At 44.4% G+C, this 68040-nt stretch overlaps 1 pseudogene; it reads left to right on the plus strand.

Moving 5' to 3' along the window:
- The first annotated feature begins 32941 nt into the window (after window positions 1-32941).
- Window positions 32942-51658, plus strand: LOC142570623 (uncharacterized; annotated as a pseudogene).
- The last annotated feature ends 16382 nt before the right edge of the window (window positions 51659-68040 follow it).

Here is a 68040-nt window from a genome sequence, read left to right on the forward strand (position 1 = left end):
CATGGAAGTCTTGGTTTTTACCGCAGCCTGAACAAGTCCATTGCTCTTAGAATAGTGAAGGCTAGAGGTGATGTGCTGGAAGGTGTAGTCCTGAGCGAAGCGTGAAAACTCAGTTCAGGAAAACTGCGGGCCGTTGTCGGAAACCACTTCCTCGGAAATCCCGTGGCGTCCAAAAAATGACATGCAGTGGTTGACCACAGCTGCGTACATAAGTTTGCCGAGCCGAGTCAGCTCGGGGTATCTTTAACAATAATCTTCCAATAAGTTGTGCCACTCGTGCGACTCGAAGAAACTTTCCGTCTGGACTATGCAGCTGGCGAGGAGGAGCTGAGAGAAAAAGTGTGTCCTTGAGTGTCTGGAATACTTGCTTCGGGAGGACTGTTTCGTCGGTGCCCGTGCCAATTTTGAAATATACTGGCTGACCTTGAACGAAGACTGGCCTCTCGCGTTACAGCATCCGACGTCTTGATTACTCCGTAGAATCCTGCTTCTGAGTTGATTTGTTGTGTTTCGACACAATTGAGGCACCGCAAAATGTATACGGAGGCGTAATCGCCGTTTTACCGGCAATTCCTGCAGACTTGCGAGCGAGTTGCGCAAAGAGTACGAAGGTGACACTCTTGACCGCACCAACAGCATGGTTTTTGCATGCTGTTTTTAACGGAGGATGAAAATGGCTTGCTTGCACCACGTGAATAACTGCCGCGTTTGTCCTGTTTCGAAGTACCCGAAGTGGATTGGGGAACGGACGCAACTTTGTTCACACATGGCACTTCCTGGCGGAGCTCGCCTCGTTGCTGATGGACGCTCTCAATCTGGCGGATGGAAAGAGCCTTCTGAAGAGTGAGGTTTGCGTCGAGCTATAGCCTGGTGGCTAGCTGCTTATCTTTTATCCGAACTACGAGGCGGTCACGCACGACCTCTTCTCGAAGAGCGCTAAAGTCGCAGTCTTTCGAAAGTGTGTGAAGCGCAGTAACGAAATCACTCTGGTGTTCACTCTGGCTCGTTGAAAGGTTACGTTGCGTCGCAGAATAAAGTATTTGTCGAACTGCTCCACGGCTGCATCGAATTTCTTGAACTTCTCTGCAGAGAGAGCCAAAGTGGCGCAGATTTTCTCGCCTCGCTTGCCCATGATGTAGAGTAGCGCGTCTACTTGGTGCTTCTCGGGCTTTATGCACAACCTTGAAGAGGTTCGGCAACGTTCAAATCCTTGTTTCCACTGCGGCCACTTGTTCAATGACGAAAAGTTGAAGGCATCCGGCGGTTGAATTACGAATGACGCCATGGCCTCGAACGTTAAGGATTCGCGTTGCTTGAGTCCTGAGATGTGCGTATAGGAAGCAGGTCACCGGTGGCGTTTCGTTGCTGGCATCGTTTACATGGAGGAGGAAGAGGAGCCGATGTCCGCTGGTAGAACGTGTTCTTCTGGCACCATGTTGCAGCCAGGAAGGAAGAGCGAAACGGCCAGACGAGGAGTCGCGTACGCACATGTTTAATGGTGTCTCAGATATGTTCTAGTTCAAGAAGAAGAAGAGCACGCCCTGCCAGATCACCGACCGCGCGCAGTCACGGGGAACTATGTCTCCCTGACTTCACTAGATGGTAGCATGTACAACAGAATGAAATTCTGAAGTGGTGCAGGAGATGAAGGTTGAGACGTTCGGCATGTGGGATGGTATCGGTGACGGCACTCGAGAACACATCCCTGGACGTCTCCTTAAGAGCCCAAATCGCAGATGGTTGGCCGGAGTCGACATCGAAAGTGTCTCTGGGGACGTCACCCAAAGACGAAGAGTCGAGGTATTCCTCGAAGCCAAGGCATAGACTAACGAGCAGCATAATACGTGGGCAGAGGAGATTGCAAAAGTATATATTGCTGCCGCTGCCAGTGATCTCTGAATTGCGAAGGGTACTGGTAGAGCTTTATGGCTCATGAACAGGTAGGACGGCGTGAAGAGGACTCTTGCATGAGTGATGACGTCGCAGGATATGGGTACTAGGGCGAAGGAGCCAGGCGGAATATCTATCCTCGCGCATGGCAGGTTTAGAAGGGCAATCACGACCTTCGTTCAATGGTGCGTAACACAGAGGGGAAAACTCAACTTGAGTGCGTGCGCAGTCGATTACGGCTTTATGACGGGATAAGAAGTCCCATCCGAGGCTGACGTCATGCGAGCAGGCAGGAATAAACTCGACCATATAAACAACGCCGTGAACAGCTACTGAGAATGGCGAGGCAGTCGAGGCGGCCCCAAAAGATGCCAGCAACCAACAGCGTGAGCAGAACCAAGCCGTGCGTTGGCGATGTGGCTGTGTAGTGAGTCTTCTTCATAGTTGAGACATACAGCTGTGACAATCGGGGTCCTACAAATGTGCCTGCAGTTTTATGTCTGGTGGGCCTTACGGCTATTCCTAGGTATCGCAACCACTAGCAGCATAGGAGGCGACAGAGCGAGTCGTGGCAAGCATCAAAACATTGCAATATCCTGCCATTGCGTAACCGCTATCTACATCATGATATCACGACACTTATACACCCTGCAAGCTGTAAGGCACCATGCTGGAAGTGTTGTACTGCAATAATTTTTAAATAATGTTCAATATTAGAGGATACGAGAAAAATTGAAATACTGCATTGTCTCACTGCCACGACCTAAGCCAAACTGCCCCCTTAGCTAGCATGTGCAGATGACGATCCTTCCATGCCCTCTCTCCTGCCACAGTCCAAGCAATGTAATCAGTGTTTCAAGCCCTGTGTCCCGTTCTGGCTTTGTATGCTTATGCTTACAGTTGCAGGTTAACCGCGGCAACTGTTGACTGCCAGAGCGGCATTGATGTGGATCTGCGTTCATAAATACAACAAAATTAACTGCCGTGTTCAAAGATTTTCAATGCTTATTTGCTGGAATAGGTCATTCAAGATGTGCACCTCCGTCATCTGGCTTTTCTGCTGTGTTAATTAGTTTAGTTTGTATAGCGCAGTGTTAATAGCAGGTGTTCTGCAGGCTGCAATTGATTGCTTGTATGCTTAAGCCTATAGGTATGCAATCAATGTTGCACTTTCAGCACAACAGCTGTCAGAGTGGTGTTGATTTTGTTATGGTGTACATTCATAAACAGAGTTGAATGAACTACCTTGTTTCAAGACTACCATTGCTTATTTGCTGGAACAGGTCATTCAAGTTGTGCAGCTCCATCATCTGGCTTTTCAGCTGTATTAGTTTAGTTTGTATAGCGTAGCACAGTGCTAAAGGAACCTTGAAACGATTTTCACGATTTTGCACAAACATACTGTGTTGTTTAGTAGGTCATCCTGATCATTAATTGATGCATCTAAGTGCTGCACATAAAGCCTGTACCTTATTATAAAGTGTAAAGAATGTACATCGCTACTGATCGCAGCCCGCCACTTGGCTGAATTTTCAGCCGCCCCTGACCATTTGATGCAAGTTTCCCTAATGACTCTAGTAGGCCGATCTATCCAATTGGCTGTCCAGTGCGCGTCATCGATGATTTTTCCAACTTTATGGTGAACAAATGCTCATTATAGTTGGAATGTTAGTTCATTTGTTTCTATGAAAAGCAAGTAACCGAAAGAGTATGCTCAAGGGCAGTTTCTCACTGCACTTAAAAGCACTTCCTTCAAAAAGCAAGTGTTGTTTGCTTGTGTTACAATATGCTCTGTGTTGACGAGAGCTCCGGCGTCAGAGTTGATCGCGATTTTTATTTTCGCAAGCACCACGGTGCGCCCTTGTTACATTGTCGCCCCCAAACGTAACGACTGGCAATCTGTCAACTGCAAGCATGTACAACAGAATGGCGAACAGACGAGGGCAGGCAGCCGACGAGCGCAGTGACTACAGCGCCATCGGGCTGTCGCTTGAGTTTATCCCTTCACTAGTCCATTGAAATTCCCAGCTCGCCTGTGGCTAGCGGAATACTGGACACACTCGGCGCTTCAACAGAATGCTTGCAATGCACACTAGTTCAATTGCTCTTGCTTGAAGTCGACAGTCATGCGGCTGGCGAGAGGCTTCGCACGCGCGCTGCTAGAAAACATTGCGTCTGTAATGACGCAGAGCCAATGAAGGCGGAGCTTAGCCCCTATCACTTGGTGACTGTGTTTAGGAGAAAATGCATGGCTATGGAAAAGGGTAGCTGGTGATCGTTCGTAGCTCTCCTAACGCGAGACGTTTTACACAAATTGTGGTACGAATAATTAATTTCAGCTGTATACTACGTGTCTACAAAATTGTCCAAACTGCTTCAGGGGCCCTATAATAGTGGGTGTTATGCAGGCGGCAATAGTTACTTGTGAGGCGTCAGCAGTTACGTAATAAATGTCTCACGTTGAGCAGTATGTCGTTGCTATGTTGTGCCTTCAAAACACAGATGAGTGAACTACTTTATTGAAAGACTGCTTGTGTATTTGCTTGAAAAAGTTCAAATGTGCATGCTTTGTCCCTTTTCTTCAAACTATCAGTCAAGTCTATCATGCTCTGCTAATGGACAGCCTCCTGGGTAACTGAGGTAGTATAGAGCAACTGTTGTGGTAAGATTGTCTCTGGTTTGATGTCTGGATCAGAATGAAGTTTGCAAGGAACCAGTGTTGCGTTTCCCTTGTAGCTTCATTATACAGTCGAGTGGATAATTATTTTCATTATTATTTCTTTATTTGACTAAATAAATTATTCAGAATTTCCAACTGAACTCGTTGATGCTGTATATAGGCTTGGCGCTCAGCAGCCATGAGGCACCTCTCTTCTGCGAGGGCCTCTTGCTCAATTTGGCGGCACTTTAATTCTTGGCGCCTTTGTTCTGCTTGTGACTGTCGCTCCATTTGACGCTCTTGCATCTCCAATTCCTTGAGCCGCATCTTGTCGCTGTACTGCTTCATCTGCAGCTCCAGCCTCCTTTCCTCAAGCTGCCCGCGACGCGTGTCAACTTCATACTCCCGCTGCGACCGCGACTCAATATATGCGACCGTCATATGATTGTGTCGTTGCACACCTGCAATGACAAAGAAGATATTATGCCGACTGAGCACCCAAATGATTACAGTTAACCGTAGTGGCGTGCCAGCGCCGACTTCGTGCCACAGACCCAAGGTTAGGTAGGAATATTCCTGCATGTTCAATAGGCCCTACATTGATTTTTAATGTCTGTATCAGTTTCAGCTAAAGGTATGAACTTCTTTAGCACAATTTTGCAAATGTGCCTCTCAGTAAATTTCTACAAGATTTCTAAATGTTGCACGGTGCTGAGGCACTGTATTTTGTTAGCATGCACTTTCTGACTCACTGAGTGATTGAAACGGGTAAAATAAAACCGAGTGAATAGAATGAATAGTAAGGACACCATGCCACTCCCAAAATTAGAGAAAAAATCGAAAACACAACAAAGAATGCACAAATGTACATTTCACACTACAAAACCCGCTAGCTTTCTTTTGAAGCAGCATTAGGGTTCATTTTTGGCTGCAAAGATGCTCCTTCATATGACACTAAAATGCCTTGGCTATGGCGAACATTTCTGGAATTACAAACAGAAGAAAATGTGCAATTTATTGTGGTCCTTAAGGGCAAAGCTGAATATTTCGTAAGATAAATACATTGTTATAGTCCTGAACAACACACCCTTTTGGGCTAGTTTTTAGCCAACAGATGCACCATGAGATGCAGACTATTAATCATATTCAGTTTTTTTTTCTGTCTACAAGATCGCTATCCTTAATAATGATAGCAGTGGCATTTTTTAATGTTGCTAAACAACATATCTGCTCACAGATATATAGGCAATCCCAACGAGAGGTGCCACCTTCAAGGCATTTTTGCCTATATTATGTTTTTGTAAAGTTTCTACAAACGGCGGGCTAAGGGCTGTGCTCCATGCACACATTTATATTTGACTAGCCTCTGAATAGCACCAGAACATATTGCGCAGGAACTTAGCTGTAACCATATGTGACACAGATCTAAGAACCACGCATGAACTTGGATCCTGCTGTCGTGTGTGGAGACCCAGAAACGTATCCTCAGTGGTCCGGGTTCTATGTGAATTCATGCAAGCAGTATTTGCGGAACTCGAATTTTGATAAGGTAAATAATTTTATGCATCTGCTGTTTTAAACCCTGACTTCATGATCATGGTTGATTTATACCTACACTGTTGAAAACTACATTGGTGTACGTGGTAATCAAATTTTGTGGCAGTTCGTCGTGAAATTACCATGTCACAAAAGGTTTACTCAGAACAATGTTCACTCACCTCTGAGTGGTGGCCGTGTGGTCGTGCATTGTCGAGCATTTTCTCTATTGTCTGCCGTGACTGCGCGGTCATATACTATAATATATTACCATAGTTATTGCACAAATGATATCATTTGCATGGTGTACTGTTATATGTTACACTACCATTCTCCCACAAAAATACCCAAGGGAATGCCAAATGTCTTGGAATCTCTTTTTGTAAAGAGGTTGCTGCTGCTCCTTCTTAAGAGGTGTCAGCTTGTATGAATAAAAATGGGAAACAATTTTCTGCTTCTGATCATTACAAGTTGTGTGCCGAATTACGCTGGTAGCTCACTTTTTTTCCAATAGCATGTAAAATGCACTGCTGAGTCACCTTCAGTCCTACACCTATGATACTGTAACTTGCAAAAAAACAAGAACTAAAGCACCTGCAAACCCTTTGTTCTTCTCATAGATTACATAATAGATTACATAACAAAGGCCCATACTTTGGCAGTCTTGGTGCTGTGAGGTAGCATCCAAGGGTTTATTGTCAAGTTGTCTGTTCCTAAGCTGTTTCTTCCAATAAGTACTGCATTCAAAATGTAGCGGTGATACGTTGAATGCAAAGTATAATTTTTTATGACTGAATTTTACTGAAGGGCTTCCCTAAGAATAAAAAAAACCAAAAGTGTTAGGTCATCAGACTAGTTAGCCGAGAGAATTTTGGGTGCATGTAGTAAAATGAGCATTGTATGTCCAATTTGCTTATGAGAGCCAAATCAGTCTTGTCAAATCACGTGATGAGCCCCAGGTGCATGGCTGCCAAGAAAGTGTACTAAAGAGGCGCAAGTGTCATCCTCTTCATCATCAGCGTGGCTACGCCCACTGCATGGCAAAGGCGTCTCCCATACTTCCCTAACTACCCCGGTCATCTGCCAATTGTGGCCATGTTGTCCCTGTAAACTTCTTAATCTCATCCGTCCAACTCACTTTCTGCCGCCCTCTACTACGCTCCCCTTCCCTCGGAATCCAGTACGTAACACTTAATGACCATCGGTTATCTTCCCTCTTCATTACATGTTCTGCCCATGCCCCCCATTTCTTTTTCTTAATTTCAACTAAGATATCATTAACTAACGTTTGTTGCCTCACTGAATCTGCTCTCTTTTTATCCCTTAACGTTACACCTATCAGTCTTTTTTCCATAGCTCGTTGCGTCGTCCTCAATTTAAGTAGAACCCTCTTCTTAATCCTCCAGGTTTCTGGCCCGTACGTGAGTACTGCTAAGACACATCAGTTATACACTTTTCCCTTGAGGGATAATGGCAATTTGCTGTTCGTGATCTGAGAATGCCTGCCAAACGCACCCCAGCCCATTCTTATTCTTCGGATTATTTCAGTCTCATGATCTGGATCCGCGGTCACTACCTCCCCTAAGTAGATGTATTCCCTTACCACTTCCAGTTCCTCGCTACCTATCGTAAACTGCTGTTTTCTTCCGAGACTGTTAATCGTTACTTTAGTTTTCTGCAGAATAATTTTTAGACCCATCCTTCTGCTCTGCCTCTCCAGGAAAGTGAGCACGCATTGCAATTGGTCCCCTGAGTTAAACAGTAAGGCAAAATCATCAGCAAATTCAAGTTACTAAGGTATTCTCCATTAATTCTTATCCCCAATTCTTCGCAATCCAGGTCTCTGAATACCTCCTGTAAACACGCTGTGGGTAGCATTGGAGAGATCGATCTCTATGCCCGACACCTTTCTTTATTGGGATTTTGTTGCTTCCTTTATGGAGGACTACGGTGGCTGTGGAGCCGTTATAGATATCTTTCAGTATTTTTACGTACGGCTCGTCTACACCCTGATTCCGTAATGCCTCCATGACTGCTGAGGTTTGGAATGAATCAAACGCTTGCTCATAATCAATGAAAGCTATATATAAGGTTTGGTTATATTCCACACATTTCTCTATCACCTGATTGATTAATGTGAATATGGTCTATTATTGTGTAGCCTTAACGGAATCCTGCTTGGTCCTTCGGTTGACAAAAGTCTAAAGTGTTCCTGATTCTATTTGCGATTACCTTAGTAAACATTCTGTAGGCTACGGACAGTAAGCTAATCGGTCTATAATTTTTCAAGTCTTTGGTGTCCCCTTTCTTATGGATTAGGATTATGTTAGCGTTCTTTCAAGATTCCGGTACGCTCGAGGTTATGAGCCATTGCGTATACAGGGTGGCCAGTTTTTCTAGAACAATCTACCCACCATCCTTCAACAAATCTGCTGTTACATGATCCTCCCCACCTGCCTTCCCCCTTTGCATAGATGCCAAGGCTTTCTTTACTTCTTCCGACGTTACTTGTAGGATTTCAAATTCTTCTAGACTATTCGCTCTTCCATTATCGTCGTGGGTGCCACTGGTGCTTTACAAATCTCTATAGAACTCCTCAGCCCCTTGAGCTATCTCATCCATATTAGGGAGGATATTGCCGGCTGTCTCTTAACGCATACATCTGATTCTTGCCTATTCCTAGTTTCTTCACTACTTTTAGGCTTCCTCCGTTCCTGAGAGCATGTTCAATTCTATCCATGTTATACTGCCTTATGTCAGCTGTCTTGCGCTTGTTGATTAACTTGAAAGGTTCTGATAGTTCTATTCTAGGGTTAGAGGGCTTTCATACATTGGCATTTCTTTATCAGCTGTTTCGTCTCCTGCGATAGTTTTCTGGTATATTGTCTAGCGAAGTTACCACCGACTTCTATAGCACACTCCATAATGATGCCCATAAGATTGTCGTTCATTGCTTCAACATTAAGGTACTCTTCCTGAGTTAAAGCCGAATATCTGTTCTGTAGCTTGATCCGGAATTCCTCTATTTTCCCTCTTACCGCTAACCCATTGATCGGCTTCTTATGAACCAGTTTCTACCGTTCCGTCCTCAAGTCTAGGCTAATTTGAGTTCTTACCATCATATGGTCATTGCAGCGCACCTTGCCGAGCACATCCACATCTTTTATGAAGCCGGGGTTAGCACAGAATATAAAGTGTATTGAATTTCTAGTCTCGCCGTTCGGGCTCCTCGACGTCCCCTTCGGCTATCCCGCTTGCGGAAGAAGGTATTCATTACCCGCATATTATTCCATTCTTCAAACTCTACTAATAACTCTCCTCTGCTATTCCTAGAACCTATGCCGTATTGCCCCACTGACTTGTCTCCAGCCTGCTTCTCGCCTACCGTGGCATTGAAGTCGCCCATCAATATAGTGTATTTTTTGTTACTATAGCCATTGCCGATTCCGTGTCTTCATAGAAGCTTTCGACTTCCTGGTCATCATGACTGGATGTAAGGGCGTAGACCTGTACGACCTTCAATTCGTACCTATTATTAGGTTTCACTACAAGACCTGCCACTTTCTCGTTAATGCTATAGCATCCCAGTATGTTACCAGCTATATTCTTATTAATCAAAAATCCGACTCCTACTTCTCGTCTCTCCACTAAGCACCGATAGCACAGTACGTGTCCGCTTTTTAGCACTGTATATGCTTCTTTTGTCCTCCTTACTTCACCGAGTCTTATTATATCTCATTTACTGCCCTCTAACCCCTCCAATAGCACTGCTAGGCTCGCCTCACTAGATAAAGTTCTAGCGTTAAACGTTGCCAGGTTCAGATTCCAGTGGCGGCCAAGTGTACACAAATTGTAAAAGCATGCGCGTATCACAGCATACTAATACTACTAATCTGCACAAATATTTCCTCAATAATAGCCCTCTCTCAGTTGTCTCATCGTACAAATACCTTGGAATAAACATCACAAGCAACCTTTTCTGGCACATGCATGTCGACATTATATGTAGCAATGCCGATCGCATGTGGGGCTATTTGCGCCGAAACTTTTAATCTGCACCATCGTCACTGAAACTAACTATTTACAAAACATTAGTTCGCTACAATATAGAATACGCATGCGCCATTTGGGTCACGGCTAACATTACACTCATAAGGAGCATGGAAGCCATTCGAAATCATGAAGCGCGTTTCATCTTATCAAACTACTGCCAATATGCTAGCGTTACCTCAAGGAAAACACTTAACTTGCCAGAACTTTTGTTCCGTCGTAGATGCTTTCGATCTTTCATAAGATCGACCACCACAACCCTTCGTTGAACGAAAAGCTTATCACCCAACCTTCATACATATCATGTCGCCCTGACCACTGCATCAAAGTTGGTGCGCCGTCTTCACGTACTAAACTTTGTAGTAATGCATTCATCCCCAGCGCACGCGAAGATTGGAACCACCTTCCCGCCACCGTTGTAGCCACCCTGCATAGTGACACCTTTAAAACCACCATTCATGAAACGCCATGTTGAATATGTCTTTGTAGCTTGCACAAGTTCTTCTGCTATGTTCAGCTACAGGATTCTGCAAGGCCCTCGGGCCTTGAAAGTATTTTAAATAAATAAAAAAATAACGAAGTGCACTCAAGCTCGTAAGAGAAGCAGAGAAAATGAGATGGTTTGTTTTACAACTTCGAATAATGCAACAGTCGTATGACAACATAGTCTTTGTCTTGGTTAAGAGTACTGCCTAGACATAAGACTATATCTCAAGGCATGCATTCTTACAGAAATCTTTTGCCAGTGCATTGCAATAAATGGCTACAAATGGTTAAACAATACACTTCTGTAAAGCCACGGCTTTACCTCTCTACTTTTACATCGTGTGGCCATCAGTTTGTCTCACCCACTTGGGCACACCACCATGTGGTGATGCAAGTGTAGCCTGCTTCCAGTTTTAATGTTACTGTGGTGAAGACTACCTTCAAATGAAGTTCATTTGCTGTTCTCACGTCCTCTACCGTACGCAGTTGTTGCAGTTTACACCGTGCAGACACCCAGAATGCCATACGATTGTGGTAGAGAGAGAGAGATAGCAAAGAGTGGAAAGGCAATGAGGTCAACCAGACGTCCGGTTTACTGCCCTACACTGGGGGTGAGGGAAAGGGAATTGAAAGAAGAAGAAAGAAGGAAGTGGCGACTGTGTGCATTGAAGCACCATGACAACAAAGTGGAGTTCTATAGCTGGTGAGCTGCATTGATCACATCTGGGACAACTAGAGGCCCAGAGGTCGTGGTGCGAATAGGAGGCTGCGTGTGAGTTATGGGGCTTACTCAAGAGTTGCAAGCACTGTATTAACAGCATCCAGTACTTCCACTGCACTTCTGGGTGACAGAGTATTCAATTTGTTGAAAAGTACATGAAGGGAAGTTATGAGGGACCAAAGCATCACAACCACTTGCCGGTCTTCTTCGGACAATTTATCGGGAGCCGGCGCTGTGGACTCTACCGTAGTGCACTGTGAATTTTTTATGTGATTAAGCCTGTCGCACCGGCATTGGTAACATTCATTTGTTCTGCTGCCAAATACATCTCTGCAACTATTTTCATGTGAGAATCATTCCGCGTCCAACTGGCTGCCATTCTTAGTCACATAAATTCTCACCCTCACCTTTCGTCTAGCATCAAAAAATTTTCCAAAGCACAGCTCTTTGAAAGAAACTCTTTATTTTGCTTCTCTTATACCCATGTCACAAGGGCACCCACAAACTCCTTTAGTATAAGGGAGCACTTGAATTTTTAAGGGAGTTTGACCTCAAGCAAATTGTTGGATGTGTCACTAGGCCAATAACCAGTTTTAAATGTAGCCACCAGAGGCACATTCAGCAGTGTTTGGTTTTTGTACAAGTACAAGAATGTAAGTTCTAATTACGCTTGCAGCTATTATAATTATTGCTCCTTCCATAATATTCTTCAGTATATTTGGTGCAAAAAACATCTGCCTTAGTAAGAATCAAGGCGTGCTTGCTAAACACAGCAGTGCTGACTATGCTTATGTATGTTTTCCTGCTCAACTATTCAGCAGTGCGGTAAAAGTTATGTTAGCTTGTGTTTTCATGTGGCATCCTTGTAGGTCGCACGAAGTAGAAAGTCGACGCCACTATAGCAGACTACAGGAATGTAATTATAAAGTTTACGCCCCCATGACGGATTACAGGAATGTAGTTGATGAGCAAAACGAGAACAAGTTGAAAGCAGGAGCGAACGTTAACATATATTCTTGTACGAAAACATTGGCTCCTGCTTTCACCTTTTCTCGTTTAGCTCATCGCCTTAAATTTCCATCTTGCGCCTTGACTCTTTTTTTCCCAGGAATGTAGTTGGTGTCTTGCCTCGTGATGCTGGGGTGCAGCAGTTACAGCAATGTGTTGAATGTACGCAGTTGCATTCGCAGGGAGCTAAACAGCAGCAAAAGAGAGCACTAAAAGTACGCACCAATTCCCACGCAAGGTTAACTAAAAATTAGAACTTACTCTCGATAACACTCCTCTTCATGCACGTGGAATTCTGCCAGGATGTGGCTAGCATGGCCAGCCACTTATGGAGAATGGAGGCACAAGCGTACGCACTATTGTCGCTTTACAGAGGCTTTCGCAATGATACAGCTCACATCATGGCAGAGCACATCAGCACACTGATGATAACTTCCTCTTTGCTCGAATAAACTCCATAACTGTTCCCAGCACACAAAATCAGCGAAGTTTGCGCGAACTGCGTACATCCCTATAGAGCGTTCGCTGAGGACAATAATCTCCCGGATTACGACTTGGCGATCACGCTAAGCAGGGCTTACCGGTGTGACCATCGGTCGGATTCAGTCACTTTTTTGTCGGCAGTTGTAAATGGTCGCACAACCCCTACAAGTTGCCTGTGTTATTGCGCCTTAAATTGAATTTGCTTCTTTTGTGTGGAAGGACGCTCCCAAATGTGAATGCAAGAAAGATGATAGGTTTCAATGGTTGAAACAAGTGCAAAATATTTTGCTAGACACGTGCATAGTGTTTGACACCTCACAGTTAGTCATTGCACAATTTTTTTGTAGCCTGGTGGCATAGCAAAGTATAGCACGTAAAATGATATCTTAAACCATATCTGCATTAATGAGTTCATTCATACAACTTAGACCCACAGAAGATGCTTGAGGGCTGTTGCTGCCACAGGTACCATACCCACAAATTGGGCTATGACTTCTTCCATTAATTTGTGGGCCAGCTGTGTCAGCAACAGCACTCAAACAGCTGTCTGGTCTAGATGGTATGAGATTCTCCAGGTGTGCATGCATGCCTGGGTCGTCATTTACATCGGCATGCATCCCATACAGCATTGATGCTGCAGGCGACACAACATGTGTGTCACCATCTGCATTCATTGCTGTTCAAAATTATGTGGCTTTACAAGACTTCTGAAACGTGAAACAGTCGCACATTCTCACAATAGTATGAACGTTCAAACATAGCCAAATGCAGAAGCTCATTCATAAACTGCTGCTAAGCTTCGACTTAGGCTGGCACAGGCAGATTGCATGCTTTCCAGGGGATTTGTTGATACAACCGCTGAAATACCGGTATTAAAGGCAGGTGAAATAAAAGTTCTATGTGTTTCTTCTGTCTATGTTGTCCACCTCACGCTATACGTTCAGTCCTATTCTGCTGACAACAAGTATCTAGGCTTGTGATGAGCCTCTGTATTTGCACTCATTACGACTACAGTTCCGCTCAAGTGACAGCATGACTGTAGTCACATTGTTCATTGCTCTACTGCGAGCTGTTCTTAGCCCTGTAATGTGCAAACAAATTATCACAATAAATAAACATGTAGCAACTTGTAGAACTTTATTTATGGCCATAGCGAGTACATTTATACTAAAACAGGGCGATTTTATTTCAGTTAAAAGGTCACTACTTTGGTTGAACTATATATACCTGACATTTTCCTTCTCCCTATCAATACCGGAACTATGGACTTCACGTTTATGATTCCAGCTCTTACATTAGCGTTTCGAGGCTTAAAGTTTAGCATAGCATATTTGACAGCTCGGGCAAATCGGAAAAACACAACACCAAATTTGTACTTAGATTCTTGCCGAAGCAAGTCTGGCCGCCGTCAGCGGATTCCGAAGCAGCAGGGTAGGCTCACATAGCCTTGGCTTTTCGTTCTGCTGCAGCTGAAGTACGCACCGACTGGGCTGCAGCAGGCTGGGTGTGTGCTGCACTCGGTGCGTCGCTTTCTGCGGCGCCTTGAGAGGTTTTTTGCTGCCTGTTCTGGCGGTCTACTGCGTGTGGATTGTAGCCCCACTCACTGGCCAAGTCTCAGATGTACTGTAGTAGCTGATCAAGTTCGCCAACTACTTCTTCCACAACCAACCTGCACCGAAGCACACACTATCAGGATCGAAGGTCCGGGGAAAGCAATGGATTTGAACTAACGTACATACAATATACTCACTTGCCACGGTTCTTGTTGTCCTTCCTGCGAAACTCGATGAGGAAGAGGTCGATCCTCTCTCTAACGCGGCGAGCTATACAAATTTGACCGTTTTTTCCTGAACGTTTTTTCCGACTTCTTGCCACCTCACAGGGTCGCACACAGGCTGAACCTCGTTGACGAGTTGAAGTAAGATCAAGTCGTGGGTCCGGGTACGCGACGCGAGAAACGGGCACGCGAGAAACGGGCAAACACGGCGCGCCTTTCGTCGTGGACGCCATTTCGCAGTGTGGGCTGTGTCTTTGCTTGAACTGTCTTCGTTCGCGAAACTCGGTGCGCACGTGACCCACGCGCCACTATACCGCACGGAAAAAGTTTACGCATGGTAAAGTGCGCCCATGCGCAGCCTTCGGCCAGTACGGTGTTTCCGCGCTTTCCGTACGGTGACTTGGCCCTGCTAAAGGTCTCTAATATTTTGAATTTCACATTTTGGCAATAAACTCGTGTAACTAAATTCTGACAACCACCGCTCAGTAAGCATCAGCATAGGTTTCACTTTTATCATGAGAGTTCTCTTTCCCACATTCGCAAGACGCCCTATGCCCACACGAGAAGCGAACACAACATGTGTGTAGTTAGCAAGCGCGGTTATATACTCACCATTTGAATGGTACGACGCGGTCGAAAAGCGCCCTCCAAGTTGCCGGTGCTCCGATGTTATTCCCAGCATACATGCCGGTGCATAGTGGACGAGCAGTGGCACGCCAACAATATGCATTATTTCTTTGCGGCGTCCGCCCAACTTTCCCCAACAACCAGAGTGAAACGGAACGCACTCAACGGTATGAACACGTTGGTCCACATTTGGCTAGCGTTCCACGCATACAGCGAGTTCGCAGCGAGACATAAGCTGTCATCTGGCATATATACGAGCGCGAACTAAGTCACATTTCATTACACCAAACAAAAAAACACACGATCAAACAAGCACATCCTTGCAGCTCGCACACCTGACCGACTCGTTGTAAACAGAACAGCCGGAATGGATGGATGCTGTAAGCGTCCAGTTTGAAACGGGCGGTGGGTGTCGCCACAAAGAGGCCGCAAGGCGGTAGTGTCATCTGTGGACTTGTACGAGTTAACCAGTACACTCATGTTTAGTGCCGCATTGCGTCTACTACATAGAGATATTGCGACACAAAAGAGCCACCGATAAGTCTGTATTGTAAGCTACAGATTGGCATAGAAAGGAATTCTATGACGAATTTTCAATTTTTAATCACTTCTACTGCCTGCAACCAGCAAAACTATGGCCTTGGACGATTTGCACTTCGGTCACATATCTTAAAACCCGTGACTTCTGTCTTCCGATCCTCCCCGCGTCAGCTGTGCCATCACTTCATTTTAAATAACTTCCTGCTGTCTTTAACATCAACTGTATGGCCTCATATATTGTTGACCCCATCTCCGAGGTACACATGTGCAGTGTGCGATGTTTCAGTGCTCGTTGCAAGTGCCAGTTGGAAAGCATCAAATCTGCTCGTGTGGCGCAGATTACATACGTGCCGTCCATGTCTTGATTTCGTGTTAGTGTGTTTAATGTGCGTGGGCTGCACCCTGTCTGCGTGCCAAGTATGCGCGCCGGTGTACGATGTGCTTGCCACCAAGTAATATAGTGCCTTCCAGCAAATAAGTGCTGCCACTAACGCGCAGTGTTCTTTGTCATCATCATGACAATTTGCACCATTGTCATTTGCCACTTAAAGAAAAGTAACACAGCCAAGATACCAGCCTACGCAGAACCAGGCTCATGCTATGGAACTGCACTGTTTACCAAAAGTGATAACGGGGCAGCATCAACTCACAGTGCTCTTAAAAAATCTTCGGTGTATTATGCCTAGCCCGGATAAATCGGAATCGTTTCCAGAGCGTACACCACCTCCTTTATTTATTGAAACAATAGATTCATGGTAACGCAGCACTCGGCACTCCCGTCATGGTATATTGTTTTTCTTCATTTTTGCCTCTTATACTGCCCTCAACCATGAATCTAAACCACTGGCACCAAAGGCCGAGGGTTCCATACCCACCCAAGGTCATGCGTCCGACTGCCCTAATTAACTATGTATTATTAAACTGTACAATAATTACCATTGCCTTCATTAACATCAAAGGTCGCGGCTCGACTTGCACCTAAGTTCGTTGGTTCGAGTGCGTTAATTTACCCCATCTTAATTGATTGAGCCTAATTTATATCAATTTCATTAACAACAATGTCCGTGGGTTCTACTCCCACCCAACGGTGTGGGTTCGAGTGCCCTAACTAGGCATATCTTAACTAACTGCACCTTAATTAACATCGCCTCCATTAAACCCATGGCCATGGATTCGATTGCCGCCAAACGTGACGGGTCCGAGTGCCTTAATTTGTTGTACCTTAACTAATATCGCCTTCAATAACAACAATAGTCGTGGTTTTGACTATCACCCAAGGTCACGGATTCGAATGCCTTAATTAAATATATAATTATACGTGTCTTAGTTAGCATCGTCTTCATTAATACCAATTGTCTAGGGTTCGACTTCCAGCAAAGGTTGAGTGTTCCGGGGCCACTACTAACTCTATCTTAATTATCTGCGTCTCAATAATAGGAAATGTCGTAATTCGTAGCATTAATTAACACCATAGGTAGTGGGTTCAACTCCCATGAACGGCCGAGGGTTTGTAACGCTTTTGTACTTCGTGTGCGCACGCCGACGATGCCAGATTGACCGCCTCATTCACCACTCCACGCTTTCGCAATAAAAAGAATTTTTCACGACATGGCGTCGTGAAGTGGTTTGACATGAGCAATAACACAAAGAAGCTGTCTACTCCTCTCACTTTGGGTATGTTTACGACTTTTCTCTGCGAACTCTTCTTTGCTGAGGATCTGTTTTAGCGGCATCCTTAACCAGCCATTCCAAGCTAAGAAAGGCCACCCTCTTCATCCAGTTATTACCTTTCAGTGCAATGGCTAGGCGACATGGAATCCCTCTCCACTTGAGCAGGCTCCTCGCTTCTTCTCAAGTAGCTCATTGTAGGCAATATTATATGTTTTTAAAGCAAACAAAAGTGACCTCCTATAAACGAGGAGAGGGTTTGATTGGTCTGGTCAGGCAACCCTGCGGGTCAACGCGTGATACTTCTGTCGCCGCTTACGCAAATTAGACGAATAAAAATGGATGAACGTTGTAGCGCGATTATGCACTGCTTCAAGATCATTGATGAGGTTAACATGATGCGTGTTCAATATGGCAGATGCATATTCTAGTTTAGGTCGAACGAGTCATTTGTAAACAAGCAACTTCACGTCATGTGGGGTGAGGCCAAGGTGACGTTTAAGAAATCGCAGTGTTTTGTTCGCTGGGGATACCACGCTAGTAATATGTCCATACCATGCTACGTCATTAGATAATGTGATGCCCAAGTATATGAAAGGCGATGCGGATTTTACGTACTTGTTATCTATTGTGTATTGAAAGGCATGAATCTTGTGTCGACGGATGATGGAAAGGAGCTTGGATTTGCTAGGGACAAGGATCATGAGCCCATCTTCACACCATTGTTGGATGTGGTTAAGATCCTGTTTGGAGGGCTTCTTGATGCATAGTGTTAATTACTCAGCGGCATATAACGCAGTGGTCAGCAAACATTCCAATTTTGCGAGATATACGGAGCGGGTGGTCGTTGATATATACAAGAAACAATAGAGGGGCGAGAACGGAGCCTTATGGGATACCTGATGTTACAGGAAGAGGACTCGAGGACTGGTTATTTGTGATGACAGTTTGAGAGCGATTAGTTAAGAAGGTTTTGATCAATTTAGTGCTTTAGAATGTAGGTTTAACCGAGAGATTTGTATGAACCGTTGATGTGGAAGTGTGTCAAATGCTTTAGCACAATCCAGAAAACGGCGTCACTCTGAAGGTTAGTGTCTAAGTCAGCATGTAAATAATTGAGAAACATGGCTAGTTGTGTTTCGCCTGAATACCCCATGCGAAACCAGCGCTGGGATGAATGGAAGAAATTGTTAGTGTCTAAAAAGTTCCGACAGCATCTGTCCAAGCAGGACGTATTCCTGCTCCTCAAAGAAGACTTGGTTGACCACCTCGATCGCAGACGGAAATCATCAATCCTGGCAATCGACGTAAAGGGCGCATTCGACAACGTGAGTCACGAAGCCATTCTCCGCAACCTGGAAGATACAGGCTGCGGAGCCCGGATGTATAACTACGTCACCACCCACCCGTGTGTTCGCAAAGCTGCTTGATGGTCAGGTACAAATGTGTTCTGATATTAGGTTACTCCGACAGTCTGCTGATCCATGTTTCGAGGCGCTGAAATTTCTTGTGAATGCTCTTGAATCTGCAGTCAGTAGAAGAAAGAAATGAAATGTGTTCTTTGGCTGAGAAAGTTAGCACCAGCGTGTCAAGCATAAATGTCAAAGGTAAGCAGTTTCATAATAACATTTATAAGCTTCTTTTAAGCGTTAATGATATGGAAAATCGGTCGCGTAGAAATAACGCCATCCTGCATGGATTACCTGAATTACGAGGTGAAAGCAACGACGCCCTGCTTTCAAGGTATCTTTGTTTTTCACGAATTTGCTTCACATGCAGTTCCCACGCCTCGAAAGGATATATGCTGTGAGAGGATCCAACAACACGTCAGACGCTGCCGCACATAATTCCCCTCATAACACTAGCTTAAATTATCTTACTTCACATAGCAACCTAGAAGTTGTTAATGTCAACGCCACAAGCTTGCTTAAGAAACTTACTGACTTTTACGCGCTCGTTACTTGTCACTCTCCTCATATTATAGGCGTCACAGAGAAGCGGCTACACGATGACATAAACGATGAATAGCACCGCCTGGTTTTGACGTTGTTAGTGTTGACGGGAAACACAGCCGAGGAGGTGTTGCCCTTTTCCTGAAATCTTACCTACAATATTGTGTAATCCAAGCTCTAACAGAACTAGAATCAACTTTATAAAGTACGAGTTAAAATACACTCATTTATTTACAGGTATCCATCTTGATCACTTCCTTCTTTTTCTCCTCCCCTCCTGTTCTTGTCTCTTCTGTCTTCTTCTTCTTCACCGGAACATCACATCCTCCCGGACTTCGGTTTTCATCCCTCCTGGGATGATAGGGTATGACATTTCCCACTGTTGCTATTTCAGTTTTTCCTTGCGGTCCCAAATAGTGTAGCGATTTCAAAATTCCTTGTTGCTGGATGGTCTTTATCACTGTGTAGGGCCCAGAAAATCTGGACTTCGGTCCATCTAAACTCCTCCGGACTAAAACTGTATCTCCAGGCTCTAACTCAGGCATCTTCGAGCTATGTCGCAGATCGAAGTGTCTCTTCATGGTTGATCTGTAGCGTGCAAGCGCCTCTTCTGTCTTGCGCCTTTCCTGCAGATTTAGTTTCCCAACGATTCCAAGGTCGTAGTCTGCCGGTAGCCAAGTTGCTTCGCCTGATGCAGCAAAGTTAGGCGTGCATCCTAATCCCAAGCTATGAGAATGATTGTGTTGCCTGACTGCTGCTTCCAAGGCACACTTCCATCCTCCACGGAAATCATGGTAAATTGCGATGGATGTTTTCAAATCCCGAATGAGCCTCTCAGCTAGGCCGTTTCCTTCTGGATGGTAGGGGGTGGCAAATCTCAGGGCAATTCCTCTATCACGGGCCCATTCTTGAAGCTTCTTACTGCGGAAAGCTGGCCCGTTGTCGGAGATCTCTACCTTGGTGTTCTTGAACATATTCCTCTCCAGTAACGTCAAAACAGAATTGGCGTCTTCCTTTCCTGGCTTTGCAGCTGCCATGCGTGTGCATTCATCTGTTGTGACAAGGAATGCTTGGGCCTTACTGACTCCTTCTCCTCGCTTTTTATTTCGGCGAAATCAAGATGAATTACTTCAAATGGTACTTGGGAATGATTACCGATGACCATTTGGTTCCCTCGTGGACAATACTTGGCCTTGCTAATTTGGCACTGGTGACAGGTTTGCACGTAGTTATTTATATCTTCCTTCATATTTTTACAGATGAATCGACTTTTTATCTTCCAATAAGTTTTCCAGAATCCATGATGCCCTCCTGACTCTGGGCTGTCATGGGACAGCTTCAAAACCTTTTTCACCGAAGTTCAAGGCATGCAAAATTTGCCATTATTGCAAGTCAGGTCTTCGGTGCCTTCCCACAAGCTGTAAATGTGTTCCTGACCAGATGTTCTCACTTGTGTGATGTGAAGCCTGGAAAGAGCATCTGCGTCAGGAAGCTCATCACCAGGTCGATGGCTTACATCGAAAGTGAACTGTTGTATTTCACTGATGCAACGCGAAACCCTGCCCTTAGGCTGGGTCAATTCCAAGAGGTAGGTTAACGTTCGGTTGTCAAAGAAAAGCCGGAAATGACGACTTTCTATGTAGCTTCTGAAATACCGGAGTGCCAGCTCAACAGCCAGAGCCTCTTTTTCTGTGGTCGTATAATGTTCTTGAGCTTTTGAGAACGTAGAAGAATAATAGCCAATCACCTTGAGTTGGCGTCCTTGCTGTTCCTTTGAGTCTCGTTGATATAGAACGGCCCCTGTACCATATTGTGAAGCGTCCATGCACAGCTCGAAAGGCTTGTTGAAGTCAGGTAGCACAAGCACAGGATCCGACGATATATTTTCAACAAGGTACTCGTACACTTTCTCGCACTCTTCACTCCAGATAAATGGCACATCGTTTTGCGTCGGCTTGGTGAGGCATCGTGTCTTTGCAGGGTAATCCTTAATGAACGCACGAAAATGACCTGCGAGTCCGAGGAAAACACTGAGTGAGTGTAGGTCATATGGCTTGACGACCTTCTTCATCCTTTGTATAGATTCCTCTTTTGTTGTTTTATTTTTGCCGTCAAAAACTCTTCCTGAAAAGACAACATTCGTCTGAAAAAATTCACTCTTTTTCTTGTTAATCTTTAACTTTGACTTGCTGAGGGCTTCTAACCCACACGAAAGGTGTTTTTCATTTTCTTCTCTTGTACGTGAGTATATGATGATGTCGTCAATGTATACGTTACAAAACTTTCCCAGAAACTCATCAAGAATGTCATTCATCGTTTTCGGAAACCAAGCTCCAGAATTCTTCCAACCGAATGGTCAGTGGTTGTACTCGTACACATCGAAAGGTGTTACAAAAGCAGTGTACTGCTTGTAATCTTCTTGTAGTGGCACGTGCCAGTATCCTTTACAGAGGTTGATCCGAGAGATAAAATTTGATCCACCAGTTTCATTGATGATCTCGTCTATTCGGGGCATGGGAAAAGGAAATAAATCAGTCCGGTCGTTTATCTGCCGGTAATCTGTGCAAATGCGAAATGAGCCATCGTCGTTCGGTACTATGGTGATTGGTGACGGGAAAGTGGATGTTGATGGCTTTATAATACCGGCATTTAGCATTTGCTGCAGTTCGGCCTTTAGCCAGGTCTTTTTCTCGTGGGAGCGACTGTACGGCTTTTTGCGCACTACTGTGACGTCACGAAGCTTAAACGGTACCTCGAAGACATCTGCTGCTGGCGGGTACGTCTCAACACAAATAGGTTCGGGAAATTTGTCATTATCTCATCAGCATTTCTAACTCTCCGATGTAAATTTTCAATTCCACACAAATAAGGGTTAACTGATCCATCAATAGTCACTTCGTCTCTCCACTAAATATTCATCTTCAATCGCTTCATATCAGGTCTAGATAAAATAAACAGAAAGTCAACACCCTGCATGACAAGGGCATCTACTTTCACGTGATGTCCACCAAATTCAACTTCTGCTTCTGCCCAGTGGTGCAACACTCTAGTTTTTCCATCATAGCTTTGAACACTAACTATTCTTCCTTCATACACTTTGCTCGGTTGAACAATTTCCTGATTTACCAGGCTTACGGATGCTCCAGTATCAACCAGGGAGTCCCGACTTTTTTCATTTACCATCATTTTAACAAATAAGAGATTTGACTTCAGAAGGTATACATTTTCCATCGTTTCACATTGGTCGGACTCGGTATTAAAATATTCTACTGTTTCGCCATGTGCGTCAATGCTCAGTAGTAGAGTACTATGCCTTTTGATGGGACCGTCAATAACAAAATCACTGGACACATACTTAAGACAAGCAAGTAAGTGACCCGTGGAGGTTGGACGGTGTAAACAAACCTCTCTTTGCGATTCGTTAGTCATGCCTTGAATTATCAGGGGAAGGATTGCAGAGTCCGGTAGATTAGGGTCGGCAGTGTAGAGTAAACGCCTCTTCTAGAAAAAATAATCCATGGCTGTCCCTTCTCTGTGTCTGAAAGCTTTTGCGTCGTCGCATCTGTCAGAAAGAAAACTATCAAAAGCAGAAAAAAGCAGAAAGAAAAGCACTCTTTCCACTTTTGCCATGAATCACGGCATTGACTTGCGATTCGCATGTCCCACCATTTTCTGGCATTGCCAGATAAAAAAACGGCGCATGTTACACACCTTCTCGTCCAATGACATCCAGTGGTTTTGCGCACATGCCTATTCATAATATCTGAGCCACAAGTTGGCGGCATTGGACACCCCATCGAAACTATCGGGCTTGAACTCTTCTTGATGTGGTTTCTGTGCTCTTAGTGAGTCGCTATCTGCTTCGAAAATCAGTCGCTGTTGCTCAAACTGCGTGGTCTGCTTCTGAAACAGCGCTTGCAATAAGGCGTTATTCGTGTGCTCAGTCTTGTTTTTGGAATCTATCCTTGAATGTCCCACAAACATAACCTCAAATTCAGACACAGAAACATCGATTCTTACCACACCTTTCTCAACGAGGGCCGCTATGTTCAGTTGACTCTTCTCATTGATGATGCGAAGCAGTTCCGATGAAGTCGCTGATTCCTGAAGAAGCACTGGATCTTCGCCATCAAGCTGGTAGGTCTTCACGGTCGTCTGCCCATCTGTTCCTGCCAACGTCACCTCAAGCCACATGGTGGGCTGCGCCAAATATAATGTACGAGATAAAATACACTCATTTATTTACAGATACCCATCTTGATCACTTCCTTCTCTTCCTCCTCCCCTCCTGTTCTTGTCTCTTCTGTCTTCTTCTTGTTCGCCGGAACATCACAAACTTGGTGCGATGTATACCTTGAGGAGAGATCAGTAATAGTTGGCGTGCTAAATCGGTCTCCCTGTTCTTCTCCTGACCTATTATGTTATCTGCGTACATTTTTACACGAGTACATCATCCTCTCTTCAGACTTGCTGCTTATGGGTGATTTTAATGCTCGAGATATACTATTGCCGTCATTAGCCCGGCCTGGTCATGAGGCTCGCTCATCGAGAGAGCTTCTCGGCCTGAGCGCAGTCGACTGGTCTTCAACTGATAATAGAGCAGCCTACCAGAGATGCAGCCCTGCTAGACCTAGTCTTTCTCAGCCAACGCCTCGTGGGTGGCGGTATCGAATGAGAAGTCGCTGAAGCTATTTCATATCATCGAGCAGCTTTAATTTGTTTTTGTCTTTTGGTGAAAAAGCTACAGGTTTCATACACTTCAGTTCCAAATTTCGATCCTGCAGACGATGCTTCTATTATTGATACCCAGAGTGAAAATTTCGACAACGTTGTGCAAATGAGCGCTGGTAACGATGTTAATGATTTAGTTTCCTTTTTCGAAGACCTCAGTCTCACGTGCATTCAGCGTTCTGTCCCTCTTAAAACCAAGAAAAGATACATAACTAAACCCTGGATGACGAGAGACACATTACTGTTGTCACGACGTGTCACTAGACTCATGCACTCAAAACTGAGTGGTGAATGAACTTAAATCGAGGAAACACTTCTATTATACAGCAACAATACCTCATCTTCTTAAAAGCAATCCAAAAAATTTCGGCTATCCACCTTACCTTGTGGGACTTATAACACCACTTTTATAGTTAATGAGCAGCCTACTAGTAAATCTGATAAAATCACACCTGCATTTACCTGATATTTTCAATCCGTTTTTACTTAATATAGCCTCGAGGTTCCTCCCTTTCAATATGACATAGCTTCAACAATTACTGACCTCTCTGTGTTACTTGACGTCGTTTTTATTTTGTCCTTATTTTTAATACTTGCGCACTTCTGCTCACGCTGTAACATCTGGCAGATAAGTATTAACTTCACAAAAACCATTTCAATGACAGTCACTAGGCGTTTATCTCCTTGCATTTTCTCTTACGCTTTCAATAACTAATTTCTACTTAATGCACCCCAATATAAGTACCTCGGCCTCTCATTGTCTCACAACTTATCTCGGAGAGATCATATTAAAGTAATATGTACTAAATCACTTTTTCACATTTCTTGAGGAGTCACCCTAACGTGTGAGTCCTCAGGAAACTAAACAGTTAACATACAGAACACTAATCCGCCCAATCCTTGAATATGCGTCTATAGTTTGGAACCGTTTTCATAAAAACAATATTAGCTAGATTGAGTCTTTTCAAAAGAAAGCTGTTCGTTTTATCTACCGTCGCTACGACAGGGATTTTTCACCTTGTGCTAACCACTTTATTCTCAACTTAACGACTCTGGCAACACATCGCCACAACGAATGCGTAGAGTTCCTGGACACCTTAATTAATCCTACACGTTGAGCCCGCTAAGATAAATGCCTTAGGTTTGCTGAACATTCTTGCACCGGTAACTCTCGGAACCTAGATTTCCGTCACTAAAATCTTCAAGTGGCATTTATAAACAAAGATTTTCCCCTCAATAACTGAAAGCTGGAATGCATTGCCGGGAAATATTGGTTCTTGCCCATGACCAGCTCTCTGTCTGCAATTTACATCTGATGTTATCGCCGCTCCTGCGATAGCCCAAGATAGGCTGCAGTATGTAAAAATAAATAAATTTGTCGTGTGGCAGCTCTCTTCCGTATCGTACGAAAAAAAAAACATTAGTCAACTTCACTTTGGATATTCCCAAGTAGGTCACCAAGAGAATTTCAAACTGCAAGAAATGCAGAGGGAATGGCAGGTTGGTGACGTATGCAAAGGAATAGCATCGGTGGTACAGTGGTAATTCACATTTCTATTAGCCTGTGCGATTGGCAACTTCGTTGACTACTACAGACACCTGCATTAACGAATTCGCAGTTACATTTTTAAGGCGATTGTGACAGCACTCAATGGACATTGTCAACTTATTAATTGGCAGTGTGCCGAAGGCACTGGGCAGTGGACTTAGTGCTGCTTGAAAGAGAAGATGAGAATTGCTTGCTTCTCCGTTTTGCCATAGTACTGATCAGTTTAAGCCTACCGCTGCAACCGAGAACTTGTGCTGCAAACACCCCCGTTGTATTTGGTGGAGGTGCTGGGTTTTTCTTCGACATCCTAGAACTCCGCATTCGGACGCTACCACCAGCTATTTCTGTGGATGAACCGGGACCGTCCCAGGCTGCTGCCGTGCCCCCGGCCATCGTATGCACTGGCGTCATGCGGCAGCGCGATCCGGCTATATTTAGCGGCAGACACGACCACGACATGGAAGGCTGGCTCGTCGAATATGACCGTGTAAGCCCCTGTAATGAGTGGGACGACCGCGCCAAGCTCACAAATGTAATCTTTTACTTGACTGACATGGCAAACCTATGGTTCGCCACGTCAACTAAACTGGGCAGTGGTCATAGTGCTGGTGAAAGAGAAGACGACGAGAATTGCTTGCTTCCCCGTTTCGCCATAGTACCGATCTGTTTAAGCCTACCGCTACAACCTAGAACTAGTACTACTAGGCAAGCACCCTCGTTGTAGCAGCATTACTAAAATGTGTGCGGGCATCGCGTCGTGCGGAGGGGTCTGATATATAAGTCTACTCTAAACGTGTGCCTATTATTGAGGTACAAGCACAGTATTGCGGCAAGGGTAGAAGTAAAACAAGACCGACCGAGACATCGCTTAATTCAACTAAACCGAGCGGTTACTTAACATGAGCTCCACTTCGTATAACGGGCCTGCATTACGCTGGTCTGCGGGACGTGCTCTGCACGTATGTCGACTGGGTTGCCGCAAACTCCGGTAACATCGTGTAATGTCCGCTGTCATCATAGAGGCCCGCGCGTTTCCTGCAGCTGTCACTGCAGAAGAAGGAATCTGACAGGTGAACAAGGGCGATATCGCAGCTGGGAACTTCAGCCATCTTTGCTGCAAAGAGGGGTCGTCTGCTACTGCTCCCGAGCGTACTCTCGAAAGCACCTGCTAGAAGGTCATTCGCGGTTCCTTTATAGCCTGCGCCCTACGTGTTGAGACATAATGTAGTGCAGCATAACACAGCACAGTATACTATCTTTCATCACATAGCACATGTGTCTGTGCATCGCACGTCCATGGTATTTCTGCGGGCACGTGTGTGCGAATCTGCATGCGAACAAGTGCCTTCTAAAAGCTAGAGGATGCCAGTTCTTTTTCAAGTATTCACTGCTGGAAGCAAGGGTTTCGTAACACAGCACTAGCTTTCGCATCAGCTCGCATTCTGCAAATATTTCCTCGTAGCAGTACCCATAGTGTCAGCTCTTGCTTTCCTAGTGTCTGCTCTATTCGCGCCACAATGCCATTACCAAAATCACTCAACTAGCCCAAAAAACGAGTTGTATTGAGTGATTGTCCTCGAAGCCGCTAGGTACAAATATAGACGCTGTGCGACATAACCTGCCTTCGGTATAGGGCCAGGTTATAACAGAAACGGTTGTAACCTTTCTTTGCTGGAACACACAAAAAAATGTGACGCCTTCACATTCACATTATCGTCGTCGCGGCCGTCATCTTGTTGCACCTGTCGCATACACGCTCGCGTCGCAAAAACAAATGATCGACTTCCAAAAACGCCTTTCTTTATTTAACTGCGTTTTATAAAACCCTAAGGAATGCTGGACACAAACACACTTGCTGAGGACCTAGTAGGACTACATATGACGTAGGAAGTAAACATATGTAAACCGGAGAAGAAAATAAGTGGTCCGTGAAGTGATTGCTCAGTGGTCTTCTATTTTATTGATTTCACCTTGTGTTCGCGTTTGCAGTGTAAAGGACACTGCAAGGACACCCTCCTGATAACCTGTACAATGATTGGCATAAAATCTATTTTGAGAAGGCATAAAATATGCACTGTTTTTATTTATCATTTGAGAACGCTGGCGCCCTATAACGTAAAACTATACCAATATGTTTTTACTCCGATCACCTGACATAAAATTTGCGTAGAAGCTGACGCAAGCATCGGGCGGTCGCCCGCAGTGTTGTCTGAAAAGACCAATCAAACGCTCTCCTCGTTCATTGGAGGCAACTTTCGTTCGGCGAGGAGCACGCTCAAGTGCAGAGGGTTTCGATGGGGCCGAGCCACTGCACTGAATATCGATAAGCGGATGAAGAGGATGGTGCCGGCGTCTCCGATTGGCCGCTTTTCCTTACTTAGCTTCAGGTGGCTAGACGGAAATCGCGGCGGCATGCAAGGGAAGCTACAGAACGACGTTGAAACGAATCCTCAGCACAGAATAGTTCGCAGAACGAGGTCGTAAATGCGCCGAAAGTGCTCGAAAACGGTGCACCGTCAAGCAAAAAGATTTATTATACGCAAATAAACCCATGCTCTACGGCAGATGCGAGTGCCAGTGCCTGAGCCAGTGCCTGCGGCTATTCAGAAGGAAATCCAGTTTTACTCGGCATATTAATGCATCTGTAACGCGTACACGTCACGTTGCGTGGAGAGTTTTTACGGTTTTGGTACGTCGAGTGACAAACAGATGCAGTGGGTGCAGCCCGAAATCTTTTGACCAATCGCCGTAAGTTTTGACCAGCGTAATTTTTCCCTAGACTGATGTTAGTCTGGTTTTAGAATAAGCATCTCCAGTCAATCATAAGAGGCTGATGGCTATCACCTGCTGTCGCTTAACTTTGTCGTCTGCTCTTCCCATGGTCTGTGTGTGTGTGTGTGTGTGTGTGTGTGTGTTCTGGCAATCATGCCAGAATAAATTGTTCGGTTCCTGAAGTGTATTTTACTTCACGGCATCACTCTTCTTCGAACAGTCCACACGATTTGCATAATAATGGTCGCACGTGATTTTTTTCGCTGTTTTTTCGTTTATATATCATTGAATTTAACGTCCGGCTTCATGCCATACACAGGATTTGCTTCCGTCGTACGCATACGTTCGCTCACAATGTAGGCCAATGGATCAGCAAAACTATGAGTACAGAAACAATTTTGCTTCGAATAAGTACTGAATTGAAACTCTGAACTGTGTAATAGAAAGCTGACGCTAACAGCACGGAAGACGACAGAGAATTTACAACAGCAACAAGTTTTGACTATTAGAAACGTTTAGGCGTTTGTTTCGTTGTTTCATCTTGCATGGAGAAATATAGCGTCAGAAGTGCCAGGAAAAATAATGAACGGCAGCCCTATGAGTGAGAGAAAGCTGACACTATTACAAAAGTACTCAATACTTATCAATGCCAAATTTTATGGTAGTCTAGGACGGACGCTACTCTTCTATTTTCTACTACCTAATATAGTGTCACGAGGAGTATGAAAAATCCCGCGATTGTGCGCATAAAGAAAACTGCGCATCAGACATTCAGCAGAAGTTCGCAGCACAGGAATAACGTTACTGCCATCCACGGCAGCGCACGCTCAATAAATTTCTGCACTAAAACTTTTCAGTCCACTTTGATATGAGAAATCAGAGCATGCCACAAAATTATAAGCGCGAGCCATCCTCCGCTTTCACTAGTGGCCTCTGGCTAATCGGCTGCTACAGCGCGGTCCATCGCTTACCCTGTCAGCTGGAGCGCCGCAGATCGACATAATTATGTTTGAAAAACCGCTACGCCGCTATTGTAAAAATATCTTCTTATTCAAGAAGCTGCAATGGCTGCTTAAGATACATGAATCGACTAACGCTTACTATTGGTGAAAGTAATGAAGCTTGCACCTGCGCCACTATTATATACGTGCCTTTATTCGACTACAGTACTCGTGTTTTCAACGGCGGGCAAGGCAAGCATGCGGATCTTACGAACAGATGTAGTTTTGTGAATTGGTTTTTTCCTGAGATTTTTCTAGCGCCAAAATTATCATAAGTTATCATAGTCAATTTCGCACTTGATGCCTTAATATCCTTCTGCATATTTTCTATTGAGTCTTGTTCGCTCGTCAAATTACTAGAATACGTTTATTTAAGGTGATCCCATAATAACGGATTTATGGAGTCGTCAAGTGGAACACTGGCTAATGCTTGGTTGTTTATTTGGTTGTTTATTTTTTTAAGTTCTTGGTTTCTCGCTGCGCGTGGGAATTATTGCGTATTTCTTTTCAGCTTCGCGTGAAAACGAAGCTAGATGTAACGCAGTGGCGAAAGCCGCTGCGGCCGTGAAGTCAGCAGCAACAACAACAGGAAACGTGAGGTTCTAGAGTCAAGGAGGCCTCACGCAAGCGCTCGCCATCTTGCGGCAGAAAAATTTCAGTATAAAACGCTCGACCGTGCCACAGCGCCTCAGTCACAACTCTCAGTATTTCCACGCTGCCGTGCACGCTTTGAGCAGGAAAAAGCTCCAGTAGCACGTCTTGGAAGCAAGAATCAGCTGATCGCTGCGCCCACCTTTCAGTGTCCGATAGGTTCCCTCACACTGCCAGTCATCATGCATTCTACTACAGCTCTCCTCGCACAGGTAAGTGCATTATGCCCCAATTTACTTGCTGCGCCGATGGTTAAGGCAAGTGCGCAAGCGTATACATTTTTTTTACTTGCGCATTGAGAGAGCAACCCGATTGTGTGGAGCCGTACACCTACCGACTCAGGTGTATATGTTCACAATTCCACCTTGGAGGTCGTAGCGTCAAAGTGGAACAATATTTGACCTAGGTTGCTTGACGGTTGCTCTGATAGCGTGCAAGATGCGAATTTTCGCTGATTAGAGTGTATTAACTACTTTCAGAGAGCGTGAAATTGGTGGGTAGCAGCGCGCGCTTTCGTCGTCTGGTCTAGATCGCGGAACTTAGACAACATACTTAACCGCAATCCGGCACTAATGGCAGGTCACCACTTCTCGCACTTCCTTTTCTGAGCGAATATATTTGCTACGGTAAGCCAGAAGAGCCAGAAGGAATGCCACCATGTAAAGCAAGGGCATTTTACCAATTACCATTGTTCTCCAAGCGGGCAGTGCTAGTATTCATAAAGTGTACATTAAAAGCCAATCGCGTAGGCGGAAGTACGAGTACAAGTGACGACCTCTTTTTACTAAACATGGTAAAGAGGATGAGATCTAGAAGCACTGGCCCATCCTATACGTGGCAAGCAAACTTATGCATAGCGCATCTCTAATCTTCTATAAACATTGGGAAGGGCGAAGCTGTACACTAAACATGGAAAATAGTTTCCTTTGCTCTACAAGGACACATGCCAACAAAATATTAGGCAAGAAGTGTGTGCATAAGCCCCGTGGTAGATAGCAAATCATCTTCTGCAGATACGGCGGTGCCGGTTATCCACCACCATAAATGAAACCATGCCACATACAACGCCTTTTGAAGCACACGGAGGGTAGTTTTGCTACGCGTATAGCAAAGTAGCAGCATCTTCTACCACAAAACCCATATGCAATAAAAGCAATTCTGCTGTGATACCAAATTAATGGACACTCAAGGTGGATAAACGCCATCGTAGTGGACGTCGCAGTGAATGTTCGTAGAAGTCCAAGTGCGGTAACATCGCGGCCATGCCTGGTGAGGCGAGAAGGAAGGTTGCTTGCTGGGGCAGCGTCTTCTCGCGCCCGCACGGGAGGAAGGCGGGGAGTGTGCGTGACGACTTGTCTCGCCCGCAAGGTGGGAGCAGGGAGACGTGTACGCGTTAGGAGTGGAAGCGGTAAGGGCGACAGAGTAGCGCGCGTCTTCGCTTCTACTGTGGCGGCCGCTGCGCACAGCCCCACCGGCCGCGTCGCATCTTGCAGGTAGTCTGTGGTTGGTTTGAAGGCTAGCGGACAGCTTCGCATACGCCGTGTTCTTGCCAGCCTGATTCGCTTTGAAGCGAAAGGCATCCATGAAGTGGAATTTGCTGCTGCTGCTGCTGCTGCTGCTGCCGCCGCTCTTGAGGATGCCAGGATTCAGAAAGCGAGTGTCCGCGATCATCGGCTCGTGTTTGCTTGTACGCGCGTGACACTGTGCACATTAATTTAGTTCAAAAGCTAATCTTTATCGCTGTTTATAGAGCTAATAACACTACTAACGTTACTGCAGATAGCTGTCTCATAATTTTATATCGCAAGAAATGCTTCGCCTTTAGGGCTAAATTGAGGTGATTGTTTTCTATCTCTCGCGTGAAAGTTGCGTGATCCAAACTAGGAATTTTTGATAGAAAATCGACATAAGGCTGTCACGCGTGTACGCTGCTCTTGGCATTCTACCCTGTCGCACGCAAGATAAACCTTGACAAACTGTTGAGAAGATGGCAGCGCCCGCCAATGTGAGTGTCATCAGCTTAGGATCAATTTTTTCGCTGTATTTTTCTGCTCGGGTCATTCATTTCCAAATGAGTTTTGCACTTCCTTTAGATTTGTGAGCTTAACAGCATGGTGTAAGTGACCCTAGGTGTTCTTTTCACGATGTCTTCGTTATTAGCCCGCTGCACGCTTCACAAAAAGGGCAGCAGTTGACCTTCGAGATGGGGTGAGGAACTACGTTAAGCTTCGCAAACACCGCTATTTCCGAGGCATACTGCCCCATATTCTTGCTTGCTCTTTTTCTTTTATATAGATGGCGCCAACACCTACACCTGCTTAGTATGCCTGTATAGCAGGTGGGACTATCGATGCACCCTTCAGTTGCTGAAACACAAGAAGACATGTAAAGCGTAGAGAAAAATCAGAATGCCCGCGGCTAGGCGAAGTGTCGTGTTCGCATCGCGTGCCATTTGATAAACAAGCGATACGTGGTTGTTTTACATCACTATATGCTAAGTCAGGACAGTTGGAGAGAGACCACAAAAGGAGTAAACTGCAAGTGCAAGATAACGAAGCCCCTGTGGCCACGGATAGGCTTGACACAGTGATGCAATCGTTCCACCAATATCGAACGGCGGTGGAATTATCCTCATATTTATGCCCATTTACTTGTCTATCACTTTCTACTAATTTACATTCCTATGACTTATACCGCTTTCGCTAGCGTTAACAATCCGCTTGGCTAAACTAATTAAAAGGGATGGTTAACGCCACGTTGTGCAGCATACCTAATGGTAACATTATAGGAACTGATCTGCGATTTTTCAGCTACTCGTGGTTTCCATGGTTTCCGTGACTATGGGCGGCGGTCAGTTTGGATTTGGCAGCGGATTTGGCGGTGGACTTGGTGGCGCCTATAGCACTTCCTATGGCGCCACATTCGCACAGCAAGCACAGTATTACGTGAGTACCTCCATACGCATATAAAATACAATAGCGTCGTTTCTTCGTCGCTGTGAGGCCACACGCACTAGAAAAGAGTTGGTGTATAGCTGTAGCTTCTACCAAAAGGTGACATACAACGCTTTGGGTAAATGAGGCAGGTGGCTTGTGTGGTGCCTCTTTCCTATGCTGAATTATACCGCGATATTTAGTCGCCCTTTCTGCAGGAAACCATGTGCCTTTGCGGCGACGGAATACTAGTCTTCGCGCAAGAAGTTGCAATTACCTTTCTTGAATCAGCAGTTATGTATAATTTTTTTTGAGGACGTGAAACTGTTCCCTGAACCTTCCGCTTAACATTGTGTGCCTGGTTTTTCATTAGAACGTTACACTAATTCTTCAAGCAGTGCTGATTAAAATTAAAAAAAAATATTCCAAGGGTAAACAGCAGCGCGAGTAACGAAACAGCACATAAGCTGATGTTGCACAGCTAATATCGTGACGAGAATAACCCTCTGCACGCACCCGTTGCATAAAGAGAAGAAAATTCTCATGAGGCATTGCTGAGTTAAGTCCAGTAAAATGACAAACGTTGTCACTTCCAAAAAAGAAACGCAAAATAATCTCCATGTTGACTTCCCTAAAAGGTGGCATAAATGTCATTAATGATCTCCCGATCTCTGCAGCCTGCGATTAGTCGTACAGTTGACATGTGAACACTCTGCCTTGTGTAAGGAATTAATGAAACCACAATGCGGTTTCACGGTCTGCCAAAGAGTTGCCGCTGCAGCAGTTGCAAGGTGTCAGACGGGAAAGACTTATGTATGTCCCATTTTTCTAAGCAGGGCGTTGATAACGGTCTAATTTGCTAATAAAAATCAGCTACTGTTTTGCGAAATAATGGTTAGTTGCATTTCCACCAGACATGCTTCGTGCCGGCCCTCATAGGACCACCGGTGCTAATAATTTTCAATGTGCAAAGACAATAACAAGCATCATATCTTTTGTGGGAAACACAGGTAATCAAGAAAAAAAAGCAGGCAGGGAGGTCGCGAACATCATTCGACATCAGGAACTGACGTTGAATTTCCTGTGAATACTGTGAATACCTGTGAATTTCTTTGGAAATTCCTAATCAACGTGCAAGCTTAAGATGTGTGTATATTTTCTACTTGTAATACTTAGCAATTGTTTTAATATGCATCGAGAAATAATAAATCATGCTGCGTTAAAATTAAGTTCACTGAGCCGCGATAGAAAGTTTCTTTCAGAAAGATGCCTAGCAGCAAGCAACGCCTTCAAGCTTGAAACCGCATTTTTGAAGAAGCTTGGTGCACAAATGAAACATTAGATACAAATGACATTGATCATCACATTATCTTTGTCCTAAGCTATAGGCATGTCGCACTCATCTCAAATCTCCCAACGCAGCCAGCGCAACCGTACAGCTTCGGCTACAACAACGTCGACCAGTACGGCACCAGGTCCTACCGCAAAGAACAGGGTGACGCCTCTAACACCAAGACGGGCATGTACGGCTACTCGGATGCCAACGGCGTCTTCCGCCAGGTGAAGTACATCGCTGATGCTGGCGGATTCCGCGCAAAGATTGACACCAACGAGCCCGGAACCGCCCCTGGAGCCAGTGCCGACGCGGTCTACAATGCGAACCCTCTCCCCGCTGGCCCGCAGTACCGAATCATTGGTGGATCCTCCCCCTTCTCCTCTCCGTACACGAGCGCCTCCAGTTCTGGCTTCGGTTACGGCCGTCCTTGGTCAGGATAGTCAAGTGCGTGACATAGGGAAGTGTTTGTTGAATATTTGACCCTGCTTCTGACGATGTTCCCTTGTCGAAGGAACAGGCTAGTCTGCCGTTGTCAGAAGCCGTGGCGTTTCTTATGAACTCTACAGTTACGACTGTATACATGCAGGTTAACGAATCTTAACTGCGAATAAAAGTTTGCTTCAGCGATATTCAAGTGCTCCTGCTCGTTTTCTTTTTGGGACAATTAAGGTATCTGTACGGACTCTGGGAAGCTCGCGGAAGCTCGCGGAAGCTCGCAGTGCGTTGCGACTTGCGATAACCCAAAACGGCGTAAGACATTCGCAGTCTCTCGGGAATGTGTCTCTAATTTCGCCATTTCAATAGGCCTTGTGCATGCCTAGCTCATAGCTGTACGCCACTGGTTGACAAGGACACGGAATTCGCGTGAAGTACTTGTGTTACTTCGCATTCCGCCAAATAAACTTTCTGCTCACATCCAATTCACTTTTTTGCAACTTTGATCATAAGGGTACAACTGAGCATACCACACTGATGTTGGTGGTGCAGATGACGACACTACACTCGTGAAGCTGCATGGCGAATTACAGAAAAGCATCGCCTACAGAATCTCTGCCTTTGCTAAGGCTGAGTGCAACCTTAGGATCACCGAGTTGGAATGCCTAGAGCTGCCACCGACAAGTTCGGAAAACGTTGGTACGGCAAGAAATTCAGGATAATCATTGCCGACCACTGTCTGGCTTGGTTTTAGTAGACCACTCTACTAGTCAGTTACCTCACCGGTCGTTATGACTTGAAGAACAGGACTTCTTACAAACAAGTGTAGTCTCACGTACAAGAAACAGTTGTTTATATTTCCTGTGTATTCGCTACCTGGAATGCAAAGCGTTTAGTCAACCTGTCGATAAAACGCACGTCCGATGCTATCGTCACTGGCTATGACTACTCCATCGCCTTCAATGGATTCTATGCGGTTTCAGCAGGCGTGCGTTCTTTGAAGTAGCAGTACCCTTCTTGGTAGGCATCGGTTCCATACCAGTCCCCTCTCACGTGCTCAAGTGCACCTCGATAAGGCTCTTCAGCTAATATCTCGTTTCTTTTTACGGTGCGCAGATATGTTTTAACAAAGTCTGGGCTCCCTGCTTCAGGATTGATGCGAACGCTTTCAGCAACATTCAACATAACGCTTTTTATCGAACGTTAGCAAACAAATGTTTGACAGCTTTCATTAGAATACTCTCTCTCACTAATTCCTATTCGTCCCGTAAGTCGAAGGTGACCTCAAGGGCCTGAGCATGGTACTCGGCCGTCTCCTCGAGGTGACGCCGTTTCCGCCGAAAGACGTGGTCCTGCGCGACTTGCGCGGGGCACTATGCTGCATCCCGGCGAAGTGCTGCGGCACCTCTTTAGTGCGGGAGATGTGCAGCGAATTTGCCACACTCGCGCGGAAACGTGTCAGGGTCCGATTGCATTGTTTGCTTCAGTGCATCCCGTCGTGCTCGGCAGCGTCATTGGGGATATATATATATATATATATATATATCAAGCGATGGTGCAGCACTTTTTACAACGTCTACGCGGGCCCGTACACAGGCTGCATGTTAGACAGTACTCAACATATCAAGCACCCGAGATTGTCAGACACAGGTAACACCTTGAAATACGGTATTACTGCCATCGGGGCATATCAGCAAATGTTAACACACGTGCTGGCTAATTTTGTTATAGGAATGCTATGAATGCTAGCAATCCAATGCATAAGCTCCTTAGGAAGACATTGCATTCCCGCAAGAAAAACACTCACATATATATATATATATATATATATATATATATATATATATATATATGTATATATATATGTTATATGTTTGCATATTTGACGTTCCTTAACACAAGAAACGTAAGAAAAAAATTATTGGGCATATTAATGCTACTTTGAACGCACAAGGAGGTTAAATAAAAGGACAACATCGCATCCGTCTGGCTACTGATTTGATATTTTCCTTTCATTTAATTTCGCTCTTTATCGTTTGAGGAGAGGCTGTTCTTGAGGTGGAGGGTCGTCGTTTTATAGTGAGTGCATGTGTACCCTGCATGGTAAAAAGGACATAGAAAGAACAAAACGTCGCAATCAACCACAGAAAGACATATTGTATCACTTGCTGCAGAGTGATTTGGAGATGTTACAGCTAGTTCGGCAGAAAATTAATGTTCACACAATGTTGTTGAGAAACCACTGTGAGGTTTTTGAGCGCAGCAGTAACTAAAGTACGAAGAAATTGCTCTTGGCTGTGCCAACATGCAGCGTGCATCAGCTTGGGTGTGTTTACAGGTCGTGAAGTACTTCGGCTGTATCGATTTCCACTCGGAAAATGACAGCAGTGTCTCATTACTTAGCGTGGAAATGAGCATAGCAGTACTCGTGTACCGGCAACCCAATGCATGGCCGAGACATCCAAGTGTCAAGCACTATAGAAAATTTGCATCAGTTACCGGCGTAGTTCTCGTTTATTTCTAGCCTACTATGTCATGCCTGCGCTGGCGTCTGGTATGGTGGCACAAATCCCAATGAAGAAATACACCACACCATGTCTGATGTATTTTTATCGTTTACACTAGAGAGCTTCTTTCAGAGGGAGGGGCCAAGTTGATAAACAAATGTATAATAGCTTGATGAACAATACTTGCATAAAAAATTTATTAAATAAGCATGGCGACTGCTATTCCGTGTCATCAGAGAGCGTTCTTTGTCGTGCAAGCATATTGTGCGCTGGTTGACGCACGTCCCATTTTCCGATGTGGTATTCCTCACTAATTTTGTTGTAGGAGTCGGTCTCCACAGGTGAACAGAATAGATAAACGATCTAAATATGACGCACAGTTTGACAAGTGGGACGAGCACACTGACCCTTGAGTGAATTATGGTGCTCTCCTAGACGCATGCTGAGGCACCGGCTAGTTTGCATGCGTAACGTACATTTGACCAAATATACATGTGATCAAGAGAATAGACTACACTACCTCTTGAGGACACAAGTTCAGTTTTGGGTATCTTTAGCTAAGCCAGCCTCCACTGCCTGGATGTCCTTACCAAATAACATGTGGAGTGCTAGGCACATATATTTCTAGCAATGATAAAGCACGCAGTGCATGCACAACGATTCATAACTGCACTGAGAAAGGCAAGAAGGCAAGTCAGGCTTCCTTCGTTAAAGGTACCGCTAAATTTGTCCAGTGTGTGTCAGAGGCCTTGTACTAAATTCCTTTCATATGTGGTCAAATGTACATAGGGCAGACTGGCCAGTGCCTAAATATGTAGCTATGAGATCACGATATTTCACTCAAAAGACCAGTATGCTCGGCAGACTTCACCGTGCATTGCTGCAGTGGGGCTTCAGGCCTGATTGACATCGTCTGTCTATTTTCACCCACGGATGAAAATTGCCAGCAGAAATCAGCCACGCATACCACATATATAACAAGATGTGTGAGCCGGTCCCCATTATCATTAGCGTCCTTTCTAGATGACAAGGGATAGAAATAAGCCTGCGCCTGTTTACTTACTTTTTCAATTCATATACCGTTTATCGTGATTCCATACCTTTGTATTACAACTTCCACCTTCTTTCTCAAATAGTGCACAATACAAGTACACATCCAGGGATGTTTTTAAAATTCTTCCATCAACTTAAACAGTCAGTTGTTAGCCGATGTCATGCTGTATGGTCTTCCTTCCTTCCCTGTGTAAATTTTTTCCGGAAAAGTTACATGAACTGACCGACAAACTCAAACCAACAATACAAGTTTCACCTAGTGGACACGGCTGGTTCCCAGAAATACACAAAAACAGTGATGAGTGTCTGATGGCATCCTGTAGTTTGTGCAAACACACTTCGACATTCCTGCAGTAGACATAGGCACACAACTGCTACAATGCCTCCATAAACATATCCACGAAGGAAAGCGATATCCGACTTTTTGGATCACGTACGTTTAATGAATACATGAAATGTCCATTCAGATTACACGCCGTGCTGTTGCAGCTATGGCAACGGTTTATTATGTGGACATTATAATTAAAAAAATTAAATTATGGGGTTTTACGTGCCAAAACCACTTTCTGATTATGAGGCACGCCGTAGTGGAGGACTCCGCAAATTTCGACCACCTGGGGTTCTTTAACGTGCACCTAATTCTAAGTACACGGGTGTTTTCGCATTTCGCCGCCATCAAAATGCGGCCGCCGTAGCCGGGACTCGATCCCGCGGCCTCGTGCTCAGCAGCCTAACACCATAGCCGACACTATTATGGGTCACGGCTTCATCCCTACACAAATAATAATGTGTTCACATAGCTGCGGCACAATAAGGCTGTCATATTGTGAACACACGAAAACAATGCGTGCACTAGTGCAAGGTGGCAACAGAGCACAAAGTCGAAGTCAATGATGAATGGCATGACAATAGGAACGCCATTGCTTCAACACAGCAAAACCTTTAACACGCACGCAGGAACAGCAGCGCGTTACAAGAAACTTTTGTTTACATAACTATTCTAGAGTTTCTTTCATGACTTAGTTTAAGTAACTTTCCCCTGTCATGTTTAGTTACGTCAAAGTTGTGGCAACGACCCTTGTCTTGATAAGAAGCCTGTACCAGGAGCAAGTTGTGATTGCTTACATTTTTTCCCTAATACTGCTCGTAAACCGAAAACCTTGTAAGCAGAAATTATTTACAACGTCGAATCATTTATACGCGAGGAAACGTCGTTCCAGTTAGAATCGGCCCAGAGGCAGATGAGTCATTGTCATGCAATTTCAGCAGAAAAGCGTGAGATCGCGCACAGGCCAGCATAATGAACACGATTATTTCCGCACGTAATCTTTCCCGTAAGAAAACGCTTACAAATAGGGTTTTTTAGCAGTGCTACGGAAAGTACGGCATGCGGTACGATATTACCGTTGCGTCTTACCAGTACCGCGTCGACCGAAAACGTTTTAGGTGTGCAGGTTGCTCGACACGGAACGGTAATATGACCATGATGATCGTGTCTATTGCAAATTAAAGGTGCTGCGTGCCGAGACCAAGATAGTTACTTTATATATATGTATTTATACATATACATATATGCAGTGCAGAATTGAACATGCTCTCAGGAGCGGGGGAAGCCTAAAAACAGTGAAGAAGAAACTAGGAATTGGCAAGAATCAGATGTATGCGTTAAGAGACAAAGCCGGCAATATCATTACTAATATGGAGGAGATAGTTCAAGTGGCTGAGGAGTTCTATAGAGATTTATACAGTACCAGTGGCACCCACGACGATAATGGAAGAGAAAATAGTCTAGAAGAATTCGAAATCCCGAAGGTAACGCCGGAAGAAGTAAAGAAAGCCTTAGGAGATATGCAAAGGGGGAAGGCAGCTGGGGAGGACCAGGTAACAGCAGATTTGTTGAAGGATGGTGGACAGATTGTTCTAGAGAAACTGGCCACCCTGTATGTATGCCTCATGACCTCGAGCGTACCGGAATCTTGGAAGAACGCTAACATAATCATAATCCATAAGAAAGGGGACGCCAAAGATTTGAAAAATTATAGACCGATCAGCTTACTGTCCGTTGCCTACAAAGTATTTACTAAGGTAATTGCAAATAGAATCAGGAACACCTTAGACTTCTGTCAACCAAAGGAACAGGCAGGATTCCGTAAACGCTACTCAACAATAGACCATATTCACACTATCAATCAAGTGATAGAGAAATGTGCAGAATATAACCAACCCTTATATATAGCTTTCCTTGATTACGAGAAAGCGTTTGATTCAGTCGAAACCTCAGCAGTCATGGAGGCATTACGGAATGAGGGTGTAGATGAGCCATATGTAAAAATACTGGAAGATATCTATAGCGGCTCCACAGCCACCGTAGTCCTCCATAAAGCAAGCAACAAAATCTGAATAAAGAAAGGCGTCAGGCAGGGAGATACGATATCTCCAATGCTATTCACAGCGTGTTTACAGGAGGTATTCAGAGACCTGGATTGGGAAGAATTGGGGATAAAAGTTAATGGAGAATACCTTAGTAACTTGCGATTCGCTGATGATATTGCCTTGCTTAGTAACTCAGGGGACCAATTGCAATGCATGCTGACGGGCCTGGAAAGAGAAAGCAGAAGAGTGGGTCTAAAAATTAATATGCAGAAAACTAAAGTAATGCTTAACAGTCTCGGGAGAGAACAGCAACTTACAATAGGCAGCGAGGCACTGGAAGTCGTAAGGGAATACATCTACTTAGGGCAGGTAGTGACGGCGGATCTGGATCATGAGACGGAAATAATCAGAAGAAGAAGAATGGGCTGGAGTGCGTTTGGCAGACATTCCCAAATCATGAACAGCAGGTTGCCGTTATCCCTCAAGAGAAAAGTATATAATAGCTGTGTCTTACCAGTACTCACCTACGGGGCAGAAACCTGGAGGCTTACGAAAAGGGTTCTACTCAAATTGAGGACGACACAACGAGCTATGGAAAGAAGAATGATAGGTGTAACATTAAGGGATAAGAAAAGAGCAGATTGGGTGAGGGAACAAACGCGAGTTAATGACATCTTAGATGAAATCAAGAAAAAGAAATGGGCATGGGCAGGACATGTAATGAGGAGGGAAGATAGCCGATGGTCATTAAGGGTTACGGACTGGATCACAAGGGAAGGGAAGCGTAGCAGGGGGTGGCAGAAAGTTAGGTGGGCGGATGAGATTAAGAAGTTTGCAGGGACGGCATGGCCACAATTAGTACATGACTGGGGTTGTTGGAGAAGTATGGGAGAGGCCTTTGCCCTGCAGTGGGCGTAACCAGGCTGATGATGATGATGATATATGCAAAACGTCTATAAGCCTTTGACTAGCAGTATTTAATTTTGCTGCCAAGCCCAAATCTTGTTTTATGGTTACGGGCATGCACACGTGGTTAGCCGGTTGGCTGTTGGGTCACTGCGACGGCTCACTGTACGTGGTTAGCCTTCTGCAGGACAGCGTTGCAAGTCTGCGTTGTTTTGGACGTTTTCTCTTTGGGCACCGCATAGGTGAAGTTGACTAAGTGCATATGTCACATCGCGGCCTGTTCAGCGACGATCTCATACTGCGCTCTCTGTCACGCAGACAAATAGGCGACATTCACCTCCTACAACCGGAGTCAGAGCCTCGCCGTAATTTACACGACCGCGGTTTTCTGGATGTGGAGACGATAGACAGCGATGAGTTTTACCACCTGTTTCGCTTTCGAAAGGTGGGCTTGGGAGACCTTGCATCGGCTCTGCTGATTTTCGAAGAGGTTGTCACTGCCCAGCTCGTCCGGGTTCCAGGTAACGAGGCGCTCTGTATGACACTTCGACGCCTGGCCTACCCCAACCGTTTGTGCGAGCTGGAGCTCTTGCCTAACAGGCACAGCTCTGTGCTGTTAAGCGTCGTGCCTTCAGTGGTAGCTCATATGGAGCACTACTTCGACCACCTGCTGGCTGAAAGGACTATGCACAAGTGGCTAAACTTGCCCGCCGTCGAGAAATTCTCCGAGGTGAGTCGGCCTAGTAAAACTCCTTCAAGCACGAATCACGATGGCTTGTCGATACATGAGTCACATTTACGCAACTTTATTCGAAGGCGTCGGCCACTCCATAAACAGAAGTGCATTATGATGTTTATTTATTTCAGATACTGTCAATCCCAGCGGGATATTTACAGGTTGGGCATATATTATACACTCACAAATAGCGATAAAAACAGGTTTACATGATTTCAACAATATTTGCAATTGACACAAAGCAGATTTACACATATGGTAGGAAATAAAACAAGGGTACATTTCATTTGGCAAAAGGGGGTGAAATTACGTAGGCAAATACAATGCTCATACAGATTTCATTTTACACAATGACTTGAGTGGTGTTATTTCCGGCTAACGTAATCTAATTATTACACAACAGCTCTTCTACAAGGGTTATAAATTTCGGCAACGATGTGTTAGTCGTTATGAAGGGGCCCAGGCTATTCCATTCTCTTATTGCAAGAGGAAAGAACGAATATCTAAAACAGTCAGTGCGAAATGCATATTCTTTGAGTGTTAATGAATGCTTATGGCGGGAAGGTCTGGTGTCAGCTAGGGATATATACAACGAAGTATTTATTCGTAATGCATTGTGTATCAATTGGAACAATAATTTTAGTCTTGCTAGCTTGGCGCGGTTTCGCAGAGTAGGAATACCGGCTTGTTTTAGCAGTTGGGTAGGTGAATCGCTATTCTTGTATTTGTTAAAGATGAATCTAATTGCCTTTCGCTGCACTCCTTCTAGTTTGTTAATAAGCTGTTGTGTATAAGGAAACCAAATTGTGTTACCATATTCGAGAACTGGGCGAATAAATGCGTTGTATGATAGCAGTTTAATTTCCGGTGGCGCAGCTCGAAGTCTTCTTCTGAGGAAGAACAGCCGTTTTAAAGCAGATGGTATGATACTGTTAATATGAGATTCCCATCTTAGGTCATGTGAAATGATCAAGCCAAGATATTTAAGCTCATGAACTCGGGTGAGCGGTATATTATTGATTGTGTATTCGAAGTCTGACCTATGTTTTTTGCGGGTTATAGATAAAAAGGCAGTTTTTTTTAATGTTCAGCTCCATCTGCCACTTTTTACACCACTTCACTACCTCGTGAAGGGCGCTGTTTAAATCAACGTGGTCATTCATAGAGTTAATTTCATTATAAAGAATGCAGTCGTCGGCAAAAAGCTTCATTTTAACGCGGATGTTAGAGGGTAAATCATTAATAAATATAAGGAATAAAGTGGGAGCAAGGACACACTCTTGAGGCACCCCCGATGTAACTGGTACAATGGAAGAAATTTCATTGTTAACAACAACATACTGAAACCGGTTGGTTAGGTAATCTTCAATCCAATTGACAATAGAACCATCGCCTAAAGTTGTTTTCAGTTTGCTGATTAGTTTTCGATGGTTTACTCCATCAAACGCCTTTGAAAAATCTAATGCTATTAAGTCAACTTGTTTTTGATTATCAATGCTTTGGGATAAGTCATGCGTTACTTCAAGTAATTGGGTTATTGTTGAAAGTCCCCGCCGGAAGCCATGCTGGATAGGCGATAATATTTCTTCTTGCTCTAGATAGTTCGTGATATGCTTTAATATGATATGCTCTAATAATTTCCCTACAGTGGACGTTAGCGATATTGGTCTGTAATTACCAACATCACTTTGGTTCCTGCTTTATGAACGGGGATTACTTTCGCTATTTTCCATTCCTTTGCAAGGCTACATGTTGATAAGGATTTGTTAAATATTAGATGTAGATATTTCGCGTTGACTTCGGCATATCTTTGAAGAAAAGTGTTGGGAATATTGTCCGGGCCGTTTCCTTTTTTTGTGTCTATTGATAGTAATAAGTTCAGGACTCCTGACTCAGTTATCGTTGGCATGCCTAGTGGTCTCTGGTTGTAGTGATTCACCTCCGGAATGCGACCATCGTCAGCAGTGAACACAGACTGGAAGTATGTATTTAATGAATTTGCAAAACTTAAATTTTGTTCCTGAGAATTGAGAGTGTTGCTTTGTTTTGGGGGGCTAAGATACTTCCAAAACTTTCCAGGGGAATGCTTTAAAAAGTTAGGAAGCGTAACTGAAAAGAAATGTGCTTTCGCTGTACTAATCTTTGCTTTCATTTCATTGATAGCACACGTGAGTTTACGTTTATGTTGAGGGCCTTTTTTGTTTTGAGCAATTGTCTTAGTCGCTTCACTTCGCTTTGCATGAATGCCATCACGTGTTATCCATGGGTTATTTTTATTAGTTTGTTTGGTTCTTATTGGAATATAGTTATTGATGCAGTGGGATACAATGGCTTTAAATCGTCCCCATATTGCGTCTATATCAGTGTCTGAAGAATTAGCGAGTTCTTCAAATGACTGATACTCCAAAACTAAGTAATTAACTATGCTTGAGTCGTCAGCTTTTATAAAGTCTGGATAACTAGTTTGGGAAATAGACAGATTTGTTGCGGCCTGAATGGGAGTAGTGCATAATGTTAATTTGTGATCTGATATTCCATCTAGCACTGCTAAGTTAGTTTTATTGATCGAAAAGTGGTTGCTCAGAAAGATGAGGTCAAGAATGTTGGATGCATTGCCTTGAACACGTGTGGGCTCGTTGACAACTTGTGACAAGTCAAAACTAAGCATAATATCAAAAACAATTTCTGAACAAGGAGAGCGATAACTCATGGTTGGCCAGTCGATATCAGGAAGGTTGAAATCCCCGAGAAGGATCAGCCGGGATTTTGGTACATGAAGTTCCATATACTGATATAATGATGTCACTTCGCGTTCATCAGTCGAAGGGCTACGGTATATACAACCGACACTGATAGACGTTGCACCAAAACTAAGTTTGCAAAAAAGTGCTTCAGCATTTTCGACTTCTGGTAAGATAGTGAAAGGAATCTTTTTATTTATTAGTAAAGCAACTCCTCCTCCTCGCGTTAATCTGTCTTTGCGCACAATCACATAGTCGGGTGGGGCTATTTCTTTGTCCTGTATGTCATCTGTAAGCCACGTTTCTGTAACCGCCATAAAGTCGGGCTCTAGGCTGATAAGAAGAGACTCTAGTGCATTAAGCTTATTCAAGATACTACGCGCATTTACGTTTGCAAAGGTTATTTGTTTCGTTTTTGGGGCGGTCGGGGGCGTAGGTGTGGTCTAATTCCTTCCTGGTTTTTTTGGCCTTTACTGGCATTTGTCTGTGCCTTTACAGGTACCCGGCAGTTCTTTTCTTCATCCCACTGGAACAATTCTCCGTTGATTCGGACTTTATCGTAAAGGAGCGCCACCTTTGCACCGGAATCTTTCATTGATTTTACACTAACCCACAGTTTTTTTCCTTATGTCGCGTACTCGGACAGAGAAATCTTCACTGATCGCGTATTCAGTATTTTTAAGTTTGCGACAGTTTTTTAGCACGAGAGTCTTTTCACGGAAGTCAAGAAGTTTAAGTACTACAGGCATGGTTTTCTCGCGTGAAGGTTTTCCTATCCTATGAATGCGTTCAATGGCGACAGGTTGAATTTGAAGAATGTTCTTGGCAATGCTTTCATTAAAAGTTTGTTCAAGGCATTCGTTGTCTTCTTCTTCAACTTCTGGAATTCCATAAACTAAAAGATTACACCGTCTCGAGCGATTTTCCAAATCATCCAGTTTTAGTTCAAGCGAGGAAACAACCTTCTGCAGGTTGGTGACCTGGTTTATGCAGTCCAACATTTTTTGGTCAAGGGCAGCCATGTTTTCCAGTTTCGTTTCAATTGATGTTAGTCGATCCTCTTTAATGCTTTTTATGTCTCCGGCAATCGCCTGGAGCTGTCTGGAGATCTGTTCAAGGTCTGGGCCGGGGTTTGTTTCGACGTCTCCAGCCAGTAGCAGTAATTCCGCCGCGTGCATTGCCAAATCACACAGTATAGGACACAGCAGCCTTGGGCACGGCAGCATAACAAGGAACGGATCATTTGAGCGAATACATTTGCCGTAACGCCTTACCTGCACAAGATAGACGAAAGGATTAAGAATCCGCATCGTGCTGTTGCTGCCGTGCCCAGTGAAGTGCGTGCCGGTCCAGTCCCGCTTTAAGTAGCACCGAAGCGCCACCTGGTCCAAGCTGGGAGTCCCGTCAATGTGTGGCGTCCCTGTCGACTTCCGGTGGAAGACGAAGGTTTCGATGACCGCTGTCGTCGCAGGGCGGAAGGAGCCGGAGTGGTTGCCCAGCCGCACTATCATGCCCTGCGTCATGGGGCCAGAGCCGTCCCGTGTCGTCGGTATCACCAGGGAAGTAGAAATCAGCTGCACAAGATAGACGAAAGGATTAAGAATCCGCATCGTGCTGTTGCTGCCGTGCCCAGATGTTGGGTTGTGCATTGCCTAATTATTCATCATAATCACAGTATATTCCTTTATCACAATTGTATACACTGTATATCATAATTACAGTGTATTACTTTACTTGAATATGCCTCAGTCATCTGGAGCCCTCATCAGAAAGAAATGACTACAAAGTTAGAAAAAGTTCAACGTCGTGCCGCGCGCTTCATATGCTCAAAGTACCGCCGTTTAGATTCCGTTACACTGATGTTGCAGTCTTGAGAACTGGAAACACTAGAAGTACGAAGGCAAAAAATCGTCTGAAAGTGTTTTTTAGATTACTACATGGACAGTTAAAAATCAACAAAGATGAGTATGTGCAGCTTCCAGGAAAACGAAGCAGTCGTGTTAATCATCAATATGTTTTATGCCCATACTTTGCTCACAGTGATGTGTTCCGATTTTCTTTTTTCCCTGCCGTGATTGAACTCTGGAACGCGATACCAAGCTTTGCGGCAGATGTCAGTGATGTTTGTGAATTTGAAAAATTCTTAAACATGTATTTTTACGATTCCGCTGCCGCTTGATGCACCTGTATATATGGTCTGCCTGTATTTAAACCCTCCCTGTAAGAACACTCAGCAGAGGGTTGACCAGTATGAAAAAATAAAAAAATAAATAATATCTTTTGTGCAGTCAGTAAAGTTGCTTTTCTGCATAACATTCAACAGCTCGAAGTACATGCAGATGTTAAGCATTACGAGAAATGAAAAGTTCCCTCGAGCGCGGCACGTTGGACGCGCCATCCGATACCTCGGCCTCACGGCCACTCGATCGAAGTCAAGCCCAGTCTGCATCGAAATTCTTGAGTGAGATTCGCTTTTTTGCGTTACTCGCTGCATGGAGCCAGTCACGATCGAGAAACTTGTAGTTCCTTAGGCAGAATGGTTGCCTGTAACAATATGCAGCACATGGAAGTAAAAGGATGCCGGGGGCTCATTACACCCAAAGTTCGATGCACGTTGCTTTTTATTTGCTACCACTGGACATGTTGGGCAAAACAAATGGCGACACCAGTGTGCACAATATGCGCGAAGGAAAAAAAATTAAGCTTAATTTTCTTGAGGACCTCGCTCAAATAAGTCAGTTAAGCTGTTTCACTTTGTCTGCTTCCATTTTTAACACATCAGAGAAGATGTACGTCAAAATGTGCTGGTTGCACATTAGAAAAATTGGGGAGGGAGGGAAGGTGGGTATGTTAGTATTGCAAGTGAGGAACTCACTTTGACAAGGTGTGCTCACTTTACCACCCTTAATTTCTATGCAACAACACATCTTTTCAACCTTCCTCCTGTGCTCAATTTTCTGCTGTTATTCTTTTTCTCAGACTGTCAATGCAAAGGGTGCCCCACTTGATAATTGCTAGGCCTTCATCGATGGGACGGCACGTCACATTTGTCACGCAACGGTGGACCAGCAAGAGCACTATTCAGGGCACAAGAGGCACCACGTGCAAAAATATCAAGCTGTGATGTGCCCAAATGGCATAGTTTGCCAACTGGATGGGCCTTTCAAAGGGCGACGTCATGACGCGGGTAAGTGCATGCGATCCAAGAGCTCAAGAAACTGCGTGCATGTAGTTGCAGAGGTAATTGAACCTCCGTGTTAATTTATTTCCAGTGTGCTTTCAGACATTGGTTACCAAATTTTCCAATCTTTTTATTTATTTTATGGCAAAGTAGCTGCTTTCATTTATGATTACTGAAAGCTCTGAACTAAGTTTGTTGGCGTTTGAAGAGCTCATTGGTTTTATTTTATGCTTGTACACATCAGGCTTGCTGTACAACGCCACAAGAAGTGCATATCTTCATGGTTTGAAACTTGACCCTTAGGTTGTTGGCCTTACAGTCCAAATGCATGGAATGATCATAAAACAGAGCCACTTTTCAGCACATGAGTCAAGAATAGTGCATTACTGTTGCATGAGAATTAGTGTGGCAACCACAGTCTTGAGACAACCTAAAATGTCAAGTGAAAATAGAAACAGGGAAACGGGCATCGAGTTGTGGCAAATTTAATGCAGGAAAACTTCATGTCTGCACGTCTGTCGTGCTTTGGCTGTAGCAATAAAGCTATCGCACAGCGTGGAGAAGGAATGGGGCGCTTTATTTCGGCAGGAATAAAGCAGTTGTTGCAGTAACTGTGTACTGGCAGACCTGCAGATTGATCATTCAAATATACATTCGTCTTCTGCGAATTGACATCTTGACAAGCACAACAGCTTGTTTCTAAACAACAGACCGGACAAAATGCCACATGCGAAATGCAGTGTGTCTTCCAAACAAATCAAAGACTGTTTATTATTTGCAAAGGTAGTACATACTGGGTGAAATATACGGAAGGAGGTCCCATAGCTCATAGCTGCAAGGCGACCTGTTTTGAGGTGCATTAAGTGAGTGAACAATAGTGAATACACATTAGCAATGACTAGTAAGCACAGCTATAAAACATAATTCATATACAACAAAATAGTAGCAGTAAACATGAGGACCATCAACTCAACCTTCTATTAGAAACAGGATTAGTTTTTTCTTAAATGTAACGTAGCATCTGCATAGCTTTAAATCATTAGGCAGGTGATCTCAAATTATTTCAGCTGCCAATTGGGCTATGATTTTCCTAGTTGCTGCATACTTCTGGTAGCAAAGTTCTTATTTAAAGCATGCTATTTGAATCGTAAAGGCATACATTTCATATACATTAATTGCAATGAAGTTGTTTATATTCTTAAATGGCATCATAATTAGGTATAGTGAACCATAAGTCATAGCCATAAGATTTAACCATAAGCATTCACACAAGGATTTAATGTTCCCGAAGCAGTGCAAGGGCGTTGGCTTATAAAGAACCCAAGGTGATTAAGTGGCTTTACCAGATGGACACGTATTACACCAGGATGATACATAGTAAGTAATATGACTGTGAATGAATGTGTAGTACATTGATAGTAACGTAGGGCGGCTGTAGTATTGGCGCGTTTATTAGGATTATTAGCCCATAGGCCATTTTTTGGTACGCGCTAAATCAGTATAGAATATTTTACGTTGGAGTTTAAAATAACACATAGGAAGGAACGTTGCTTAAGAGCACATAATGTAAGTTTTCAGAATGTCATTGCTAGAGAGTAGGCTGAAGTTTAAAAGGTAGAGTTAAAGATCGTAAATGTAGTTTTAGATTTAATAATCTGGATAGTTGAGATTCCACGATTCTGTCAAATTGTTGAGCTCTATAAGGTATGTAGTTTAGGAAAAAATTGATGACTCTATTCCTACTACTGTCCTGTCATCTGCATAGAGAATAGGTGTGGAGTTAAAGACAGTTGGCGATATCGCTAATATAGATGAGAAAAATTTCATGCAGAACTTCCTCAGGTAGCTCTCTAAGTATGCGTAAGCATTGTGCCACTTGCTTATCTCCACGCAGCCTGGTGTCATTATCAGCATTATGGAAGTTCAACTGACCAGTCTAAACTCTTATCAACTTTCATTGATTGTTCGCTGCACGTCTGATAGCGAACATGATAAGACAGGTTTAATTAAGATAGAGTTCATTACAGCACATAAACACGCGATCATGGGTGTTAATTACGCCACTAGAATCCTCAAACATTTCTGGGAGTCAAACTGACGGCATTTGGTGTTACTTAACTGATGGGTAATTGAGAAAAGGTGTTGCAAAACCATTACTACATTTGCTGAGGAGGATAAGCAGTGTTTTATTGATGGCTTTGATGCTCGTGTGGAGCTTGTTCTTTATTAAAACATATGATGTTCTGTGCTGTATTGGTGATTTGAATGAATGCACGCACTATTCGCCACACTTAGCTGAGTGCTTGCAGCCTCTGCCTCACATAGGTATGAGCCGTTGCATTTCTTTTGTGCTTAAAGGCTATGAACCTTAGCTTAAGGGGGTTTGAGCCATTCACTGCCTTATGTGACATATTTCTCATTGGGTCAGCATAGAAACGCGTTTGCACCTAATAGAAGCGGTCCACTTGTAAAGCCTCTAAGTAAGCTTTTTGTCGTAACTTTGCAGTTAGATATTACTCCAGGAATACAAACAGTTATACCCCTTTTAAGCGGGGAAGGTAAAGGCACTTATGGGGACAGGACTTTGAGTGACACTTTAGGCGACGTGGTGCTAAACGCAAAAAGAGAGCGCGCTCACTGTAAAAAAAAGGCGACAGACTAAGAGCGTGTTTTTTGAAAGTGTAGATTAAAAAAAAATCTTCTAAAAAGTTACTGTTTTACGTTGTGTTATAGATACCACCCAAATTTTATTATTTTGTTTGCAATATTGAATGACCCAGTTAGCTTTATAATTGGTCAAGATGGCTTTGTCTGCGCTCAATATTTGCTGACCAGACGTGTTTCTCTTGATCCCTGGAATCAACATAGTTCTACTTAATAATGTAATAGTTGTTTTAGTATGTGAATGTAAAGTGCATCACCACTGTTTCTGCACGATCTTAAAAAAACATTCTTGCATTTCAGGCATTCTTAAGGAAACCAAGCTCTACGAGAACTTTGAGAAAATCACAATAGGCAGGAAGTTTGTCATTTATGGCGACCCAGCCTATCCTTTGCTCCCAATCCTATGCAAGCCATTTGGATGCACTACCCTGCAGCCTTATGAAGCATCCTTTAACAAGGTTATGAGCAGGGTGCGACAAGCTGTGCAGTAGGGCTTTGCAAAGGTTGCCACAGAGAATGCTTTTGTGGACTTCCTCAAAAACCAAAAACTGTCACATCAGCGAGTGGGACGCATTTACCGTGCGGCAACCCTTCTTGCCAACTGCCATACGTGTCGGTATGGCAGTCAAGTGGTTGACATTTTTGGTTGCCCCCCGTCACTTGATGAGTATCTGGTACCACATTCCATATGAGATTTCAGCGCTATAATCCCTTTAGAATACTTGAGCAAATGCCCTTAGCATTAACTTCTGCAACAGAGCATCAATGAGAAGTCAGTGTGGTCTATTCAAATACCATTTCAGAAACCTTGCAACGCTTGTTTTGAGCCAAGACTTAGTTTACGAGAAGATTGCATCTGAAGGGCCCGAATACCTTTTTGAATATTAAGATCTCCCAACACCCAAATTGTGGAGTGGTGACGTTACATACACCATCACCGCCCTTTGCTACCGTCGGTGAGTAAGACGGCACCCGGCAGACGGCGGTACTGAGGCAAGGCAGAGCAGTGGATTTGCCACTGCAGCTGCTTTTTGGTAAAGTGGCGTAGACCATTCGGGAATCCCGCAAAATCACGTGGAAGGTGAATTCTCTGCTACTTGTATTTTGTGCGACTTTCGCAAGCCAGCAAAACTAGCACAGCACTATGCGATAACGAAACTACTGAAACGAGAGAGCGTGGGCGGGGCAGAGTCGAGCGAAAACCTTTCGACCGCCCCTGTCATTGTCAAGGGCAATCTGAATTATTTCTTTTTTTTTTTCTAAAAATGAAATGGAACTGTACAAGTAGCACTAATCTATTACTTTATCTTGACTCAATAGTTGCCTTTAGTGTTCATTTAAGTGCACGTAGACAGCGGATGTTTAGCTATGTTGCATCATATAACCTTCGAAGACCAGTTATGTTGTTGGCTGGTTTACGTTTGAAAGGGGTTGCAGTGCCGTCTAATGGTGCTGAATAATATTGTTCGATCGCTGAACCTTTCCTTCAACAGCACACTGGCATCTGCGTAGCATGATTCGAATGTGGGCAAACACGAGATCGCTGCTGCTGCATCAAATCGTTGAGGCAGATGGTGTGTTCACGTTTTTCCCAGAAGCCTGTCCACCTATTGAGGTCCCCCTTGAACGTTGTGAGAAGAGGTTTATTAGCGGCCTATTATGTACAGGGCACAGCGACCTGCATTGGCGAGGCAGCCCGAAGCACCATCCAAAAAGGCGCCGCAACCAGCAATGCGAGCATAGCCGAGCTGTGCGTTTTAGCAGGGGAATAGCGAACCAGCTGGGTCCTGTTCCTGCGTGCAGCACCAGTGTCGGTGTTAACCCAGTAGGACCGATGCTCATCAAGTGGGGCTTGTACTGTCGCTTTGCACTTGAAGTCTGTCAACCAGACATCTCAGTAGAACAGCTCCGGCAGATAACAGACTCCGTGACGTCTCTCGAAGTCTTTTCTTTGACGTTTCCGGTACTGTTCCTCGAACTTCCAAAGGCTCTCTCGATCCGGCAGTTGGGGTGTCAGCTTGTTGGAACTAAGAGGAAGCTTGGTCAGAACTGAAATAGTCAGAAGAATAAGAATGTGATGGGGTGCGGTTGACAGGCATTCTCAGATCATGAACAGCAGGTTGCCATTATCCCTCAAGAGAAAAGTGTATAACAGCTGTGTCTTACCAGTCCTCATGTACGGGGCAGAAACCTGGAGGCTTACGAAAAGGGTTCTACTTAAATTGAGGACGAAGCAACGTGCTATGGAAAGAAGAATGATAGGTGTAACGCTAAGGGATAAGAAAAGAGCTGATTGGGTGAGGGATCAAACGCGAGATAATGATATCTTAGTTGGAATCGAGAAAAAGAAATGGGCATGGGCAGGACACGTAATGAGGAGGGAAGATAGCCGATGGTCATTAATAGTTACGGAATGCATTCCAAGGGAAGGGAAGCGTAGCAGAGGGCGGCAGAAAGTTAGGTGAGCGGATGAGATTAAGAAGTTTGTAGGGACAACACGGACACAATTAGTACATAACCGGGGTAGTTGAAGAAATATGGGAGAGGCCTTTGCCCTGCAGTGGGCGTAACCGGGCTCATGATGATGATACCCATTCTTCAAAAGAGTCGACCTGTAAGCTAGAAGGGGCAAGTAAGGGTCTCTCGGCTTTGTCATGGAAGTCTTGGTTTTTACCGCAGCCTGAACAAGTCCATTGCTCTTAGAATAGTGAAGGCTAGAGGTGATGTGCTGGAAGGTGTAGTCCTGAGCGAAGCGTGAAAACTCAGTTCAGGAAAACTGCGGGCCGTTGTCGGAAACCACTTCCTCGGAAATCCCGTGGCGTCCAAAAAATGACATGCAGTGGTTGACCACAGCTGCGTACATAAGTTTACCGAGCCGAATCAGCTCGGGGTATCTTTAACAATAATCTTCCAATAAGTTGTGCCACTCGTGCGACTCGCAGAAACTTTCCGTCTGGACTATGCAGCTGGCGAGGAGGAGCTGAGAGAAAAAGTGTGTCCTTGAGTGTCTGGAATACTTGCTTCGGGAGCACTGTTTCGTCGGTGCCCGTGCCAATTTTGAAATATACTGGCTGACCTTGAACGAAGACTGGCCTCTCGCGTTACAGCATACGACGTCTTGATTACTCCGTAGAATCCTGCTTCTGAGTTGATTTGTTGTGTTTCGACACAATTGAGGCACCGCAAAATGTATACGGAGGCGTAATCGCCCTTTTACCGGCATTTCCTGCAGACTTGCGAGCGAGTTGCGCAAAGAGTACGAAGGTGACACCCTTGACCGCACCAACGGCACGGTTTTTGCATGCTGTTTTTACCGGAGGATGAAAATGGCTTGCTTGCACCACGTAAATAACTGCCGCGTTTGTCCTGTTTCGAACTACCCGAAGTGGATTGGGGAACGGATGCAACTTTGTTCACACATGGCACTTCCTGGCGGAGCTCGCCTCGTTGCTGATGGACGCTCTCAATCTCGCGGATGGAAAGAGCCTTCTGAAGAGTGAGGTTTGCGTCGAGCTATAGCCTGGTGGCTAGCTGCTTATCTTTTATCCGAACTACGAGGCGGTCACGCACGAACTCTTCTCGAAGAGCGCTAAACTCGCAGTCTTTCGAAAGTGTGTGAAGCGCAGTAACGAAATCACTCTGGTGTTCAATCTGGCTCGTTGAAAGGTTACGTTGCGTCGCAGAATAAAGTATTTGTCGAACTGCTCCACGACTGCATCGAATTTCTTGAACTTCTCTGCAGAGAGAGCCAAAGTGGCGCAGATTTTCTCGCCTCGCTTGCCCATGATGTAGAGTAGCGCGTCTACTTGGTGCTTCTCGGGCTTTATGCACAACCTTGAAGAGGTTCGGCAACGTTCAAATCCTTGTTTCCACTGCGGCCACTTGTTCAATGACGAAAAGTTGAAGGCATCCGGCGGTTGAATTACGAATGACGCCATGGCCTCGAACGTTAAGGATTCGCGTTGCTTGAGTCCTGAGATGTGCGTATAGGAAGCAGGTCACCGGTGGCGTTTCGTTGCTGGCATCGTTTACATGGAGGAGGAAGAGGAGCCGATGTCCGCTGGTAGAACGTGTTCTTCTGGCACCATGTTGCAGCCAGGAAGGAAGAGCGAAACGGCCAGACGAGGAGTCGCGTACGCACATGTTTAATGGTGTCTCAGATATGTTCTAGTTCAAGAAGAAGAAGAGCACGCCCTGCCAGATCACCGACCGCGCGCCGTCACGGGGAACTATGTCTCCCTGACTTCAATAGATGGCAGCATGTACAACAGAATAAAATTCTGCAGTGGTGCAGGAGGTGAAGGTTGAGACGTTCGGCATGTGGGATGGTATCGGTGACGGCACTCGAGAACACATCCCTGGACGTCTCCTTAAGAGCCCAAATCGCAGATGGTTGGCCGGAGTCGACATCGAAAGTGTCTCTGGGGACGTCACCCAAAGACGAAGAGTCGAGGTATTCCTCGAAGCCAAGGCATAGACTAACGAGCAGCATAATACGTGGGCAGAGGAGATTGCAAAAGTATATATTGCTGCCGCTGCCAGTGATCTCTGAATTGCGAAGGGTACTGGTAGAGCTTTATGGCTCATGAACAGGTAGGACGGCGTGAAGAGGACTCTTGCATGAGTGATGACGTCGCAGGATATGGGTACTAGGGCGAAGGAGCCAGGCGGAATATCTATCCTCGCGCATGGCAGGTTTAGAAGGGCAATCACGACCTTCGTTCAATGGTGCGTAACAAAGAGGGGAAAACTCAACTTGAGTGCGTGCGCAGTCGATTACGGCTTCATGACGGGACAAGAAGTCCCATCCGAGGCTGACGTCATGCGAGCAGGCAGGAATAAACTCGACCATATAAACAACGCCGTGAACAGCTACTGAGAATGGCGAGGCAGTCGAGGCGGCCCCAAAAGATGCCAGCAACCAACAGCGTGAGCAGAACCAAGCCGTGCGTTGGCGATGTGGCTGTGTAGTGAGTCTTCTTCATAGTTGAGACATACAGCTGTGACAATCGGGGTCCTACAAATGTGCCTGCAGTTTTATGTCTGGTGGGCCTTACGGCTATTCCTAGGTATCGCAACCACTAGCAGCATAGGAGGCGACAGAGCGAGTCGTGGCTAGCATCTCAACATTGCAATATCCTGCCATTGCGTAACCGCTATCTACATCATGATATCACGACACTTATACACCCTGCAAGCTGTAAGGCACCATGCTGGAAGTGTTGTACTGCAATAATTTTTAAATAATGTTCATTATTAGAGGATACGAGAAAAATTGAAATACTGCATTGTCTCACTGCCACGACCTAAGCCAAACTGCCCCCTTAGCTAGCATGTGCAGATGACGATCCTTCCATGCCCTCTCTCCTGCCACAGTCCAAGCAATGTAATCAGTGTTTCAAGCTCTGTGTCCCGTTCTGGCTTTGTATGCTTATGCTTACAGTTGCAGGTTAACCGCGGCAACTGTTGACTGCAAGAGCGGCATTGATGTGGATCTGCGTTCATAAATACAACAAAATTAACTGCCGTGTTCAAAGATTTTCAATGCTTATTGGCTGGAATAGGTCATTCAAGATGTGCACCTCCGTCATCTGGCTTTTCTGCTGTGTTAATTAGTTTAGTTTGTATAGCGCAGTGTTAATAGTAGGTGTTCTGCAGGCTGCAATTGATTGCTTGTATGCTTAAGCCTATAGGTATGCAATCAAAGTTGCACTTTCAGCACAACAGCTGTCAGAGTGGTGTTGATGTTGATATAGTGTACATTCATAAACAGAGTTGAATGAACTACCTTGTTTCAAGACTACCATTGCTTATTTGCTGGAACAGGTCATTCAAGTTGTGCAGCTCCATCATCTGGCTTTTCAGCTGTATTAGTTTAGTTTGTATAGCGTAGCACAGTGCTAAAGGAGCCTTGAAACGATTTTCACGATTTTGCACAAACATACTGTGTTGTTTAGTAGGTCATCCTGATCATTAATTGATGCATCTAAGTTCTGCACATAAAGCCTGTACCTTATTATAAAGTGTAAAGAATGTACATCGCTACTGATCGCAGCCCGCCACTTGGCTGAATTTTCAGCCGCCCCTGACCATTTGATGCAAGTTTCCCTAATGACTCTAGTAGGCCGATCTATCCAATTGGCTGTCCAGTGCGCGTCATCGATGATTTTTCCAACTTTATGGTGAACAAATGCTCATTATAGTTGGAATGTTAGTTCATTTGTTTCTATGAAAAGCAAGTAACCGAAAGAGTATGCTCAAGGGCAGTTTCTCACTGCACTTAAAAGCACTTCCTTCAAAAAGCAAGTGTTGTTTGCTTGTGTTACAATATGCTCTGTGTTGACGAGAGCTCCGGCGTCAGAGTTGATCGCGATTTTTATTTTCGCAAGCACCACGGTGCGCCCTTGTTACATTGTCGCCCCCAAACGTAACGACTGGCAATCTGTCAACTGCAAGCATGTACAACAGAATGGCGAACAGACGAGCGCAGGCAGCCGACGAGCGCAGTGACTACAGCGCCATCGGGCTGTCGCTTGAGTTTATCCCTTCACTAGTCCATTGAAATTCCCAGCTCGCCTGTGGCTAGCGGAATACTGGACACACTCGGCGCTTCAACAGAATGCTTGCAATGCACACTAGTTCAATTGCTCTTGCTTGAAGTCGACAGTCATGCGGCTGGCGAGAGGCTTCGCACGCGCGCTGCTAGAAAAGATTGCGTCTGTAATGACGCAGAGCCAATGAAGGCGGAGCTTAGCCCCTATCACTTGGTGACTGTGTTTAGGAGAAAATGCATGGCTATGGAAAAGGGTAGCTGGTGATCGTTCGTAGCTCTCCTAACGCGAGACGTTTTACACAAATTGTGGTACGAATAATTAATTTCAGCTGTATACTACGTGTCTACAAAATTGTCCAAACTGCTTCAGGGGCCCTATAATAGTGGGTGTTATGCAGGCGGCAATAGTTACTCGTGAGGCGTCAGCAGTTACGTAATAAATGTCTCACGTTGAGCAGTATGTCGTTGCTATGTTGTGCCTTGAAAACACAGATGAGTGGACTACTTTATTGAAAGACTGCTTGTGTTTTGCTTGAAAAAGTTCAAATGTGCATGCTTTGTCCCTTTTCTTCAAACTATCAGTTAAGTCTATCATGCTCTGCTAATGCACAGCCTCCTGGGTAACTGAGGTAGAATAGAGCAACTGTTTTGGTAAGATTGTCCCTGGTTTGATGTCTGGATCAGAATGAAGTTTGCAAGAAACCAGTGTTGCGTTTCCCTTGTAGCTTCATTATACAGTCGAGTGGATAATTATTTTCATTATTATTTCTTTATTAGATTAAAATATTCAGCTTTTCCAACTGAACTCGCTGATGCTGTATATAGGCTTGGCGCTCAGCAGCCATGAGGCACCTCTCTTCTGCGAGGGCCTCTTGCTCAATTTGGCGGCACTTTAATTCTTGGCGCCGCTGTTCTGCTTGTGACTGTCGCTCCATTTGACGCTCTTGCATCTCCAACTCCTTGAGCCGCATCTTGTCGCTGTACTGCTTCATCTGCAGCTCCAGCCTCCTTTCCTCAAGCTGCCCGCGACGCGTGTCAACTTCATACTCCCGCTGCGACCGCGACTCAATATATGCGACCGTCATATGATTGTGTCGTTGCACACCTGCAATGACAAAGAAGATATTATGCCGACTGAGCACCCAAATGATTACAGTTAACCGTAGTGGCGTGCCAGCGCCGACTTCGTGCCACAGACCCAAGGTTAGGTAGGAATATTCCTGCATGTTCAATAGGCCCTACATTGATTTTTAATGTCTGTATCAGTTTCAGCTAAAGGTATGAACTTCTTTAGCACAATTTTGCAAATGTGCCTTTTAGTAAATTTCTACAAGATTTCTAAATGTTGCACGGTGCTGAGGCACTGTATTTTGTGAGCATGCACTTTCTGACTCACTGAATGATTGAAACAGGTAAAATAAAACCGAGTGAATACAATGAATAGTAAGGACACCATGCCACTCCCAAAATTAGAGAAAAAATCGAAAACACAACAAAGAATGCACAAATGTACATTTCACACTACAAAACCCGCTAGCTTTCTTTTGAAGCAGCATTAGGGTTCATTTTTGGCTGCAAAGATGCTCCTTCATATGACACTAAAATGCCTTGGCTATGGCGAACATTTCTGGAATTACAAACAGAAGAAAATGTGCAATTTATTGTGGTCCTTAAAGGCAAAGCTGAATATTTCGTAAGATAAATACATTGTTATAGTCCTGAACAACACACCCTTTTGGGCTAGTTTTTAGCCAACAGATGCACCATGAGATGCAGACTATTAATCATATTCAGTTTTTTTTTCTGTCTACAAGATCGCTATCCTTAAAGATGATAGCAGTGGCATTTTTTAATGTTGCTAAACAACATATCTGCTCACAGATATATAGGCAATCCCAACGAGAGGTGCCAACTTCAAGGCATTTTTGCCTATATTATGTTCTTGTAAAGTTTCTACAAAACGGCGGGCTAAGGGCTGTGCTCCATGCACACATTTATATTTGACTAGCCTCTGAATAGCACCAGAACATATTGCGCAGGAACTTAGCTGTAACCATATGTGACACAGATCTAAGAACCACGCATGAACTTGGATCCTGCTGTCGTGTGTGGAGACCCAGAAACGTATCCTCAGTGGTCCGGGTTCTATGTGAATTCATGCAAGCAGTATTTGCGGAACTCGAATTTTGATAAGGTAAATAATTTTATGCATCTGCTGTTTTAAACCCTGACTTCATGATCATGGTTGATTTATACCTACACTGTTGAAAACTACATTGGTGTACGTGGTAATCAAATTTTGTGGCAGTTCGTCGTGAAATTACCATGTCACAAAAGGTTTACTCAGAACAATGTTCACTCACCTCTGAGTGGTGGCCGTGTGGTCGTGCATTGTCGAGCATTTTCTCTATTGTCTGCCGTGACTGCGCGGTCATATACTATAATATATTACCATAGTTATTGCACAAATGATATCATTTGCATGGTGTACTGTTATATGTTACACTACCATTCTCCCACAAAAATACCCAAGGGAATGCCAAATGTCTTGGAATCTCTCTTTGTAAAGAGGTTGCTGCTGCTCCTTCTTAAGAGGTGTCAGCTTGTATGAATAAAAATGGGAAACAATTTTCTGCTTCTGATCATTACAAGTTGTGTGCCGAATTACGCTGGTAGCTCACTTTTTTTCCAATAGCATGTAAAATGCACTGCTGAGTCACCTTCAGTCCTACACCTATGATACTGTAACTTGCAAAAAAACAAGAACTAAAGCACCTGCAAACCCTTCGTTCTTCTCATAGATTACATAATAGATTACATAACAAAGGCCTATACTTTGGCAGTCTTGGTGCTGTGAGGTAGCATCCAAGGGTTTATTGTCAAGTTGTCTGTTCCTAAGCTGTTTCTTCCAATAAGTACTGCATTCAAAATGTAGCGGTGATACGTTGAATGCAAAGTATAATTTTTTATGACTGAATTTTACTGAAGGGCTTCCCTAAGAATAAAAAAAACAAAAGTGTTAGGTCATCAGACTAGTTAGCCGAGAGAATTTTGGGTGCATGTAGTAAAATGAGCATTGTATGTCCAATTTGCTTATGAGAGCCAAATCAGTCTTGTCTAATCACGTGATGAGCCCCAGGTGCATGGCTGCCAAGAAAGTGTACTAAAGAGGCGCAAGTGTCATCCTCATCATCATCAGCGTGGCTACGCCCACTGCATGGCAAAGGCCTCTCCCATACTTCCCTAACTACCCCGGTCATCTGCCAATTGTGGCCATGTTGTCCCTGTAAACTTCTTAATCTCATCCGTCCAACTCACTTTCTGCCGCCCTCTACTACGCTCCCCTTTCCTCGGAATCCAGTACGTAACACTTAATGACCATCGGTTATCTTCCCTCTTGATTACATGTTCTGCACATGCCCCCCATTTCTTTTTCTTAATTTCAACTAAGATATCATTAACTAACGTTTGTTGCCTCACTGAATCTGCTCTTTTTTTATCCCTTAACGTTACACCTATCAGTCTTTTTTCCATAGCTCGTTGCGTCGTCCTCAATTTAAGTAGAACCCTCTTCTTAATCCTCCAGGTTTCTGGCCCGTACGTGAGTACTGCTAAGACACATCAGTTATACACTTTTCCCTTGAGGGATAATGGCAATTTGCTGTTCGTGATCTGAGAATACCTGCCAAACGCACCCCAGCCCATTCTTATTCTTCGGATTATTTCAGTCTCATGATCTGGATCCGCGGTCACTACCACCCCTAAGTAGATGTATTCCCTTACCACTTCCAGTTCCTCGCTACCTATCGTAAACTGCTGTTTTCTTCCGAGACTGTTAATCGTTACTTTAGTTTTCTGCAGAATAATTTTTAGACCCGTCCTTCTGCTCTGCCTCTCCAGGAAAGTGAGCACGCATTGCGATTGGTCCCCTGAGTTAAACAGTAAGGCAAAATCATCAGCAAATTCAAGTTACTAAGGTATTCTCCATTAACTCTTATCCCCAATTCTTCCCAATCCAGGTCTCTGAATACCTCCTGTAAACACGCTGTAGATGGCATTGGAGAGATCGATCTCTATGCCTGACACCTTTCTTTATTGGGATTTTGTTGCTTCCTTTATGGAGGACTACGGTGGCTGTGGAGCCGTTATAGATATCTTTCAGTATTTTTACGTACGGCTCGTCTACACCCTGATTCCGTAATGCCTCCATGACTGCTGAGGTTTGGAATGAATCAAACGCTTGCTCATAATCAATGAAAGCTATATATAAGGTTTGGTTATATTCCACACATTTCTCTATCACCTGATTGATTAATGTGAATATGGTCTATTATTGTGTAGCCTTAACGGAATCCTGCTTGGTCCTTCGGTTGACAAAAGTCTAAAGTGTTCCTGATTCTATTTGCGATTACCTTAGTAAACATTCTGTACGCTACGGACAGTAAGCTAATCGGTCTATAATTTTTCAAGTCTTTGGTGTCCCCTTTCTTATGGATTAGGATTATGTTAGCGTTCTTTCAAGATTCCGGTACGCTCGAGGTTATGAGGCATTGCGTATACAGGGTGGCCAGTTTTTCTAGAACAATCTACCCACCATCCTTCCACAAATCTGCTGTTACATGATCCTCCCCACCTGCCTTCCCCCTTTGCATAGATGCCAAGGCTTTCTTTACTTCTTCCGACGTTACTTGTAGGATTTCAAATTCTTCTAGACTATTCGCTCTTCCATTATCGTCGTGGGTGCCACTGGTGCTTTACAAATCTCTATAGAACTCCTCAGCCACTTGAGCTATCTCATCCATATTAGGGAGGATATTGCCGGCTGTCTCTTAACGCATACATCTGATTCTTGCCTATTCCTAGTTTCTTCGCTACTTTTAGGCTTCCTCCGTTCCTGAGAGCATGTTCAATTCTATCCATGTTATACTGCCTTATGTCAGCTGTCTTGCGCTTGTTGATTAACTTGAAAGGTTCTGATAGTTCTATTCTAGGGTTAGAGGGCTTTCATACATTGGCATTTCTTTATCAGCTGTTTCGTCTCCTGCGATAGTTGAGATATTGTCTAGCGAAGTTACCACCGACTTCTATAGCACACTCCATAATGATGCCCATAAGATTGTCGTTCATTGCTTCAACATTAAGGTACTCTTCCTGAGTTAAAGCCGAATATCTGTTCTGTAGCTTGATCCGGAATTCCTCTATTTTCCCTCTTACCGCTAACCCATTGATCGGCTTCTTATGAACCAGTTTCTACCGTTCCGTCCTCAAGTCTAGGCTAATTTGAGTTCTTACCATCATATGGTCATTGCAGCGCACCTTGCCGAGCACATCCACATCTTTTATGAAGCCGGGGTTAGCCCAGAATATAAAGTGTATTGAATTTCTAGTCTCGCCGTTCGGGCTCCTCGACGTCCCCTTCGGCTATCCCGCTTGCGGAAGAAGGTATTCATTACCCGCATATTATTCCATTCTTCAAACTCTACTAATAACTCTCCTCTGCTATTCCTAGAACCTATGCCGTATTGCCCCACTGACTTGTCTCCAGCCTGCTTCTTGCCTACCGTGGCATTGAAGTCGCCCATCAATATAGTGTATTTTTTGTTGCTTTAGCCATTGCCGATTCCGTGTCTTCATAGAAGCTTTCGACTTCCTGGTCATCATGACTGGATGTAGGGGCGTAGAACTGTACGACCTTCAATTCGTACCTATTATTAGGTTTCACTACAAGACCTGCCACTTTCTCGTTAATGCTATAGCATCCCAGTATGTTACCAGCTATATTCTTATTAATCGAGAATCCGACTCCTACTTCTCGTCTCTCCACTAAGCACCGATAGCACAGTACGTGTCCGCTTTTTAGCACTGTATATGCTTCTTTTGTCCTCCTTACTTCACCGAGTCTTATTATATCTCATTTACTGCCCTCTAACCCCTTCAATAGCACTGCTAGACTCGCCTCACTAGATAAAGTTCTAGCGTTAAACGTTGCCAGGTTCAGATTCCAGTGGCGGCCAAGTGTACGCAAATTGTAAAAGCATGCGCGTATCACAGCATACTAATACTACTAATCTGCACACATATTTCCTCAATAATAGCCCTCTCTCAGTTGTCTCATCGTACAAATACCTTGGAATAAACAACACAAGCAACCTTTTCTGGCACATGCATGTCGACATTATATGTAGCAATGCCGATCGCATGTGGGGCTATTTGTGCCGAAACTTTTAATCTGCACCATCGTCACTGAAACTAACTATTTACAAAACATTAGTTCGCTACAATATAGAATACGCATGCGCCATTTGGGACACGGCTAACATTACACTCATAAGGAGCATGGAAGCCATTCGAAATCATGAAGCGCGTTTCATCTTATCAAACTACTGCCAATATGCTAGCGTTACCTCAAGGAAAACACTTAACTTGCCAGAACTTTTGTTCCGTCGTAGATGCTTTCGATCTTTCATAAGATCGACCACCACAACCCTTCGTTGAACGAAAAGCTTATCACCCAACCTTCATACATATCATGTCGCCCTGACCACTGCTTCAAAGTTGGTGCGCCGTCTTCACGTACTAAACTTTGTAGTAATGCATTCATCCCCAGCGCACGCGAAGATTGGAACCACCTTCCCGCCACCGTTGTAGCCACCCTGCATAGTGACACCTTTAAAACCACCATTCATGAAATGCCATGTTGAATATGTCTTTGTAGCTTGCACAAGTTCTTCTGCTATGTTCAGCTACAGGATTCTGCAAGGCCCTGGGGCCTTGAAAGTATTTTAAATAAATAAAAAAATAACGAAGTGCACTCAAGCTCGTAAGAGAAGCAGAGAAAATGAGATGGTTTGTTTTACAACTTCGAATAATGCAACAGTCGTATGACAACATAGTCTTTGTCTTGGTTAAGAGTACTGCCTAGACATAAGAGTATATCTCAAGGCATGCATTCTTACGGAAATCTTTTGCCAGTGCATTGCAATAAATGGCTACAAATGGTTAAACAATACACTTCTGTAAAGCCACGGCTTTACCTCTCTACTTTTACATCGTGTGGCCATCAGTTTGTCTCACCTACTTGGGCACACCACCATGTGGTGATGCAAGTGTAGCCTGCTTCCAGTTTTAATGTTACTGTGGTGAAGACTACCTTCAAATGAAGTTCATTTGCTGTTCTCACGTCCTCTACCGTACGCAGTTGTTGCAGTTTACACCGTGCAGACACCCAGAATGCCATACGATTGTGGTAGAGAGAGAGAGATAGCAAAGAGTGGAAAGGCAATGAGGTCAACCAGACGTCCGGTTTACTGCCCTACACTGGGGGTGAGGGAAAGGGAAATGAAAGAAGAAGAAAGAAGGAAGTGGTGACTGTGTGCATTGAAGCACCATGACAACAAAGTGGAGTTCTATAGCTGGTGAGCTGCATTGATCACATCTGGGACAACTAGAGGCCCAGAGGTCGTGGTGCGAATAGGAGGCTGCGTGTGAGTTATGGGGCTTACTCAAGAGTTGCAAGCACTGTATTAACAGCATCCAGTACTTCCACTGCACTTCTGGGTGACAGAGTATTCAATTTGTTGAAAAGTACATGAAGGGTAGTTATAAGGGACCAAAGCATCACAACCACTTGCCGGTCTTCTTCGGACAATTTACCGGGAGCCGGCGCTGTGGACTCTACCGTAGTGCACTGTGAATTTTTTATGTGATTAAGGCTGTCCCACCGGCGTTGGTAACATTCATTTGTTCTGCTGCCAAATACATCTCTGCAACTATTTTCATGTGAGAATCATTCCGCGTCCAACTGGCTGCCCTTCTTAGTCACATAAATTCTCACCCTCACCTTTCGTCTAGCATCAAAAAATTTTCCAAAGCACAGCTCTTTGAAAGCAACTCTTTATTTTGCTTCTCTTATACCCATGTCACAAGGGCACCCACAAACTCCTTTAGTATAAGGGAGCACTTAAATTTTTAAGGGAGTTTGACCTCAAGGAAATTGTTGGTTGTGTCACTAGGCCAATAACCAGTTTTAAATGTAGCCACCAGAGGCACATTCAGCAGTGTTTGGTTTTTGTACAAGTACAAGAATGTAAGTTCTAATTACGCTTGCAGCTATTATAATTATTGCTCCTTCCATAATATTCTTCAGTATATTTGGTGCAAAAACATCTGCCTTAGTAAGAATCAAGGCGTGCTTGCTAAACACAGCAGTGCTGACTATGCTTATGTATGTTTTCCTGCTCAACTATTCAGCAGTGCGGTAAAAGTTATGTTAGCTTGTGTTTTCATGTGGCATCCTTGTAGGTCGCACGAAGTAGAAAGTCGACGCCACTATAGCAGACTACAGGAATGTAATTATAAAGTTTACGCCCCCATGACGGATTACAGGTATGTAGTTGATGAGCAAAACGAGAACAAGTTGAAAGCAGGAGCGAACGTTAACATATATTCTTGTACGAAAACATTGGCTCCTGCTTTCACCTTTTCTCGTTTAGCTCATCGCCTTAAATTTCCATCTTGCGCCTTGACTCTTTCTTTCCCAGGAATGTAGTTGGTGTCTTGCCTCGTGATGCTGGGGTGCAGCAGTTACAGCAATGTGTTGAATGTACGCAGTTGCATTCGCAGGGAGCTAAACAGCAGCAAAAGAGAGCACTAAAAGTACGCACCAATTCCCGCGCAAGGTTAACTAAAAATTAGAACTTACTCTCGATAACACTCCTCTTCATGCACGTGGAATTCTGCCAGGATGTGGCTAGCATGGCCAGCCACTTATGGAGAATGGAGGCACAAGCGTACGCAGTATTGTCGCTTTTCAGAGGCTTTCGCAATGATACAGCTCACATCATGGCAGAGCACATCAGCACACTGATGATAACTTCCTCTTTGCTCGAATAAACTCCATAACTGTTCCCAGCACACAAAATCAGCGAAGTTTGCGCGAACTGCGTACATCCCTATAGAGCTTTCGCTGAGGACAATAATCTCCCGGATTACGACTTGGCGATCACGCTAAGCCGGGTTTACCGGTGTGACCATCGGTTGGATTCAGTCACTTTTTTGTCGGCAGTTGTAAATGGTCGCACAACCCCTACAAGTTGCCTGTGTGATTGCGCCTTAAATTGAATTTGCTTCTTTTGTGTGGAAGGACGCTCCCAAATGTGAATGCAAGGAAGATGATAGGTTTCAATGGTTGAAACAAGTGCAAAATATTTTGCTAGACACGTGCCTAGTGTTTGACACCTCACAGTTAGTCATTGCACAATTTTCTTGTAGCCTGGTGGCATAGCAAAGTATAGCACGTAAAATGATATGTTAAACCATATCTGCATTAATGAGTTCATTCATACAACTTAGACCCACACAAGATGCTTGAGGGCTGTTGCTGCCACAGGTACCATACCCACAAATTGGCCTATGACTTCTTCCATTAATTTGTGGGCCAGCTGTGTCAGCAACAGCACTCAAACAGCTGTCTGGTCTAGATGGTATGAGATTCTCCAGGTGTGCATGGATGCCTGGGTCGTCATTTACATCGGCATGCATCCCATACAGCATTGATGCTGCAGGCGACACAACACGTGTGTCACCATCTGCATTCATTGCTGTTCAAAATATGTGGCTTTACTAGACTTCTGAAACGTGAAACAGTCGCACATTCTCACAATAGTATGAACGTTCAAACATAGCCAAATATAGAAGCTCATTCATATACTGCTGCTAAGCTTCGACTTAGGCTGGCACAGGCAGATTGCATGCTTTCCAGGGGATTTGTTGATACAACCGCTGAAATACCGGTACTATAGGCAGGTGAAATAAAAGTTCTATGTGTTTCTTCTGTCTATCTTGTCCACCTCACGCTATACGTTCAGTCCTATTCTGCTGACAACAAGTATCTAGGCTTGTGATGAGCCTCTGTATTTGCACTCATTACGACTACAGTTCCGCTCAAGTGACAGCATGACTGTAGTCACATTGTTCATTGCTCTTCTGCGAGCTGTTCTTAGCCCTGTAATGTGCAAACAAATTATCACAATAAACAAACATGTAGCAACTTGTTGAACTTTATTTATGGCCATAGCGAGTACATTTATACTAAAACAGGGCGATTTTATTCCAGTTAAAAGGTCACTACTTTGGTTGAACTATATATACCTGACATTTTCCTTCTCCCTATCAATACCGGAACTATGGACTTTACGTTTATGATTCCAGCTCTTACATTAGCGTTTCGAGGCTTAAAGTTTAGCATAGCATATATGACAGCTCGGGCAAATCGGAAAAACACAACACCAAATGTGTACTTAGATTCTTGCCGAAGCAAGTCTGGCCGCCGTCAGCGGATTCCGAAGCAGCAGGGTAGGCTCACATAGCCTTGGCTTTTCGTTCTGCTGCAGCTGAAGTACGCACCGACTGGGCTGCAGCAGGCTGGGTGTGTGCTGCACTCGGTGCGTCGCTTTCTGCGGCGCCTTGAGAGGTTTTTTGCTGCCTGTTCTGGCGGTCTACTGCGTGTCGATTGTAGCCCCA

Source organism: Dermacentor variabilis, chromosome 2, assembly GCF_050947875.1.
Source record: "Dermacentor variabilis isolate Ectoservices chromosome 2, ASM5094787v1, whole genome shotgun sequence".
Lineage (NCBI taxonomy): Eukaryota > Metazoa > Arthropoda > Arachnida > Ixodida > Ixodidae > Dermacentor > Dermacentor variabilis.